This window comes from Populus nigra, chromosome 1 (assembly GCF_951802175.1).
Source record: "Populus nigra chromosome 1, ddPopNigr1.1, whole genome shotgun sequence".
Taxonomy (NCBI): domain Eukaryota; kingdom Viridiplantae; phylum Streptophyta; class Magnoliopsida; order Malpighiales; family Salicaceae; genus Populus; species Populus nigra.
The window spans coordinates 23,093,413-23,164,704 of record NC_084852.1 but is presented as its reverse complement, the minus strand read 5'-3'; the positions used below and the strand labels follow the sequence as shown (position 1 = coordinate 23,164,704).

Below are 71,292 nucleotides of genomic sequence, written 5' to 3'. Positions count from 1 at the left end.
CTGAAAACCGGTGCAATAGGTTCCCGGTTGCTAAGTGAGTGCATATAGCGATTTGTGAGGTTACGAGACTGCCAAACAGGATAAAATAAAAGGAATTAAAGTCCCACGTGACCCACACTTGACGGGCAAAGTACAGGAAACGCGTGGCCAAAACCGTGGGGGCCACGCCGGACGAGAAGCAGCCATGTGGCATATCACTTTTGTTTGACATTATGGTCAAACCGTATTTTTTAATTTTTTTAGTTCTAAATTTATTTATTTTTATTTTTAAAAATTGTTTTGATAGGTTAATATTAAAATAAAATTTTAAAAATATATATTATCTTAATATATCTTCAAATAAAAAATATTTTTAAAAAATAACTCTTAACCCATACCAAAAAAACCACTAAACTATATATAAAAAATAGATTCATTACACACGAGGCTTGTAGCTCAGTGGTCTTGGCAGGCTTTGCCCTGCCTGAATGCCCTGGTTCGAGCTCTCGTGTGTACTCAGCACATGAGGATTTAACTGCTGTGGTCAATTCGTGTGACTTGTTCCGCCCTCGTTCTGGGTTTGACCTTCTATGTGTATGTTTGTCACCCCTGCGGTGTCTTACCTGCTCCTGGGCTTGCAAGATATCTAGCGGGCCATGGGGAATAGTCGTGATGTGCGTAAACTGGTCCGAACACCCCGCGTAAATAAAAAAAAATAGATTCATTGATAAATCACCCTCAATAAATTAATTATAGTTTATACACGTGGCACCTCACAGTCAATGAAGAATGGGTTTGGAAGAAGAAAAAGACTTCGAATCTGTGCGGCTCCATTACACTTGTAATTAAAGAATCTATTTTAGCTAACCCCGAGGGCAGGGGCGGAGCGATGTGTATTTTACAGGGAACGCTAAAATTAATATAATAATATATATTATTAAAAAACTTATTTATTTAAATTAAAAATATTAAATAAAAAAAATTTAAATGTTTTGAGCCTCCGCTTGCCACTCTTTTACTCCGCACTTGCTCGAAGAAGGATTTAGCTTGGTTAGATTTTAAATTTATGTTTTAAATATTATTAATTTAAATTTTATAAATTTTAAAATTATTAAAAATTTATATGATCGTTAATTTTAAAATTTATAAAATTAATCAAGATATATTTAAACTGACCCATACATCTACATTACTTAAAAAAAATCTATTTTAGTTAATTTATCAAAGAAATGAGGAATACATTCTACTATCGTACTGTGTTTTTATCCTTTTTTTTTTTTAGAGAACGTGCCGATTTTTCTTCTTCTAAGAAACTGTTTGGAGAACATTTTTATTTTTTAAATTAAATAAAAAAATATTTAATTTGTAATTAAAAAACTGTCTTAAGTTCTAAGAAAAATTAAACAAAGTCTAATGAAGCTTGTAATGTTGAAACCGTATTTTTTAAAATATTAATTGTTTTTTAAGATTACTTATTTTTTATGTTTTTTAAATTGTTTTAATGTGTTGATATCAAAAATATTTTTTAAAAATAAAATAAAATATATTATTTTAATATATTTTTAAATAAAAAAATATTTTAAAACATTACCGATATTATTTTTTATTTTTAATCACCCATCTCAATTTTTAAGGGAAATTTCTAAATTTAGATTCATTAAAACATTCAAGGTTTTGTTCACCAGTGACGGATTTTTCAATTTTTTAGTGTTTTTTTTAACAAAAACTAAATAAAAAACAATTATTAAATGAATGTGAAATTTTTTTTTTTAAAAAAAATGCATGCTTTCTAATTCTTCATTTTTTCAATAAATTGAAAATTGTCAAGACAGTTGTGTTCTAAATCCAGGGTCCTGTTTTCACCTAGTATTTTATAGTCATTCCTTCTGCAATTTTCAATTTAATCAAAACAAGTCACTTGTTTTTAAATTAAAAAAATATTTAATTAATATGTTTTCTTATTCTTTTATGAAATACTCCTTTTAGAATGGTAAGAAAACTGTGACGAAAATAAGAAAACTATTTCCTAAACATGAACAAAGAGCCGGTTTTTTTTTTTAAAACTATTTTTTGTTTTAATGTAACTCTCCTCACATTATATTATTCACTGAAATAATCTTTTTCCTTCTTCACTTGTTTTTCTTTTATTTTAATTTTATTATTCAATATTAAATTTATTGGAGATTCAGTTTTATAATTTTTTTCTATTTACTTTTTATATGATTATCCTAAACTCATAATTTGAACTACAGATTAATTTAGTTGGTTCGAGATTTTTTTTTAATATTTTTTTTAATTTCATCATTCAATATAGAGTTGACAAGGAATTAGGCTTTGTGATTTATTTTCGTTTGCTTTTTATGAGGTTATTCTCATCTCATGACTTGGATCATGAGTTTGGTGAGTTAATACTAGTTGACTCGAGTAATTTTTTGTATCTTTTTATAATTGATTTTTTTTCCAGTTTTATCTTTTAACACTGAGTTGATAGAGAATTAAGTTTTATAATTTATTTCAATTTACTTTCTATTAAATTATCACAGTCTCATAACTTAGGTCTTAGGTTTGATAGGTTAACCTGTTGAATCGAGTCATTTTTTGTGCTTCTCCTCCCCCGAGTTTGATCCTTCAATATTAAGTTTATTGAAAAATTAGCTTTGTAATTTGTTTTGATTTTTTTCTATGGATTATTATGATCTCATGACATAGTTTGTGGGTTGACAGGTTTTCTTGAATCAATTCAATATATTGTCGTATCAATATTTATTAAAAAAATCTTATTTTAAATATTTATTTCGAGTGAATTTTTTTTTAATTTTAATGTGGGTATCCGGGTTAGTTTGCGCGTACCTCGACTAATCCCGCTGCCCCTGAAGTTAATGACCATGTAAGCCTTCAGTGGCCATCATATGAGCAACCACAGGGCTCGAACCTGAGACTACAGAGAAAACAAACCTCTTGTTCCTAAACTCTTACCGCTAGGTTTATATTTTTATATGTTATCTTAGTTACTTTTGAATATACAAAGACAACTCTGTCATGTTGAATCAGATCTCACATCATTAATTTTTTTTTATTAGAAAAAACATTAGCAACCATAGGTATTTTTTGAAGTTAAATTTTTTTTTGATCCGATCTAAAGCATAGCATAGGCCAAATAATCCAGTTATTTTCTAAATCTTTTAAATCTTGTGCAATTATATCAGCATTAATATAAAAAAAAAAAATTATAAAATATTTGTAAGCAAAATAATATCTTCATTTAAAAATAAAATCCTCTGATTCCATTGGCATGCATATGTTAATCAAGTGGAATAATAAACAGGTCTTTCACGGAAGGATGGAGAGACGTGGTTTGAAGCTGTCCAATGGCTTTCTAGATCCTAGACCCAAGAAGTGCGTTCCTTATAAAGCAGGCCCCTAATCTGGTCCAAACAGAACTTCCCTCTTCCAAGAATATGGGCAGAAAAACCAGGCCCTAGTTATTTTTCTGTAGGCCTTCCGAATCTCGGCCCAAGTCCAGTCAGAAACTGGATCCAACCTTACTTCTTCGGAGCAGAAAACTCTGGCCCAGCCTAATTCTACCTTTTACCAATGTTTTTTTTTTATTATTATTATTATTATTCGAAGTTGAGTACAATTGTTTTTTTTTGTTTTTTTTGGGGAATATTTGAAAAAAAAAAAAGAAAACGCATTTAAAGAGCCCTAATAAAAAGAAAAGCAGAGAGGGGTCTGGGAGATGCATTGGAGTGATCCTTTAAAATAAAGTAGTATAAAATTGAATCTGCTCCGGTCTAAAGATCCATGTACGAGAAATGCTTTTGTTGCTAAGTTGAATGTACGTTAAGATACAATACTCGGCTTGCTTGTCGATCTTTGCTTTCTTTATTTTATAGCCAAAGCAAGATTACATCGATCCGAATATTGCTGCAAATGAGCTTTAGGGCTTGTGATTCTGCATCTATACATGTATGTGCGTCTGTGTCTGAAGGGTGGGGATTGAACATACTAGTCAATGCCTTTGATCTTTAACAATTCTCGTTGACTGTAAGGTCATAGTAAGTCGAGGATAGTATATATACTAGCTATTTAACCCGTGTTTTGACGCGGTTTTTCTTTACATATATAATTTTCTGTTAAAATTAAATTAAATCTTTAAGCTCTCAAAAAAAGACATCTTTAGACAATAAATTGATCTAGAATTTGAAGGGGAATGGTATTTTTAACTAACAGATGACTAAAGAACAAAGCATACACAAAGCATTTAGTTGTATGCTAATCAGGGGATTGAGAGTTTTTTCATACACAACCAAAACAAGTGGATTTAACAGAGTTGGTGGAGGAGGTTTTAGAACAAATCAAAGTCCTATAAATCTAAACAGAAAGCATGAGTCTTCCTGAATACAAATTATAATATGTTTGAAAGCAAAACAGTTCAAGTGGGCATGAGAAAATAGCTTTGCAGGCTTGAAAAACAGAGCAAGGATTGCTGAGGTGAACCACTCCCCTGCAAAATTCTACACATGTAGATGGAATGCTAGCTCCCCTGCATGAATAGGTAACTATAAGTGTTGATTGTAGATAAATTAATGGGAGATATATATAAGTGGAAGAGAAAATGGAATTGCAATGAATAAGAAAGCTAAAATTATTATAGGTGAAAGGGACATCAATACATGCAGAAATAATAGTTGAGATGTGTGCAAGTTGGTCTAGACATCAACAGGAAAAAAAACAAAACAACGAAACAATCAAGATATTCTATGAAAAACCAATGAACAGACTGCGACACCCAAACATCTATGCTGTTTTCCACCCCTCTCTGTTTCATGACAACAGGGTTAAGGCTTAAATCCTGGTAAAAATAACCTTGTGGTGCTAGACTACAGAATGATGAACTCTACAATGCGCACATAAATAAATCAACCCGGACAAAAAAAAAATATTGTCATCCAAACCAGGTTGCAAGCCAAAAAAACATGCTTAAAAATCTTGATAAGAACAATTACTAACCAAAAAGAACAATTAGAAAGAGATAGACACCAGTCTTAAAAGAGACAAATCACTGAAAACAGTGTTGAAAACGAACCTGATCATAACAAAACAGGTGTAAAGAAAAAATAAGAATCATTGAAAATAAAAGGGGTATAATAATAATAATAATAATAAATTACTCATGAAAACTCAGTTGAAATTTGGTTTTTATTATTAAAAATATAAATAGATTTCAAACATAATTTTATTGTATTAATAATTTTTTTAACTTCCGATCACATAAAATATGGCCGTGATATTTTTTGTTAGCTTGCTTTAACAGTTATAAAATATATTTTTTAAACAAAAATAATGATTTTAATTAAAAATATTGTGGTGTTTAATAAAAATAAGAGATATATTTAAAAAAAAAACTTTAGAACAATATTATTTTTAGATTTAATAATAATACTAAAATTTTTGGTAAGACTTGTGTATTTTTTATATATTTTAAAAACTCTGAGTCTCCCACATAGTAGAGCGGACATATATATATATATATATATATAGGAACATGAATTTGAGGTTATCATTCTCGTATTCTGTGCTCCATGAAATTAAGCTGTAAAAACCATTATAGTTTAATAAAAGCTCGACCCACTCACCGGCCAGGGATTCACCGGCCAGGGATTCCGTGGGCCTAATCTGAGCACAAAGAACTATTAATATTTGACGAATCTCTTAGTACATAGGATTCTTCCTAGAGAACCTATGGATAAGGTCAATGAATGTTTATTGTTTATCCCTTTTTTTTTTTTTTTAAATTCAAACATCAAAATTAATATTTTTTGTGTTCAGTTAAAGAAAAAATTACAGAATGGTATATTCAAAGGAATAAATTACAGAATTTGAACTTAAGAAATTAAAAAAAAAGGAGCATATCTCAGTAAACCATCTAACCAAAACCTTAACAAATAAATTAATATAATAAATAACTTTAACTTAGATACATCTAGGCAAACCCTAACATCCCTCAAACTTAAAAAGTAGCACCATTTTTTTAAAAATATTCTACATGTTAAGGAGGTATTCAATTTTTTAAAATAAGAAAAAATTATAAGACTTCCAATTAAGCATGAGTTTTATGATATTAGATATTTAGGGGTGTTTAATAGTGCGATAGAGATCATTTTTTAAAGTTTTTTTTACTTGAAAATGAATCAAAATGATTTTTAATTTTTAAAATTTTATTTTTGATTCCAGTATACCAAAACGATAAAAAAAATATTAAAAAAAATTTAATTTTAAACATTTTATTTAATTTTTAATGAAAAATAGGATGCATTTGGTTACAGAGGGCTTTAGGCGCATGAACAGGTGACATTGGGGAAGGGAAGCGAGTGAGGAGGAGCTACAAAATTGAGGAGGTACTAGCTAGTTTGACCTAAAAGCTAAAGAAGATTATTATCCTTAGAGGGAAGGGGCAACCTCGGATTCTAGAAAAAACACACAAAACATAACAGTGCGAACAGATTAAACCTTGGTACTAATCAAAAGTAAAAGCAGTGAAAATCCTGTGCTTGTTCTTGGTAAGATATTTAAAAAAAAAAAAAAAAAAACATCGATCAGTGGACCTGCTTTAGGGGAGACATGCACGTCAATTTCTTTCTTTTAACAGTGGCTAGCTTAAAAGGACGATTCAATCAAATCTATTTTGTCACTCCTCATTCCAATGCTTCCACACTCTCGTCTCCCCCCACACACGTAAGCATTTATTTCCTCTGTGCCTTAATATTCTTTTTAATACTTTTAAAAGTATCTAAAATTAGAAGTAAAAGATTTGGAAAATACCACTCTACACACACTTCTCTCCCTCTACGTCGCTGTGTTCTTTAAGCTGTGTCCTTGTCTTGTCGTCCACGCCTCGACCTGTTGTCTTAAAAAATATTACCGCTTATTTTTGTTTGATGACAGTTCTCCAGGTCGATCGCTAGGGTGCTCTGGGTGGTTAAATAATATTGTAGGGTGTTGAGTAGTTATTGATTATCAAGAGTTATATGTGATACTTCCTTTCCCCCCTCCAAGTAAGTAATTAATATGTGATTTCTCCCCAATAATTGTGCTCATCAAATGATCGAGGGCTGGTCAATCATGGAAAGGAAAAATTGCAGCACTTTCTGAAAAACAAGAGGAAGATTAGGGAAAGAATTGAGCTGGAGTATGGGCAAAAGAAATTATTAACAGTTGATGGGACCTTTTTTGGATCCTTGGTCCATCCCTTGCCTGCTTGTCTCAGCGGTAGTCCAAAAAACAATGAATCCTCCTGCTCTTCTAACCCATCACACACACACACACACACACACACACACACACACACACTAATATTCGTGTCATGAGTGATCAGCATATTAATTGTGTATAAATAAATATTACTGGGAAACAAGCTTCGCTTACATTTGAGATGTGAGGGGCAGTCCAGCCATGAAACTTGCTTGATGTCTGTGCTATGCAACAATGTAACATTAAACCATGGAAAAAGAGATCATGTACTTGCTACAATATTGTATATATACTTGCTAGCCACCTTGTGGCGACATTCATATAAATAACTGGTGCACATGGTTATAAAAGATGATCCACAGACCTTCATCATGCTCGGAAAAATTAGCATGGCGCCCATGATCAATCCCAAATCGAATATGAATGAACATGGAGGTATCATCACGCCAAACAAAGAAGGGAACGCGTTAATGTGGAAAAAAGGTTTCTCTGAGGGAAAGGGACCTTATCATTTAAAGAAGATGGGGCCGGCTTCTGATGAATGCGAACCGTCCTTTCACATATTCCTTCTGCATTATTTATCCCCAAAAGCTCCGACATCTGCTTATGTTCAATGCCAAAGCTTTACCCACTAGCTAGCATCTTTTTTTATTAATTAATACTCCCATCATATATATCATGGATTTAAGGCAAGTGATACCCCTCACACGTACCTTCTCCAAGATTATCCATGGAGCATATGCACTGGTGAAAAAACTGAAAGCGCGCGCGCACACACATATACTTTGGAACAAAAGGTTAATTTTGGCCATGACTTTGAAACCGACATATCATCAACATAAAAGATCTCAACAGTACTGTTTACTTAATATCACGACAGAAAAGGTCTTGCTGATATCTAAAAATAAAATAAAAAAGCAATGGCTTCATCTTTATTTATATAAAAAAACTTCCATATGTAAATATCAGTCTGGTAAAAAGATAGCAGGAGCTATATATATATATATATATGATAATTTGATCTAAATTTCAGCTAAAATTCTTCCCTTCAAAGTCACAGTTCCAAAGCCACTAAAACAAGGACAAAAATAAAAGCAATAATTAAGGATGGGATTGTAAGGATGGGGATATAGGAAATGACTCTTAACTTCACGCTCCAATACATAAGGAATGATTTCCCTGTAATTCTATGAATATTTGTGATTAATTGTTACCATATGATCATATACCTATGATCACAAGTTTCATCAAAGAAAACCATTGATGGCCTTGTAATTTATCAACAGGAAAAAAAAATGATGAAAGGAAATAGTTGAAGTTTAAAAATTAATGGAACCATAATAAATGCAAATGCATAGGTGGCCACATCAATTTTGTCGCGAATAAAAAAGTTGACAAAAGAAAAAACAAAGAGAAATTTCTTGAGATTCTCTACTATGACAATCATCACAACCCGCACGAGTCTACTTCATTGGATTCTCTTGTGGATGCGGGGCCAAGCTGAGACACACAGACACCCCACAATCTGACAACACGATCCCACCCTTGCACTAGTAAAAGAAACAACACCCTTCAATCACTTTTGGGTTCCCATTCAGTAACAAATGTTAAATCTCTAGCTTCCCTTGTGTTTTTGCTGCTTCCCTCAAAAAAGTTACCTTGCTGCTGCAATCTCAAAGAGAATTTGAGAGTATTTACTGCGCGCCATCACCAACCCTACATGTGAAGCCCTATCTACCCTTGAAATTAAATCATATTCTTGCTCTGGGTTCTGATCCAAAAGTAGAATATGGGAATACCTTTTGTGCAAGTCTTTTTCAGATCCAACAAGTGTGAAGATGCATTGATGTATCTGTGGTCATGAATTTAGTGGACCCTGAAGTATATAACGACTGCAGCCATTAATTGAGTGTAATCGGTAATTACATTAGACAAGCAGTAGTGGTCAATATAATCAGTGGAGTGTTGGGGCCTAGGGGAACCCACAGCAACAAACAAGAAAGACATTAGAGTGTGCCTGGGAACCATAATATTCAACTGAAGTGGTGGATTAATGGACTTCTTTTCATGTAGTTTGTACAACCAGTTGATTGATTTATGACCCATTGGTCTGTTAACAGTGATCACTTAGCAATAACACGAGGAAAAGAAGAGTGGATCAGGGAGGGACTTAATTTGAACATAAAAGCAGGAGTCACTCGTGCTTTTACATTCCCAGGTTGACCAAACAAACAAAAACTGATAATTTCACACTCAAGAACCTTAATTCAAGCCATTGATTTGCACTCTCCAAACTCCAAAAGTCAGCAATACACCTAAAAAAGATATAAAAGCTCAGGGAACAGCATGCGTAAGGCTAAATTAGCTGGACAGCCCCAGCTAAATTTAGTATATTAGTGTACCCTGTAAATTGAAAACCCAGGCTAAAATTAGCAAGCAAACAGAATAAAAAAGCTAAAGCTAATTAACAACTGCCTCCTGAGAGCACTCAATCAAAAATCTCAAACTATCACACTATACTGCATGAAAGTAATAAATATTAAGGATCACCTCTTAAGACTACTGAAATGATCTTGATCATATCCTATGAACAAACATTTAAACTGATACATCGTGAATTGCATAGAAGAAGAAGAGCTCCAAATCCGGAGGAGCAAAGAAAGCAATCGGTCTCCTTTGCAAAGAGCAATTTGATATTATCCTTTCCTTCCTTGGTGCAGGTGGACATGTTTGAATCTCTGGTATCCGAAACCTCTCAGCTTTTGGAGTAGAGCATGCACTTGCAGAGATATCCACACCCTCAAAATCTAAGCCATGATCAATCTTTGAACAACCATTGCAGCTTGTGGTGGTGGTGGTGGAAGAGTTGGAAGGCAAATCCTCAATTATTGAAGCTTCTTTAATGCTCTTGGGCTTCATAACCCGCTTCTTGTACTGGGTTCTTCTTGTTGTTTTTGCTCTTGTTCTTTTTCTACCATTTGGAGCCATATTCGAGAGCAAGGAGAGTAAGAACTTTGGTATCTAGATGTGTGTGGCAAATTAACTGGTAGGGATATAGAGTTGAAGTACAGAAGAAACAGATAGTACTTAAAACGGGCAAGAACAAACTAAAAAACCTTTTTCCCGTCAACTCTTTTCAAACAGCTTTTTCAAGATCACTACAACTGTGCTAGCTACTTCTAAACATAACAACCCCACTAGATATGGAGATCACTGCCTTGCTCAATCTTTCAAAACCCAAATGGAGATTTTCTTCAACAAGATACCATCTAGAGATCATTTAGCAAAACCTAGTTTTAATGAAGAAACAAACCCAAAGCAGGTACTGCTTTTAACTATTAGTATTAGAAAATGATCTATATATACTTATTCAAACTATCGTTAATGGAAAGAAAAACACTTACCTTGTACTCTATGAAACACCAAGGACTCTATGTTGAGAAACCAGGTACTAGAAAGAAAATACCAGCTGGCTCGGTGTTAAGAGGGTGTAAAAGCCCAAATCGAAACCCTAGAGAGACTGGAAGAGGGAGCCGAGGGAGGGAGAGAGCTTTAACCCTTTGAAAGAAATCAAGGATTTATATTCTCTCACTCAAGTGCTCAGGGGTACTTCGGTCAGTCTGCCCGCTGCCCGTGTTCTGATATTGAGGAGTCGACTTGTTTCAAAAATTAATGAATCTAGGGATTTGGGCAGGATTGCTCATTGCCCGAAACATATTAATACGTGAAGACGATTTATTTTAGATTTTTTTAATCACAAAACGATTTTGTTTTTAAAAAAGCCTTAGTATTTTTTTAAAAAAATTTTACAGCCTTCTTAATTTTATGTCTGTGATAAATATTTTTTTTAAGGGAAAAAATCAAATATTAATTTAACATATATATATATATATATATATATATATGGAACCAACATAATATAATAATATAGATCTGGTAATTTTTGGTAATTTTTGGGTTTAGTTATGAGCTAAACTCAAAATAACATTAGTTAAGTAATATGTTAAATATAATATAATTGGATTTAATATATGATTAAATTTAAAGCAACATAAATCTGCTAAATTACCACATTTGTCTCTTCTAAGCCTCACTAAACGCTAAACTCAGTAAGTATAAAGGTAATTAAAGATTTTTGCTGGCACTATGAGTTTCTGTTTTAGAGAATTAATCACATAAAATAAAAATAAATATTTTTATTTTTAAAATTTAAATTTAAAATTTTTTTACTACTATTTTTATTTAAAATTATCAACTTTATCATTTAAGGATCCTCAAATCTTATTGATAAAAAATGTTTTATAAGCATCAAGACTTCAAGTAACTATTTGTATTTTATGGGCTAAGAAGAAGAAAATATAAACATGAATGTTTAAATATTAATCACTATTTAAACATGGAATTTTAGGATATCACCCCAATAATCTAAAACTTCTTATTTTTTTTCATCACTGATTAAATCCGGTGACTGCCCCTGCCCTTAATTAGAAAGATCAGTGTCAAAAAAGGAGTAGTTGGAAAGGTTCGTGCATCCTAGGATTGCACAACAACAAGAACAGCAAGGGCAAGACATGAACAGTTGATAGTTAAGATTCCTGGGTTTAGTTTATTGACTCACATTTTGTCTGCTACAACAACTACTAGTTTACTAGTCTACTAGTCTACTAGTAGCAGGCATGTAGGCAAAGATATCCTGTGGCCTCCTGCCTTCACTTGACAAAGATTTCGCAGGTGAAAGTCAAGAGAGGACAAAGCCGAGGAGGCACTGTTTAGTAGCGTGACCTGATAGGCACAGCCCTACCTGGCTAACTCACCTGGCTCAGACTTTTTTTTTTATATTCACTGATTCTCTCTTTTTTGGCGTTTTGTAAGGGGGGAAAAAACATTTTCAGACCCTCTCCAGGGGATCCTAAAAAAGAGTTTACTGATCGTTGTGCACGTGGCAAACTTATCCACATTTTTCAAAGTTTCATGCCATTATTGTTCATTGAAAGGCACAATTTTACTCTGTTTTTTTTTTTTAATTGGTGCTGGAACGAAACAGAGTATGCTTGAGCTTATCTTAAATCAGATGGGTCAATGGAATTTCTTTTGTTTTGAATTCTACTTCTTGTTGTTCAATCTAAATTTGCCTCTTTCATTCATGTAATCTTTGATTTAATTATATGATAGAAGAAAAACTAATATGGTAAAGATTGTATTGCATTCTTAGGTAGTATTTGAAATTATGGCGCGATTATTTTTTAAAGTGTTTTTTGATTGGAAAATATATTAAAACAATATTTTATTTTATTTTTTAAAATTTATTTTTGAAATGGTATATCAAAACAATCCCAAATCATAAAAAATAATTTAAAATAAAAAATAAAATTTATTTTAGAACATAATACACTTGAAAAATTAATAAAAAATATCTTAAATTTTTATCTACAAATTGATAGGATGGGATACTTTCGGAGATGCATGGGTGTAAAATATGTAGTTTCGTCCATGTGATCAACCTATGATCTGTTCACCGATTTATTATATCAAACATTTTTTTTTCTGCTTCTTTTAATTAATTAAGCATGAGTTGATTAGTTTAGAACATAATTCAAGTAAAAGTTTTGTTTGTATATTCAGATACACGCACGCACACTACTCCTACTTGACAATAGAATCCTATGTAATTTTTACTGCTCTCTGTCCGAATTACTGGCCAACGGCACTTGAATCAGACTGGAGCGACTGCTGATTGTCAGTGAAAATACAAGTTTTCTCGCAAGAAATGAAACAGTGAAAATCTGATAAAAACAAGGACAGACAATTAGGGCAATTCCCATAATTACCCCTCATCAATTCCAGACAATCGAATTTATAAAGCTTGAATTCATGATTCTTACCTCCATTGTCAGGTGTTTCATTAGCTTCTTAGTTAGTTTTACCAGAAAAAATAAAAACTAGCCTTTGAGTTTGATTCTGCTCAAAACAAAAGGAGGATAAGTTCTATTAACTTTCAAGATGTTGATAAATTAAAGATGGGGAAGAACACACGAATCATGTAGCTCATGCATTGGTTTAAGAAACAAACTAGTACTTGGTTTTATATCGAGAATGCATCAGGTCCAAAATTAGGTAACAAATACTACTTTAGATTAGGAATTTGCTTTGGATATAGCCAGGACGAGGAGCTTGTTTCCACATTTCTGTCATCTTCTCTGCATGGCATTCTCTCCTGGCTGCCCAAGTTTCAATACACGAATCTTTTGGAGCCTGATTGGACGTTGGCAGTATATTTTTGCCTGTCAAGGAGGATTACTCGGTTTAGCACCAAGAAAGTACCCTTTTAGCGTCGAAATCCAGGTTTTGCTTTATCCTTCATATCCCCTCAAAAGCAGCAAAAATTATTGCCATGAATCGCTCAGCCAAAAGTGGCGCCTCTGTCTTTGACTCTTTGTGCATGTACCCCTTTCACTCCTTTTCCAGTTCCTAACTCACACGAGCAAAGGAGTACGTGCTAAGAATTAATCAGCGGGGTTATAAAGGAGTGAAAATAAACTAGGCAAATTTGGATGGTTAAAAGGAAAGGGATTTTTAGTTTTATCTGTCACGGAACAAATACATATATCTTGATTCAAAGAGGTCCACGCGGTCCAGAGTCTGGACGTGCTATTATGTGTGTTGAAATCTCGGGTTAGAGCTCAGGAAACTGGTACTTCAAGTCAAATCGACGAGAGAAAAACCTATTCATCAACTAGAGTATTTGCTACAAGAAACAGGAGCAAGAAATTAAATACATTACTTGACATGCAGCAATTATGACAGTAAAAGCAAGAGTTGAATTCTCCAGTGACAATGATATGCTGCCTTTCTTCACTTCTACAAGACATGCAATAAGAAAAAGGAAACTTGTACCGAGAATCACAGCACTGAAATGCAATTGATGTAGCCATATTCCAACAAATTCCACAATCCACACACCCTTTTGGAATAGCCAATCACACTCTGGAAGAATAGTCATCAGACCTTCAAAATAGCACCTATATTTTCCCAGGAAACCTCCTTTAAACCAGTCTTCTTCAAAGGTGGTATCAAAAGCCTTAAAAACCAATGAAGTTACACGCTAGACCAATACACAATATTAGAATACCAATCTGACTAGATATGAACAGCTCAAAACAACAAACAAGTAGTCTTACTATGGAAAAACTAGTAAAGCAAAATTTAAAACAACAAGGCAAGGTTAAAGATTTCTGGTACAAAATACCGGATATAAGCAGATGTATAATAAGAGTCACCGGCCTCTTGAAACTGCTTCATCCAACTCCTCGATTGATGAGGGAAACAGCTCTATATAACGACTCCCAAGAGTCATCCTATCTTTGGCCATCGCTGCTTTAGAATCTTCTGCATTTGCAAACTCCACAAAGGCTTCCCCAGTTGGCCTACCCTCTGAATTCATCGTAATATGAATCGAATCTTCAGATAAAACAAAATCTTTAAAGAATTCCATTATGTCATCCTTGCCAGCTGAAAATGGCAGCCCCCTCAATCGTAATACCCCTGTATGCTCGGCTAAGTCCTTTCCCTCATCGTAAGATTTAGCCCTAGAGATATTTCGTCGTGGTGAACCACGAGATTCTGAAACTTCATTTGCTATTGCCTTGTAATAATCCTGCCTCTTACTCCGAAAAACCTCAACATATCTCCTGCCCATGTTCTGCCTGTTCTTTTGAAGTGCAAAATCAACTTGAAGAGGATACCCCAGAACACAAAAAGCTTCACCAGTGAACTTACCACCCTTGTGAACAAAAAGAACATCAACTATGTCCAAACCACGAAAGAACTCAGCCACATCAGTTTCTGTGCAGTCAAAAGGAAGACCACGAAGGCGGACAACAGGGAAAGGCGGAGGTGGCTGGCTAACATATCCATAGGGAGGTGTGTTGTACATAAAACTTGAACCAGGGGAATTACCATAGAATGAAGGACCCTGATCAACCATCCGCTGACGTTTTGCACCCATTTCACGTCCATCAGGACCGTCAGGATATCTACTTCAATTTAAAAAAAATAAATCAAATAGGCATATCACATAGGAAGCTCCCCAATACTTTATGCACAGAATCATGCAAAATTATATGCAACTACATCCATGAATATCACCAGAAATTTATGCTTTTGTTCCTTAAAGGTTGGTATTCTTTTATCAATTAAGAAAAATTAAAAACACATATATAAAAAAAATTCCAAGGCAAGAAATAAAATTGGCATCCCAGAGCCTTGAATGAACACGAATTCCAGATGCTAAAAAGTTCAAAGTTATTTCTGTCATCTCAGTGTAACTGAATGATTTGTTTGCTGGTCTTAATGCATTCAGAACATCTCTAGTGCTTATCAACTCGGTCAGCCTCAGTTTAAATTTTCTTCAAGAAAATCAATTAGAATTTTTAAGAGGAACATGCTTATTAATGTTCTTGTTTTACTAACGAGCATATTACCAATTTGGGCTGTCAGGATTGAGCAAACAATGAGATGCATGAACAATTAGAAGAGCTTGGTTTAGCTTCTTGAGAAGTGAGTGAGATCAAGTTATTGGACTATAAAATCATTGGAAACCTTCAATGAGAACTCTGAAATTACAACTTTTAAGACCTAAACTTACCTTAGAAACCACATGATTGGTTTCAAATTCATGGTTCCACTAAAAGATACTCCACTCCCAATCTTACTCATTTCCTTACATGTTCAACATTTATTCTATCCATAAGCTTAGACTAGTGCCCCCAAATAAACTAACTGGATTCTCATCCTTAAGCTGTCCGGGATTCCAAAATTACTATATGATTGAACTATTGGTCACCCCTTGTGTGTATTGAAATTCTTTTGCATAAAGCTCTTGTCCCCCCCTCTCACTCTCCCTTTTTTTAGTTTCTTCAGGCAGGTAAGATCCCGTGGTTGGTTGAGGCAACACACCATGATGTAGCTGCCCCGTGGGTATTCCATCAAGTTGAGCTAAGTCACACTCTGTCCTCATTCCCATGCAAAGGATCAGTGGAAATGAGCCTTCCAATCATAGATACAGACTCACAACCTCTCCCCAGCAAATCACTTCAAAGTAGGAAGTGAACTCTTAACCCCAGGCCACCAGCTTTCAGTGATTTCATAATGGTGTCTCACAAATATTAAAACATCACAATAACTAACATCAATATGTAACTTTAGGATATCATGAGATGATGCTATTTCGCAGTTCTAATATCACTTCCTTTTGTTTACAGCAGCCTGCATAAGTCTATATATTCATTTAATCCATTTCAATCTCACTGATCAAAATAATAAATTTGTAAGACACCATCTTAGCCTACTTGTAGTTAAATCCCTTCCCTCTCGAAAGCATCAAATTAGCAAAACTAGTACAAGTAATGGCATGTTATAAATTACAGCGGCCCACAATATTTCACAAGAATCGATAGGTGGATTTATTCACCCATTTTAATAGTTGAAAATATATCTGAGCAAAGTATTTCCAAAATACTAAAAGGTCAACCATTAAGACACCGCCTTCTGCCTCAACATCAATCACTAAATCATAGATTAATAATAAAAACCAGCTCTCTGCGTTCCTAATATAATCATTTTCTTTCTGTAAACATCTCTAAAGAGCTATAGTTACTGAATGGTTAATTTTTTAAGAGCTCGAGATCAAATTAAACAAGAACAAATCACACCCAGATAATATAATCAAAGATACAGCAAGCTAGGCAACAAAACAAAAGGCACCAACATAGCCTCTTGATATAAGCAAAAGATTAACAGCCTCTTGCGCAGACAAATTAAGAATTAATGGCATAAAGAAAATAAATAAAAAGAACCCAATTACGAGAACCAATTAACAAACCAAAAGAAATAGAAGGAAATCGTTTAGAAGAAAGATTGGATTGTAGAGAAAAAAGAAAAAAAGGTTTTGAGTTGGGAAAATCACGCACGTACCCTCTATAGAACATTTCCTTTTCGATTCTCTTGAATAAGTGCGTGCGTGCGTGCTTAGCTTGCAAGTGTGAAATTGCTTCTTTTGTTCGGGTTGTCCTTTCTTCTTGCTGGAAACTGAAGCTCTCTAGGCCCCGAAAGGCTTTTTTAGTTTTGCTAGGGAAACTGATGCTGGAATGATGGTGTTTAGTTGTTTACCATTATGGAATGCGAAATAGGAAGGGGATGCCAGCATGCCATTGCCAGCCCTGTTTTGAAGCTGAAGCCTAAAAGCCCATCCCGTCCATGATCCAACCAACCCCTGTTACTAAAAACAAGAGAAAATTAAAATTAAAATCAAGAAAAGTTGAGACTGGAACCTAGCTTTTTCTATGCAAAATAGATGAATTAGATAATCGTGTTACGTGGGTTACATCAGTTTTTCTTTTAATATAAAAAATATTGGGATGTTACTAATGTTTTTATAGTAAAAAAAAAAAATTAATTGTATGAGAGTTAGTTGGATATAATTTAGTTAAATTTACGAGTTCAAGAGCAATTTATACAACTCGTAGAGACATAGTTTGACAAAAAAATTTAAGATAATATTTTTTTTAATATTAAAAAAATAACATATTTGATTGATTTGGGTTAACTCAGATTAACATATCAAATCTGCGATCTAAGTTATGAGATTATGATAACCCCATAGAAAGCAATTAAAATGAATTATGAAACTTAATTTTCCATCAAATCAATGTTGAAAGATGAAATTGAAAAATAATCAATTAAAAAAAAACTTAAAAAAATAACTAGAGTTAACAAGTCAAAATCGCAATTCAAGTTATAAGATTAAGATAATTTCATGGAAAATAAATCAATTAGAAAAGAAATTAATTGAAAAAAAACATAAAAAATGATCAGAGTCAATCTGTCAAACTCATAAATTGGGTCATCAGACCAAGATAAGTTCATAAAAAGAAAAAAAAGACTTGATTTAACCCGTGTTAACCTGCTAAATTCGCGATTTTGATCATGAGATTGATATAATCCGGTAGAGAGCAAGTTAAAATAAATTATGAAGTTTAATTTCCAATCATCATGTCGGACCCAATGTTGAATGATGAAATTTATACAAGTTTTAATTAAAAAAATAACTAAAAAATAAGTTAAGTTAATACGAGTTAACCTGTTAAACATTATTATTGGGTCATGAGACCGAGATAACCTAATAAAAAGCAAATAAAAAAATAATGAAATCTAATTCAAAATAAAACACAATATTAAATGATAAAATTAGAAGAAAAAAAAGTCAATTAAAAATAAAATTCAAGTCAATTGGGTTAGCTCGCCAAACCCGTGACCTAGTCATGAGACGAAAAATACCCAATAAAAAAATTTAATGTTGAAGACCCATGACATGGTTATAATACCGAGATAAACAAAATAAATTATAAAATCTAATTCTCAATCAACCCAACATCAAATGATGAAATTAAAAAAAAAACTAATTAAGAAAAAACATCGAGTCAACCAAGTTAACTTATCAAATTAGATTAATTTGTTAAACTCGTGATTTATATCATAAAAGTATATTATTTAATAAAAAACAAATTTAATATTAAAAGATAAAATAATTAAAAAAAACACAAAACTATTACCATAAATAGGAAAAGGGTATAGTAATTAGTTTATTTTAGTTTAAAGTTAATTAATATACTTTGAGCTGCTGACTTGCTTGATTTGGGCTTGACAAGTGAACTTGGGTTGAGAGCCCAGTTTGAACCAAAGGCTAAGAAATCAAGCCCAACCAATCTCACGCGTAGACCGTAGGGTGGTATGGTATAGCATTCACGTGGACGGTGGACGTGTGCATACGATTTACGGATTTAGGACTTTACGTCTGCTTGACCATGTACGCCACATACATGGATGAGCTTTGGCTTAGCTTTTAGCTTTATTACCAAGACAGAGTTGCGAGTTTCAGACAGAACAGAACGGAATCTATTTATTGCTTACACGGTTCAGGAACACAGGAGTATTCTCACGCGCTTGCACTCCTCAGCAGTGTATATAATAATAATAATAATAATATTAATTTAATCCGAACATAATAAATACTTACCTGATTTAAATGAGTAGAAATTTTTCAACCTGAAAAATGAGGAGTGAAGTATTAATATTGTTAAACCTATTCTTAAAGCCTGTTCCGAACCCTTTAAATCTAATTCAAAATATATATTTATATTATATAAATATATTTGTAGAATATTTAATTTTTTCTAATACAATACGCAATATAAATATTAACATAAAACACAAATATATAAATAACATCTATCATTTTATCATTTAATACACACACAAAATTCATATATATATATATATTAATTATTTTATTTTTTTATTTTTTAATAAATAATAACAAATAATAGATACTCGCATTCCCATTCCCTTCTCTGCCTGCATAGAAAAGTCCAAGTCTAGCTGCGTCCTTACAGGTTACTACTTGCCTAAACCATGTGAAATGCCCCCATTCAAATTTTATTTCCTGCCTGTCATTTTCTCTCTCGCCTCCCAAACATGAGCACCGCTTTTGATTAATTCCTTCTGTCTATGATACGCCACGAGACTTCATGAAGTTTATCTCCATGCTAGGTTAATCACACTATAGGTTTTTTTTTCGTGTGCTGATAAAACCGCAAGGCATCATTATTTTCTGTCAAGCTCTATTCTATATTCCGTTTATGGATGGATTGGCCTTGTTCATAGTTCATACAAGAAAACAAACAGCCATATTTTTCACACAAAGTTGATGAATTGAATTGAAAGATATTTTGCCCGTAACTTCTGCTAGCTCTTGTTAGGAGTGTGACTGTTCAAGCGCGGAGCATCTCACAAGCATACACACGCTAACTCTATCCTTTCACTGTCCACAAGTCTGTGGTTTGGTCGAGACCACGTAATTCTCGAAAATAACACTACCTGTCTTCGTTTACCTCTTTTGCTCCCGCTAGTTTCCAATTTCCATCAGTGACTCGGAGTGTCCGGCGACTCAGTTCCACATTGTAATATTGAGCGTGGGCATAGATAGAGTTACCGTTTGAAACTCTCCAGCCTAAACGGTATGAAGTATGCGAGGCTTCTTGTTCACTTTAACACGTTCATATACACCAAGAAACACGTGGAACAGGGGAGCCACCAAATTAGAGAAAATCTGTCCAGGTACTTTGGTTAGACTCTGGAAATCAAGAAAAGAAGCTGTAAAACTTTGATTTTTAAACGTGTTAACCCCTCGTCCCTTCTGGCTTGGAGAATTTTGGACCTCAAAATTTTGTTTGGTCACGACTTGTCACACCTTCTTAAGAACACACCTTTTACATCCTTCCCACTTTCCTTGCTCCATTATACCTCTCTCTCTCCAAGCACCCTCCTAATTCTCTTTCCGTTCATGAATCTTTGACTACAAACGTGTATCTCCCATTTTATTGGATACCCATTTGCACTTACTTGATTTCTGTTATTGGGTATCTTTGTATTTTATTCATTAACACCAAAGAAACATCAAGCTCAGCCATAATCTTGACTAGGGTATTGATATACTTCTGAAGGATTCCCTTAAGCTGAAATTTGGCGGAGAGAAATGGTGGGAGCTTTATCTGTAATGGGCTCATCTGTGGTGGATCCACACACTAGTCCATGTTTGTGTTTGGATTCGCTGCCCACAACTCATATTGGTCTTAAGAACAGTGGAGATTTGGCTTTGCAAAGGAGTTCAATAAAGAGAAAGCAGTTAACAAGGCCAGGATCATTGGAACTGGGGAGTTCTTTCGTGGACTCATGGCATGATTGGAGGCTCTCATCAAAAGCTATTTCAGGAATCGTTAGTAAGAGCTCAAGGAAACAGAGAAAGGATAGGGGACTTGTGATTGTCAGCGAGTTGGCGGGGCAATATGAGGATAGTTTTGAGGATGTCAAAGCGGTAAGCTTTTATTGTTGTTTGATGCATTTATTAGCTCTATATTTATTAGCTCCCCCTCCCCCTCCCCCTCTATTTTGGCCTGTAGATGATGAAACTCAGATGTCAATAATCATGAATTCATGTCTGTGTTCCAAATATGCTGCTGTTACAATGTCTTGAAGCGTAAAGCCTACTTAAATAAAACTCGTCAAGTTAAATTCGGAAAAGGAATGCAACTCAAAGGAAATTAATATGCTGAATGTAGAAGACTATGGCTGCATAAATTATTAGCTAATTAAACATGGTGTCACAAACATTTCCTTTTGCTAGTAGTTGCTAATATAAAAATAATAAACTTAGCTATCAACTGAATAACATAATGGATATCAAATCAAATGATCGTTTATAAATCATAAGCTTAGATTGATAATTTTTTACAGAACCGTAGTGCGTATCTCAATCCCCTCTTTGATTTGCTTCTGGAAGCATGGGATATACAGTTACAGTTACTGCTGGATTATGTGATATAAAATTTCCCTGTTCTTTGAAATAAAAGTTTTCTGTCCATGAATTTCAAGAACATTGATAACTATTGACATGCCTATGTTAATGATAGTGCTTTGTAATTTTCTTTTATGCTGATCAAGATGCTCCTGCCTGCAGCAACTACTCAATTATTTCACATACAAAGCTGTAAGGACTGTACTTAACCAGCTCTACGAGATGAATCCAACGCAATATACATGGTTTTATAAGTAAGTGGAGTCTTCACTGGGCCAAGACTAATGCTTCTCCTTGTAATTTTCTTATTTATTTACGCTTTGTTTTCCTTTTATTTTTCCAACCAAACACCTTTTCGCACATTTGGTTATTTTTAAATGGAATGGATGCGATTTAAATAGCTTTTAAGCCCTGTAAGTTGAGAATCTCACGTCAAAAAGGCAGCACCCAGGTTTCTCATCCATGAAAACTTAAGCACTGAAAGTAATACACACGAGACATATAGATTTATCAACACAGGTAATTTTGGAATAAATGACAAGTACTTCCAGATATCCTAACTGTAGATGCAGGTTGTGTGTTGACATGAAACCATTATAACATGAACATTTTCATCAAGTGCATGCTGGACTATCTATCAAGTATTCTGATTAGTGATTGTTCTATTCCTTTTTCCTATTGAGTTTGCTTATTTCTATATTTTGGCAGTTTTGTTGCGCATAATAAGCCAGGAGATGGCAAGCGTTTCCTTCGCGCTCTCGTGAAGGTAGTCTTTTTGTAAGCCTTTATGTGTAACTTGATTACCTTGAAACTGCTTCAATGGTTTCCCCAGATTTTGACGCTACGCGGATTTTCCCTTAACTAGCTTAATTGATTGCTTGCCTTGCTTTTGACATCCTTTTAGGGCACAGGATGCAAGATATATGTGCTTTTTTCGCTCAATTTTTCTCAGCAAACAAGTGTAATTTTCACATGGTCATTAAAACGAATAATGTATTTTAGCAAAGACAGGTAGATAGAGGATAGAATTGTAAGAGTAACAACATTTGAATGGATTCATCCTTTTTACTGGCAGGAGAAGCAGGACCTTGCAGAACGAGTGATGGTCACACGCCTTCACTTGTATGGGAAATGGATTAAGGTAATTGACTGCCGCTTTTGCTTTGACATGTAAATTAAGCACATAAATATGTAAAAGGTATTTTCTTGTTATTGTGATGTAGAAATGTGATCATGCTGAGATATATAAAGAAATCTCTGATGATAACTTGGAGTTGATGCGTGAACGGCTCAAAGAGACTGTGATATGGCCATCAGATGACACAAACACAGAGAAGATTGGCTGAAGGGATGCAGATTTATATTCATTCTCTCGTTCTGTCTGCTGTCGTGTTTTTAGTGCAGGTTTATCTTGGGTTCAATATCAACCCATTTGGTTCCAAAGATTGTCTTCTTTATACTATTATTTTTCTCCTGTTAACAAGACATGATAAATATATTGTATATAGACATTACTCATCAGTCTAGATACCATAAAAAAGAAGGATTTCAATTAACTGAAGGGTTTTCGTGTACCATACTCCATGACATGGTTTCGAAACATGGATTTTTAGGGACTTGCAGAGTAAGTCATTATGTTTCAGAAGAAGAGTCGAGGAACTAGCATATATCCTTAATTTACAAAAAAATATGTATGTATGTATGGATGTCGTGGTTTAATTTACAAGTTGATGCCATGTGCTACAACAAGGATCATTGATTACATACAAAAGTTAATGCATCACGGAAAGGGATCTGCTGCCCCCACAAATCGAGAACCACACTGCTCTCTAACTGGAAAAACTGAAAGCATGTGATCCCTACAAAAGAAAGAATTGAACAGAAGAAGGAAATATGGCTAAGATAACTAGCAATCACATCTCCAATTTAAAACTCGAAGGGAAATTGACTAATATGTAGCAAAATAGTTTATGGTTAATGCCAGCATCTTCACCTACTAAATGAAAAGGTGGAGAATAAAGAGCGTATATCCATGCCAATATGATGCTATATTAATCGAGTAATTGACACCGGTCCAACCAATTTGATGGAAGTAAATTTTACAGCAGTGCTACTTGTGTGCCAAGGAAAATAAATTAACTATTTTAAACAAATAAAAGATGTTGTTCAATGACAAAGTCCATCGAAAAGGAGAGAAATTTGCCAATTAAATATACCATCACAACCCAGTCAAAATTTAATTGAGCACCAACCTTCACTGCAGCATGATGTTTCAAGCTTCCAGAGAAATGCTGGACATATCTTACAAAATAAGGTCAAGACCAAAGATTGTTCTGCATTTATCTCTCCTCTTTGTGCTAGATTCAAGGGATGCATACAGATGATCATGTGAGGCCATCACCAAAAGTCATAGACTGAGTCATCACTGTTCTTACACGAAGCTGCAAAAAATATAGTACTGGAACATTAGTACGTAAAACAGTCAAAACAAGTAAAAGGGTGTTCCAAACTCAGGTATAAGTTCAGTGACCTTCACGTCAAGGCAGGAATCATTAACCATGTTCCTCATTTGAGATACTATGCCCGCGTTCTTAAGTTGTACTAGCCGACCAAATGCACCAGGACAGGGAATGTGAGATTTACTATCATCCAGACAGCAGCTGTACGTAACCTGCTATCACTACACTGCAAGAAATTGATCACGAAAGATTGGGCTCAATTATCTGCTCGGACAAGAAGTTGCTGCATAACTATTTCCTTATGAAACTCATTTCCACTTGCCACGTTGCCAAGAAGATACATTCCCTACATGATAAGAATTTTAATTATCTATTAGCAGTCTATAAACAGCAGTACACTGTAAATCCCCCCGAGACCCACTTTTTTCTTGCATGGTTTCGATCATGATTGGCAGAAACAATAGTTGCACAATATGTTACCTTTCCCAATGCTCTTCATCATTCAAAAAGTAGACAGATTAAACATAGAGACCAAATTAAATCATCCAGCATATAGTTGTAGGCACATGTCAGAAATGTCTTGTTAATATAAACTAGTCTTGTTTCCCCTGCCGACATTTTACTGAGCTTACTTGATAAATGACATTTTTACTTGCATATCAACAATCTTCACATGGAAATGCAAAAGTTCATCTCGATGATAGAGCTGAGGATTTGCCCTCATCCCAGAGTTTACAGATTAATACCCGCTGACCATAAAAGACAACCAACCATCACACAGCAAGATAATTAACCTACTTATGTTTAATAACTAATGCACCATGGTGTCTCTGAGATTTCTTGCTAATATTAGGAAAGGTGTATGTTCATGCGGCCATGTTTTTATCAATGATGTCAAGACTTTCTTATAAATAACAAATTCCATGTAGAATGCAAGTTGTTTGTGTCCCTGTATGTTCATTATCCTTCAACAATACACTAGCTTGTATTGTGTAATTTCTCAATATGCATGTCTAAATTTTCAATGTGGAACTTGCAATCTTCAAGCCTGTCAGCCTTTACCTTCAATGGAAAATCATTGATGTGCCTTAAAATATGAAACAACTATGATGATTAGCAAAGTGAGCAAGAAGATCAACAGTTTTAATATGTGACAGTCCTACGAGAAGTTTCTTTTCATGATCAATGCTAAGGACATGGAGAGAGCACCTCAATTTAACATCAAGTCACTGTTTTCTTTTCTGATAAATCAGATGCCGTGGTGACAATCTCAAGTGAACATCAAGTTACAGTTTTATTTTTGATAAATCAGAAACAGTGATGACATTTAAAAAAAAAAACAAACGAAGAAGAAACCTTTTGGAATGAATACATATAATGATGAATGTAAGAACACATAATAATACATGTGGTGGATGTACACGCAAGAATCTCCTTACAATTTTCAATCGATGTTCTGTTATAATGCATGTGCATGTTTTGCAAGTTTTTCCTCTTTCATGTCCATTAGTTTTTTCTAAAAAAGTTATTAAAAATCATTCAGCACTCATGAGATCAATTGAACTTAACGAAAACAGCTTAGGCTACACCCTTTATTGGGTGTGGCAGCAATCCAACTGATCGAATCAAATTGTTTCTACATTCTATAATTCCGCACACGTATATATTACTCATGGTTTTGACATTGTAAAGACAACCAATCATATCCACAGCTATGTAAAGCAACTAATTGGACATTTTCAACTGAAAGATCATAAATGCAACCAAAGTATCTGAAAACAACCCTATTCATTAAGAACAAAGCTGATGAACTGGAAAATGTTCATCCACATACCATCATGATAATGCCAAAAGTGACAGACATCATCCCCTAGTTAAGCAGCATGGCTTGATTGCAACATCAGATGACGGCTATGTTCAAAACAACTTTTGCAATAATAGAAGACTCACCATCCACAAAACAGTTACGCAGTTACAATAACAATTAGTAACTGAAATGACAAACCAGATATCACAACATTTCACTATCATACATGGATTGTAAACCCTCTAGGTGAAAAATCATAAATTATTATATAAGCAAGATAGACTATACATTATACATCCCTTTCTTAGTACTTTCCCAATAGTCATTACCGAAATTATACTATTTGGTATGACATTTCTTTTTCCTCTAAACTCCACCCTTTTACCTCCCTCACCCTAAAGAGTTATTACTTTTGTAAAACAATTTATTTGAGCTCTATATGCTACTAGCCAATCCATTCCTAATATCAAGTCAAAATCGTACAATTCTATTGGTAACAAATCTATCCTTATTTCAAGATCTCCTATCTCTACTCGACAGCCTATATAGACATGCTCAATAATCACTGTTTCCCCCAATGGTGTACTAATTACTACCCCCTTTTCTACTCTATTGGGTTTTATACCTATTTTTTAGCTACAAAAGAATGGGTAGCAACCGAATCAATCAATGTATACACATGCTAAGATTCTAACAGCAAAATACCTGCAACAACATCAGTGACAGCTTGTACATCCTCTCGAGTCATGTGGAAGACTCTCCCCTGAGCTCTCTCCCCTTGTACTTTAGGTCAGCCTCTAATAGCATTGGCCCTAGATTGAGTAGATCTTCCTGGTCTGTCTACAGTCACCGACTGCTGGTGACTTTGTACTAAAAACCCCTGTCTCTAAGTCTGCTTAGCAATCCTCCGGGGACACTCTCTCCTACAGTGTCCCGTCTCTCCACAATGATAACAAGCATGTTTTACAGTTGCCTCATTTGCTGCTGAAGAAGAGGTCTTCGATGCTGTGAAGATTCAGTCAAGATTGGTTCCAGATTGTTAGGATGTTAGTTGCAAATAAAGCTGTCATAGATCAGCTCTTTCTCTGTTTTTATCTTCTCAATATTTTTCGGAATTCTGTTATCAAACTCTTCTATAAAAGAGTGATTTATCAATAAAGAATGTATTCTTCTATTTATAACATTATATCTTTATCTTATTGCTGAGTTCTTGCTTGTTCTTATACAATTTGTTTCTGTCATAAACTACAAATTGGTATCAGAGCACATTGATTTTAAAGGGACCAGCTTGTGAGAAAGAGAGCAACCTGTGAGAAACCCTTCTTCCACACCAAAACCAAAACCTTTCATCATTCTTTCAAATGACATCCAACACTTATTCTCTTGCAACACCACCAGTATTTACTGGTGTGAACTACCAAATGTGGGCTGTGAGAATGAAAACTTACTTACAAGCCTGCGATTTATGGGATGCTGTTGAACAAGAACATGAACCTCAGCCTCTTCCTGCAGATCCAACCATAGCCCAAATCAGAAATAATCGTGAGGAGAGATCAAGGAAGTTCAAAGCCAAAACTTGTCTCTATGCTGCTGTTTCTGAAGCAATATTTCCAAGAATAATTGCTTTTGATACAGGGAAACAAATATGGAATTATCTCAAGGAGGAGTTCCATGGTAATGAGAGGACAATTCAAATGCAGGTTTTGAATTTGAGAAGGGAGTTCGAAATGCAGAAGATGAAGGACTCAGAAACTATCAGAGATTTTTCTGATAGATTACTCTCCATAGTCAACAAAATAAGACTATTGGGAGAGGAGCTTTCTGATCAAAGGGTTGTTGAAAAGATCCTTGTGACTTTACCCGAGAGGTTTGAGTCAAAGATATCCTCATTAGAAGAAGCCAAAGATCTGTCAAAAATATCTTTGGGAGAATTGTTAAATGCCTTACAAGCTCAAGAACAAAGGAGAACTATAAGGCAAGAAGAATCCATGGAAGGAGCTTTTCCAGCAAAGGTGCAAGTCCAAGAAGGTGACAAAGGGAAAAGGAAGAACATCAAATACAAGGGAGCAGGCAGTAGCAATCGAAGAGTTGGAACCTTTCCCCCTTGTCAACACTGTAAGAAAACAAATCACTCACAAAACTACTGTTGGTGGAGACCTGATGTTAAATGCAGGAAATGCAATCAGTTGGGACACATGGAAAAAATCTGCAAGAACAGAACAAATCAACAACATGAAGAGGCTCAAGTTGCTGATCAACAACAGGAGGAAAAATTGTTTGTGGCCACCTGTTTTGTAAGCAAACATGCAAGTGATTGCTGGTTGATAGACAGTGGTTGCACAAATCACATGACAAATGATGTGAATTTGTTCAAACATCTTGATAAATCAAGTGTCTCAAAAGTCAGAATTGGTAATGGCGAATATATTCCTGTCAAAGGAAAAGGGACAGTGGCTATCGAAGGAAATTCAGGTATTAAACTCATTTCAGATGTCCTTTTTGTACCTGAAATCGATCAAAACCTGTTGAGTGTTGGCCAACTTCTTGAAAAAGGATACTCGGTTGTTTTCAAGAACAAGCACTGTTTAATTTCTGATCCTACTGGATTAGAGATTTTCACCATAAAAATGCAAGGGAAAAGTTTTTCTCTAGATTGGATGGAAGAGGAGACAGCAGCAGTATCAACCATAACAAATGAAGCTGACTTATGGCATAAGAGGATGGGCCACTTCAATCAAGCAGCTTTGGTTCATATGCAGAGAAGGAAGATGGTGAGAGGGGTGCCCAGCCTAGAAAAAAAAATCACGGTTTGTGTTTCTTGTCAATATAGCAAGCAACACAGACATGGATTTCCTCAAAACAAAGCTTGGAGAGCAAGTGAAAAACTTCAGCTTATTCACACTGATGTTGCAGGCCCTCAGATGACAGATTCGTTAAATGGAAGCAGGTATTATGTTGCTTTCATTGACGATTATACAAGAATGTGCTGGGTGTATTTTTTAAAATCCAAAGCTGAAGTAGCATGTGTTTTTTTGAGGTTTAAAAACTGGGTTGAAAATCAAAGTGGTCATAAAATTCAGATTGTGAGGTCTGATAATGGCACAGAATATACTTCAAACAAGTTTGCCCAGTTTTGTCATGATGCAGGGATTGAACATCAATACACTACACCTTACACACCTCAGCAGAATGGTGTGAGTGAGAGGAAGAACATGACAATCATGGAGATGGCAAGATGCTTATTATTTGAGAAAGATTTGCCCAAGAAATTCTGGGCAGAAGCTGTGAACACTGCTGTGTTCTTGTTAAACAGGCTGCAAACAAGAGCATTACAACACAAAACACCTTATGAAGCTTGGCATGGTTATAAACCCTCACTTCAAAACTTAAAAGTGTTTGGATGCTTATGTTTCACTCATATACCTCAGGTGAAAAGAGATAAGCTTGACAGGAAGGCTGAAGCTGGAATTTTCGTTGGCTATAGCAATGTCACAAAAGGCTATAGAGTTTATCAACCTGCAACAGAAAAAGTCATTATCAGCAGAGACATCAAATTCGTTGAAGCTGAAAAATGGAATTTTGAAGATACAACAAGCAATGTAAGTAAGGAGATCATGCAAAATTTTGATGAAGATGTTGATGACACACCAGTCAGAGGTACCAGGCTTCTTGCAAACATTTATCAAAGCTTCAATGTAGCTGTGCTTGAACCTGCAGAATATGAGGAGGCCAAAAATGATCCAAGATGGGTCACAGCAATGAAAGAAGAGCTAAGCATGATTGAGAAGAATCAAACATAGGAATTGGTGGATATGCCGACACACAAAAAACCCATTGGTGTAAAATGGGTTTACAGAACAAAATTGAATGCAGATGGCACTATCAACAAACACAAAGCTAGAATTGTGGTCAAAGGCTATGCACAAGTCTTTGGTGTGGATTTTTCAGAAACATATGCCCCAGTAGCTCGTCTTGACACCATCAGAATGTTGCTAGCAATTGCAGCTCACAAAGGTTGGAAAATATTTCAACTTGATGTGAAGTCTGCATTTTTGAATGGTTACCTGCAGGAGGAGATTTACGTGGAACAACCTAAAGGTTTCATGGTAGAAGGAGAAGAAGACAAGGTTTACTTATTGAAGAAGGCTTTATATGGACTGAAACAGGCTCCAAGAGCCTGGTATAGCAGGATTGATGAGCATTTACTCAAACATGGCTTCAACAAAAGTTTGAGTGAATCGACCTTATATATCAAGAGTTCAAACACTGGTTTTATGGCTGTTTCACTTTATGTGGATGATTTATTTGTTACAGGTAACAATTCAACCATGATAGACATCTTCAAAGCTGAAATGATGGAAGTTTTTGAGATGACAGACCTTGGTGAAATGTCCTATTTTCTTGGCATGGAAGTGCAGCAAAATCAGCTTGGGATCTTTGTTGGCCAACAAAAGTATGCCAAAGAGATTCTGAAGAAATTCAAAATGGAAGACTGCAAATCAATGACCACGCCTATGAATTTGAAAGAGAAGTTCAGTAAAGAAGATGGGGCAGACAAGGTGGATGGAGCAATTTACAGGAGCTTAATTGGGTGTCTTATGTACCTTACGGCAACAAGGCCAGACATCATGCATGCAGTGAGCTTATTATCGAGGTTCATGCATTGTGCTAGTGAAATACACTTCAAGGCTGCAAAAAGAGTGGTGAGATACATAAAAGGTACACTAAACTATGGCATTCAGTTTAGTTGTACTGAAAATTTCGAGCTACAAGGATATGCAGATAGTGATTGGGCTGGCAGCTGTGATGATATGAAGAGCACGTCTGGATATTGTTTTAGTTTTGGATCAGGAATTTTCTCCTGGTGTTCCAAAAAACAAGAAGTTATTACTCAATCAACGACAGAAGCAGAGTATGTTGCAGCTACTGCAGCTGCAAATCAAGTCTTATGGCTTAGAAAAATCCTAGCAGATCTGGACATGGAGCAAAGGGAAGCTACTAAAGTTAATGTTGACAATCAAGCTGCAATTGCAATATCTAACAATCCAATTTTCCATGGGAAAACAAAGCATTTCAAGCTCAAGTATTATTATCTGAGAGAAGTTCAGAAAAATGAAGAACTGCAACTGATTTATTGCAAGACAGAAGACCAGCTTGCTGATATATTAACCAAGCCATTGCCAAAAGCAAGGTTTGAAACTTTGAGGAACAAGATAGGAGTCTGCAACAAAAGATGCAAGGAGGAGTGTTGACAGTTGCCTCATTTGCTGCTGAAGAAGAGGTCTTCGATGCTGTGAAGATTCAGTCAAGATTGGTTCCAGATTGTTAGGATGTTAGTTACAAATAAAGCTGTCATAGATCAGCTCTTTCTCTGTTTTTATCTTCTCAATATTTTTTGGAATTCTGTTATCAAACTCTTCTATAAAAGAGTGATTTATCAATAAAGAATGTATTCTTCTATTTATAACATTATATCTTTATCTTATTGCTGAGTTCTTGCTTGTTCTTATACAATTTGTTTCTGTCATAAACTACAAAGCAGCTTCCAGATAAGGGCAATCTCTCCATCTATGCTCCTGTCTGCAAATATAACCTCTACCAGGTATAGTTGAGCAATCTCTCGAATGTCTACGATCATACCTCACATATAGAGGGTATGTTACTGTCCTAGTCCTTTTAGTAGCTCCACCCAGCAAACTAGTCTGTGGACGTGACTGTCCTCCTTGAGAACTCTGAACAAGTCTACCCGATGTAATCCCTGACCCAAGATCTCCTCCCTTTTTCCGAAACTGGCTATACTGTCCCCCTTTTCCCTTTTTTGAAAAAAGAGGTCTCCCTGTAAAGGATGCAGGATCTTTGTGCTTTCTGTCCCTAATAAACTCTGTCCTCAAGGGACTGAGCGACCTCAATCAAATCCCTCATTGTCGAGAAGTGTAATGCAACCAATCCCATCCTCAGTTCCTGACGAAGTCCATCTCCAAGTCTCTCAATCCGATGCAGCTCGGTAGGTAGATAGACAGAAGCAAACATAGAGAGGTCCTGAAACTGCCTCTCATACTCCAATACAGTCAGATCTCCCTATCTAAGAGCCAAAAACTCCTGCTCATTTGTCTTCTGATGTTGCCAAGAATAATACCGATTCTCAAACTCTGTCCAAAAATCCCTCTATCTAAGTATCTCTGCAGCTTGTCTCTCTCTCACAATATCCCACCAAGTTTGGGCTCTATTAGATAACAGCTGTGTAGCATAGTCCACTTGAAGCTTTGCTGGCTCTGCAATCTGATCCATAGATCTCTTTATCCTCCACAGCCAGCTTCCAACTATCTCAGTATCCTCCTCCCTTGAGAATGGCTCACAACCTAACTCCCTCAAACTCTTCACTCAGCGAACCAAGGTGACCACACTATCAGCCCTTGGAGCAACACTCGATGGCCTTGGCATCTACATCATCACTGCTCGAAAAATCTGTGCAATGTATGCGAGATCAGGATATGGCGGGGGCGTTGCCGCTAGTGGTACTACTGAAGGCGGGGACCGACTCCTCTGCCTATCTCTGGTTGTGATACTCTCCTCTAAAGACTCTCATCCTCATCCGTGTACTGATTCTGCTGGTACATAGGATGTTGTATCCACAAGAGGATCTCCCTCTAATCCTCTATCTTCTGTCACAATTTGCCGTCCACCCCTCACAGGCGACGGATCACTCCTAGCTCCCTATCGTGTACTCACCATCCTGAACTAAATGCTCATTTCACATATTGATAAGTGTCTACTAAATCTATAACTTCGCTCTGATACCAAACTGTAACATTCTCAAATTATAATGTCATGAAATCTCAAATATCTCTTTACGAATGTCAAGTATTGAATAATATGTCTAAGTTTATGGAATTTTTTTTGAAAATTTTGGAAAAGTTTCCTCTATTTTTGTTGGTGCCAAGTTATCAACAACACTTTAATTATATATCATTACAACTTCCATCTTGATCCAATCATCCTAGATCACATCCCATTCATCAATCAATATATTCAAGTCTCCTAATATCAATTAATAAGTCAACATAAAAGAATTACTAAAACAAATTGAAAAACAAACAATTTCATCACTAAAGAGTAATAAATGCTAACTAACTACATATATGCATTTAGACTAAATGAATACAATATTAAGATTAAGAGTCATAGTGTCTTAAAACATCTAATGTATCTACTACTTTATATTATAAACTTATCTTATAATTCTGAAAATGATTTAGCCATGCTAACATCTATACATATATATAATACATCCATTACATATTACACATCTTTTATTTGATTTTTACAACACAAAGGTTTTCAAAGAAATAAATATTACATCCCAAAATAATAATTCATAAACAGAAAAATCCTACATCTAACGATTTGCATCATCTCGTGGTATACCTATTTCAACAATAACCACATTAATTAACTTACTCACTAACTTAGTCATATATTAATTATTTTACTCTTAACCTTTGAAATTTAATACTTCTAACTTCAATTAATTAATTCACATAATCTTTTCAAAGCTTAATTATCCAGCTAACTCATCTCGATTGCCAACAATTCTAGTACTTTCATATAATTACCCACAAATTCAATTAGCCTTCCTCGATCAATAAATCCGGTAATTCCATACAAATTACCCAGTATCCGGCTAGCCTCTTTTGTTAGCCAATCAATCCGGTAATTCCATGCGAATTACCCCATATTTAGTTAACCAATAAACCTGGTAATTCTCTTAATTACCTAAGAAATCCAGCTAACTCTTTTGGTTGCCAAAATCAATCCGGTAATTCCATATGAATTACCTAACATCCGGCTAACCTTTTTTGTTAGCCAAATAATAATTCCAGTAACTTCACAAAAATTACCAATAATTCTCATTTGTAATAATCACTCAATTATTCATTCTTTTAACATCAATTAAATAAACAACAAAGATATTTAAGAAAAACTAATAATTACAAAATAAGGTGACAAATCACTTACCTTATGCTCGTGATGACTTAGCTTCTCCTGTCTGATAACCGCCTCCACACACAACTCCTGAATCAATCAAATGTCATTATATCATTAGTCCATTAATATTTTTCTTACGCGCCGAAACGCAAAGCACATAATTTTTTTTTAATTCGTTCAGATAAAAATTCATTATCAAACATAACATTATCATTTCACATACAACCACATATTTAAATCAAGTTACTTCTTTTCTTGCTTTATGTTCATAATTCTTCCATCAAATAATCCTTCTACTCTTTATGCCTTCACATCATATTATTTATTTTATCTAAACACATGTAAGAGCTATATTCAAACACAATCTAAACATCTTGTCTTCATGCTTTCTTTTTAACTAGTTCAATTCTCTTTTAAATGGAATTTACTTATTTTTCTCAACTTTAAGGCTATTTCTTCATTTAGTCTTTCTTATATATTTCAAATATCATGATTAAACATAGTTTCCTAAATGTTAACATCAAAACTCATTCCTTCATTTGGCCGAATGTCATCTTCTTTTTCCTCACCCAAATATTTCTTCATTTACTTGTTATTTCAACTTGTTTTCATGCTATTCCACTTCATCATTTTTCCTTCCCTCCTAATTTCCCATAAGAACCCTAAGTTCAAGAATCAAGGATTTAAGTAAAATTCCATGAAATTACTTCCTAGCTTAAATCAAGTAAGCTTTAAAACATCTAAATCAAACATTAAATCCAAACTTCTAATGCTTACCAATTGACTTTCTTCTAATTTCTCCTCTCCCAAGGTTAGCCAAATTCTCTCTCTCAATTCCTCCTTCCTTCACTTGATTCTTCCTTAGATTAGTGTTTTATAAGTTGGACTTTGTAAGTTTATAAGATTATTCTCTCACTTTTCTTATTTTTTCGTTGGTTTTTAACAGATCTTGTGAAAAATACTGCTTTATTATCTCTTGTTTTCATATAACAGCAGAGGGTTATATATATACAAAGCCTAGGAAGCTATTTTAGAAATATTATTACGGGCCTATAATCTTGCAGAATTAAATACAATGAATCAAACTAATTAGGAATATACAGCTCATTGACACTCCCCCTTAAGTTGGAGCATATATGTTGCTCATGCCCAACTTGCTAAGTGAGTTGTGAAATACTTTGCCTGTGACAGCTTTGGTGAGGACATCTGCAAGTTGATCTTCGGATTTAACAAAGGACACCTCGATGATCTTTGCCTCGAGTTTCTCCTTGATGAAATGTCTATCAACTTCAACATGTTTGGTTCTATCATGTTGTACTGGATTATGTGCAATGTCTATTGCAGCTTTGTTGTCACAATTCAGTTGCATGGCATGATTGGGTTTGAACCCCAATTCCCCCAATAAATTCCTTATCCAGAGTAGCTCACATACTCCGTGTGCCATACCTCGATATTCTGCTTCAGCACTTGATCTTGACACTACGTTCTGTTTTTTACTTCGCCAAGATACTAGATTGCCTCCCACAAAGGTAAAATATCCAGATGTAGATCGTCTGTCAGTAACAGAGCCTGCCCAGTCTGCATCAGTGTGACCCTCGATATCTAAATGACCATGTCGTGAGAACATCAATCCTCTTCCAGGAGCTGACTTCAAGTATCTCAAAATTCGGTTTACCGCATCCATGTGGGCTTCACTTGGTGCATGCATGAACTGACTTACCACACTTACGGCATATGCTATATCAGGTCTAGTGTGTCCCAGATAAATCAACTTACCTACAAGGCGTTGATATCTTTCTTTGTTGGTGGGTACCTGATCAGGATATTCACCAAGTTGATGATTCAACTCCATTGGCGTGTCTGCTGGTTTACTAGCTAACATTCCAGTGTCAGTTAAAATGTCAAGGATATATTTCCGTTGTGATAGAAATATTCCTTGTTTAGAACGAGCCACTTCGATGCCTAAAAAATACTTTAGAGCACCAAGATCTTTCATTTCAAACTCACTTGCCAAATGTCGCTGTAGTGCTGCCTTTTCCTCTGGGTCATTCCCTATAACTACCATATCATCAACATATACAATAAGGGCAGTGACTTTACCTTTCTTATGTTTCAAGAAAAGTGTATGATCTGAGTTACTTTGCTTGTATCCGAACCCCTTCATTGACTTGCTGAACTTTCCAAACCATGCTCTGGGTGATTGCTTCAATCCATAAAGAGACTTTCTTAGTTTACACACCATGTTGCCTTTCTCAGGTCCCATCTTGCATCCCGGAGGGGGATCCATATAGACTTCCTCTTCTAGGTCACCATGCAAAAATGCATTTTTGACATCAAACTGGTGTAATGGCCAATCTAGGTTTGCTGCCAGAGAAAGAAGTACTTGAATTGTGTAAATCTTGGCTACAGGAGCAAATGTCTCCCCATAATCAATCCCATAAGTTTGAGTATATCCTTTCGCCACCAATCTTGCTTTGTATCGCTCAATGGAGCCATCTGCCTTGAACTTTAATGTATATATCCATCTGCAACCCACTGTTCTCTTTCCTTTTGGAAGGATAGTCATCTCCCAAGTGGAATTCTTCTGGAGGGACTCCATTTCATCATTCATTGCTTGGGACCACTTGGGATCTTTCAAAGTTTCCTGCACATTACTTGGAATAAATACAGTGGATAATTGACATACAAATGATGCACATGACGAAGATAGCCTATGTAGGGACACATGATTAACAATAGGATATTTAATGTTTGTTTTAAGGTCAGGGTCATATTGTTGTCTAGGAATACCTCTAGTAGTACGAGGAGGTAGTTGATAACTTGGGTTTCCTGTATTACTTGACTCGGGCAGAGTGATTGAGTTGGAGTTTGAATGTTTAATTACCTGTGGGAAATTGTCAGGACCTGATTGGATGTATGGTGATGGTACTGTAGTAGGAGTTGTATAGGGGAAATTATCTGAACTAGTACCAGCATCTGGAGTTCTTAGTGACTCTTGATCTTGTTGCACCACTATAACTGGTTGTTCGGAATCTGACTGCTCAGTACCAGCATCTGGAGTTCTTAGTAACTCCTGATCTTGTTGCACCACTATAACTGGTTGTTCAGACACTGACTGCGCTAAAACCTTTTGTTGAATTTGGATCTGAGTATCTTCTGCAAAGATAGAGCTCTCTCCCTGCAGAGGATGCTCAAAGACTCCCCCTGAGTAATAGAACTCACTCTCGTGGAAAGTCACATCTACAGTAATGTGCAGGGTCTGAGTGGGAGGATGGAAACATTTATAGCCCTTCTGAGTATCAGCATAACCCATAAAGACACAACGCAGAGCACATGGATCAAGCTTGCCACGTTGGTGTGGATATACCTGAACATAAACAACACATCCAAAGATACGTGGTTCGAGATTTGGTGTGGATGGCATGGTGAGGAGAGTGGTCAATGTTTGAAATGGAGTTTTATACTGAAGAGTGCTGGATGGTGTTCTATTAATGAGGTAAGCAGCAGAACAAAGAGCCTCCCCAAAAAATAATGAGGTAAACTAGCCTCAAATAAAGAGGCACGAACAACTTCCAAGAGATGTCGATTCTTACGCTCTGCGACACCATTCTATTGTGGTGTATATGCACATGTGGTGTGATGAACAATACCATGTTGACTTAAAAAATTATGAAGGTCATTGTTGACATATTCTCCTCCATTGTCAGACCGGAGGATCATGATTTTCTTATCAAACTGAGTAGCAACATATTGATAAAATAGTTTGAATTTGACGGTAACTTCACTTTTCTGTCTTAAAGGAAAAACCCAGGTCATCCGAGTGCAATCATCAATAAACGTCATAAACCACTTATAACCAGTAATAGTAGGAACTCGTAATGGTCCCCAAACATCAGAATGGACAATCATGAAAGGTATGGAACTTTTATTCAACCTTAATGGGTAAGAAATGCGATGACTTTTCGCCAAAATGCAAGTTTCACAATGAAAGTCTGATTCAGTAAACTGAGAAAACAAATCTGGAAATAGAAGTTTCAGATAACCAAAAGAGGCATGCCCTAATCGTCGATGCCATAACCAAATTTTCTTCATTCTGATGGACTCACCTCCTCTCACATGATGTGCATGACTCAATCTCTTATTAGTGTCGTCTGTCAAGTCCAGATAATATAATTTTCCCCTCCTAGTACCACATCCAATCACGGCCCTGGTGAGAAGATCCTGAAATAGACAATACAATGGCCAAAAACACACAGTGCAATTAAGGGAATCAATGATCTGAGGAACAGATAACAAGTCATAGTCAAGTGAAGGGACAACTAAGACATGATCAAGACTTAATGAGGATGTGAGAGATAATTACCCTTCTCCTATAACTCGGGAGGTGGTGCCATTGGCACTGACAATATGTGTTTGGCTGGAAGGTGTGGCAGAGTGTAACCCAATAAAACTAGATGTCATGTGATCAGTGGCACCTGTGTCAATAATCCATGATCTATTACAAGTAAGTGAAGATGCGCAAGAGTTACCTGAGGTGGCCAAGGCCTTGGAGTCAGTTGTACCTAATAGAGTTTCTGATGTAGTCTCCTGAGATGATTGGGCAGATGCAAATGATGCTCGGTTTGAATCCCTCTTGCGCCCTTTGTGAACCCATCCTTTTGGATAACCAATGATCTCATAACAACCCTTAATCGTGTGATTATCTAAACCACATTTGGTACATTTCATTGGTGGTCGGTTACGAGCAGGGTCAACATTATAGCTATGCAGCCGAGATTGTTTGACCCTGACAGCAGCCAAGGCTGTGGCTGCGTTGGTTGCACCAACTTCAGACATGGTTCCCTGTCTATTACTTTCCCTTTTAATATGTGCGTATGCAGCCTCAAGTTCTGGTTTAGGCTCCATCCTCAAAATCTCTCCTCGAATTTGATCAAAATTATTGTCTAAACCTGCAAGAAATATGTAAACTCGAAGACGATCAACCTCTTTCCATCTAATTTCAATGTCTGATGGATGCTCCATGGTGCTTGGATTTAATTGATCAAGCTCCTGAAAAATCTCAGTGAGCTCACTGTAATACTTGGCAACTGATGCACCAGCTTGTCTCATTATGAATGATCTTCTGTGCAGGTCATAAATCTTAGCTTCATTAGCACCATCTGAATAGGTTTGCTTGATTGCATCCCAGACTTGCTTTTCTGTGTCATAACGAATAAACCTTTTAATCTGATTAGGCTGCATGGCATCAAACAACCAACTCTTGACTTGGCAGTCTGATGCTCGCCATTTATTAAATGTAGAATTTGTGACTGCAGGCTGGGCAATATCACCAGTCAGATGGCCATGCTTTTCTCGCCCAGCTATCTTCATCTCTATGATTTGATGCCATAGAGAATAGTTATTCTCATCAAGTTTTATTCCTGCAGAGAAGTTGGAGGTGTCACTCTGCAATGTGACTATTTGTGTGGTAGTGTTGGAGTCTCCTGACATGAAAGATTGATTAGTGTTTGTTGAACAATCATCATCGGTCATGATATTGGCTTACAAGTGATGAGAGAAAGAAGAAGAAATAACAGAGAAATTTGACTGACGTAACAACCAAAAAAAAGAAGAGAGCAAGTAGAGTAATTTGGTTGAGGGAACAGTGAAAGGTGATTTAGTATTTCTTTTGACTTGTGGGTTGGAATGTGAATGATCTGACTGTGTGGAAGATGGTTGCTGCTATGAAGGGTTCTGTTGGGTTTGTATGACGGCTGCTGTTGCGGAAGTGATTTATAAAATTAGGGCAAGAGACAGTCAAGATCGACTGCTCTGATACCATAACAGATCTTGTGAAAAATACTGCTTTATTATCTCTTGTTTTCATATAACAGCAGATGGTTATATATATACAAAGCCTAGGAAGCTATTTTAGAAATATTATTATGGGCCTATAATCTTGCAGAATTAAATACAATGAATCAAACTAATTATGAATATACAGCTCATTGACAGTTTTTATGTTTTTCCTTTACTTTTATCTCTTTCTCTCTCGCTTTTTCTTTTTCCATTCTGCTTCTGCCAAGTCGGCAACATATAAAAGGAAGGGAGAGCTAATTTGTTTTTTTTAATGGCAAATAACCATTTTTCCCTTAACGAGTCATTTTGCTTCTATTTGACGGTTCTTTTTTTTTGTTAGCACTACCGAGCTCCGTTCATCCTAAAATTTTATTCAATATATTTTAAGCTTCCTCATAAAATTTCAATTCAATCTGGTGGTCGGATTGAAAACCACGCCGAATAACATAAAACTGGTCGAATTGTGATTTTTCATCAAATTTCCGAATTTCTTCAAAAATTCTGAAATTTTAACCTAAGCTAAGGCATCATATTAGAAGGCTCCACACAAATTTTCAGAATTTTCTGATAACCCGATCGAGAGTGATGAAAAAGAAAGGTGGGGTTGGATGAAATATCTATAGTAAAGGAGTTTCCAGATATTTTTAAAGGAGTTACCAAGGTTACCTCTTGTTGGGGAGGTAGAAGTTTCTATAGACATATTACCTGGAACCATACCTATAGCTCAAGCACCGTATCGGATGGCTTCTACAGAGTTGGCAGAATTCAAGACACAGTTACAAGAACTGTTACATAAAGGGTTCATACGCCCTAGTATATCACCTTGGGTTAAAATTTATCCAACCCCACCTTTATTTTTCGTCACTCTCGATCAGGTTATCAGAAAATTCTGAAAAATTGTGTGGAGCCTTTTAATATGATGCCTTATCTGGGGTTAAAATTTCAGAATATTTGAAGAAATTCAGAAATTTAATGAAAAATCACAATCCGACCACCAGAATGAGCTGAAATTTTACAAGGGACCTTAAAATATATTGAATAAAATCTGGTTAAAATTTTAGGATGATCGGAGCTCTGTAGTGCTAACAAAAAAAAAAGGACCGTGAAATAGAAGGAAAATGACTCGTTAAGGGCAAAATGGTTATTTGCCATTAAAAAAAACAAATTAGCTCTCCCTTCCTTTTATATGTTGCTGACTGGGCAGAAGCAGAATGAAAAAAAAAAACAAGAGAGAAAGAGAGAAAAGTAAGGGAAAAACATAAAAATCAACGAAAAAATAAGAAAAGTGAGAGAATAACCTTATAAACTTACAAAGTCCAACTTATAAAACACTAATCTAAGGAAGAATCAAGTGAAGGAAGGAGGAATTGAGAGAGAGAATTTGGCTAACCTTGGGAGAGGAGAAATTAGAAGAAAGTCAATTGATAAGCATGAGAAGTTTGGATTTAATGTTTGATTTAGATGTTTTTAAGCTTACTTGATTAAGCTAGGAAGTAATTTCATGGAATTTTACTTTAATTTTTCTTAAATCCTTGATTCTTGAACTTAGGGTTCTTATGGAAAATTAGAAGGGAAGGAAAAATGATGAAGTGGAATAGCATGAAAACAAGTTGAAATAACAAGTAAATGAAGAAATATTTGGGTGAGGAAAAAGAAGATGACATTCGGCCAAATGAAGGAATGAGTTTTGATGTTAATGTTTAGGAAACTATGTTTAATCATGATATTTGAAATATATAAGAAAGACTAAATGAAGAAATAGCCTTAAAGTTGAGAAAAATAAGTAAATTCCATTTAAAAGAGAATTGAACTAGTTAAAAAGAAAGCATGAAGACAAGATGTTTAGATTGTGTTTGAACATAGCTCTTACATGTGTTTAGATAAAATAAATAATATGATGTGAAGGCATAAAGAGTAGAAGGATTATTTTATGGAAGAATTATGAACATAAAGCAAGAAAAGAAGTAACTTGATTTAAATATGTGGTTGTATGTGAAATGATAATGTTATATTTGAGAATGAATTTTTATCTGAACGAATTAAAAAAAAATTATGTGCTTTGCGTTTCGGCGTGTAAGAAAAATATTGATGGACTAATGATATAATGACATTTGATTGATTCAGGAGTTGTGTGTGGAGCCGGTTATCAGACAGGAGAAGCTAAGCCATCATGAGCATAAGGTAGGTGATTTGTCACCTTTTTTTGTAATTATTAGTTTTCCTTAAATATCTTTGTTGTTTATTTAATTGATGTTAAAAGAATGAATAATTGAGTGATTATTACAAATGAGAATTATTGGTAATTTTTGTGAAGTTACTAGAATTATTATTTGGCTAACAAAAGAGGTTAGCCGGATGGTAGGTAATTCATATGGAATTACCGGATTGATTTTGGCAACCAAAAGAGTTAGCTGGATTTCTTGGGTAATTAAGAGAATTACCAGGTTTATTGGTTAACAAAGAGGTTAACTGGATACGAGGTAATTCGTATGGAATTACCAGATTTATTGGTAACCGAGGAAAGCTAACCGAATTTGTGGGTAATTGTATGAAAGTACTAGAATTATTGGCAGAGATGTGTTAACTGGATATTTAAGTTTTGTAAAGATTATGTGAATTAATTGATTGAAGTTAGAAGTATTAAATTTCAAAGGTTAAGAATAAAATAATTAATATATGATTAAGATATTAAGTAAGTTAATTAATGTGGTTATTGTTAAAATAGGTACACCACGAGGTGATGCAAATCGTTAGATGTAAGATTTTTCTGTTTATGAATTATTATTTTGGGATGTAATATTTATTTTCTTTGAAAACCTTTGTGTTATAAAAATCAAATAAAAGATGTGTAGTATGTAATGGATGTATTATATATATGTATAGATGTTAGTATGGCTAAATCATTTTCAAAATTATAAAATAAGTTTATAATATAAAGTAGTAGAAGACATTAGATGTTTTAAGACAATATGACTCTTAATCTTAATATTGTATTCATTTAGTCTAAATGTATATATGTAGTTAGTTAGCATTTATTACTCTTTAGTGATGAAATTGTTTGTTTTTCAATTTGTTTTAGTAATTCTTTTATGTTGACTTATTAATTGATCTTAGGAGACTTGAATATATTGATAAGTATAAGCATTGAGAGATTGATTGATGAATGGGATGTAATCCAAGATGATTGGATCAAGATGGAAGTTGTAATGACATATAATTGAAGTATTGTCGATAACTTGGTACCAACAAAAATAAAGGAAACTCTGCCAAAATTTTCAAAAAAAATATTTCTATAATCTTAGAGATATTATGCAATACTTGACATTCATAAAAAAATATTTGAGATTTCATGACATTATAATTTGAGAATGTTACATGGATACTCATCATCCATGTAGGAGTGAAAAAGTTACAATAATAGTTGCCAACAACATCTAAGGAGAGAGTGTAAAAGACTTCTAACCTGTATTCCAAGTTCGTGTGGAGCATTGTGTAATTGCCTTCCAACAGCATCTAATAGAATACCATCTTCAGCAAACACATACTCAATGGACTTTATACATCCATCATCAAGATTCCGAACAAGGGCCAAAGCTTGCTCTTGAACACAAGGCTCAGGGTCTGTGGTGCAAATTCAATTGTGATACCGGATTATGCTTGAACGGACCAAATCACCATAAGGTTAACAGTTGCAGAAACTATACTCATTACCATAAATAAGGCTTTCCAACAAGGGGAATCAGTGAGCTCTAAAAATGTTCCTTCTTCACATCTATAATCTGCCAGAAACATCATAATGCATTAAACCTGACAGTCGAGTCCACTGATTTTGTTTACTGAGCCAACTGTTTTACACCTCCACATTATATAAATGTGAAATTACGAGTTGTAAAATCAACCAATAAGTTACTAATAATTCCAAGTGCAACCTGAAAAACAGGGTGCTATGGGGGTTTAACTTAAGGCAATGCTGTAGTCGACAAATTCATTACCATTGATAAGCTTATATCCAAATATGGTGGATAAGGATGACAGACACAGAGGGGTCATCTAAAAGCTGGACCAAGGGAAAACAAGCATTTCATTCTTGCAGTAACCTGCACACAAGTTCCGAATGACATTCTATCATCAAGACGTAGACATTCAGCTTTACAAATAATGAACTTAGCATTCATATTGCATTCCTTGATTGAGCGAGTGACACTTCTTAAGCAAATACAAGCAGAGGTGCGCATCAATCACTTGGTTCAAGACCTGTGTAACTAGAAGTATATCAGAAGTTGCAAATTGGCAGCAGTGGAATAGTCACTTGCATATAATTAGGAGAAGCATTCTTATGACAATCAGGCACATGCAGGCAAGCAACCTCGTCTGGGGATATCTATCCCTTGTTAATTCAATTATAGAGCTTAAAACACTCCCACTTTCTGGTCCCACAAAATTCGAGACAGCTTCAGGATTGTTCTTGAGAACTGTGGCCAAAGATTCTAAACTAGCATCTCTCTGACTTTAAGAGCCTTCAAAAGCTTATTCATTTTTAAGCCCCGTGAATTTAGAGATGACCCCAGGATCGTTCTTAAAGACTGCAGGCAGCGACTCTAAACTAGCATTTTTCTGACTTATAGAACCTTCAAGGAGGCTAATTAACTTTTTAGAACCCCAGCATCACATAAGCCCTTTGCTCCACACTTGTCTCACAAGAATGTGTAATGATACTTGCACCGAGTCCAGTAACATTTTCATTATCGCTATTAAGTAAAGAAATAAGGAATTCCATATTTTTTTTCTTGAACAAACTCATACTTCGGTGCCAATTTCGAATGATAAATCACTCTAAGTGAAAGAGCACTCGCACCCACCACCTGAAGGTCAAACAAAACCCATTTACCTTACGAAAGGAAAATTCCCAACAAATTTCAAATTAACCATACATAATCAGTCATAGATTAAGAACTCCTTCAGTAAGCAGAGAAAAAATTGCACTGATTATATCCACTCTTTTTCGTCTTTCTGAAATCAAACGCAGCTTTAAAAAATAAACATTAAACATTTATATATAGAAATTCCAAGCACAAACTCCATAAATGCAGTGATTTTATGAAATTGCAGCATTATTATAAGCAAATTTACGCATTAAACACAAAATTTTCAATATTTAGCACCGATAAGTAGTTTATGTATGGTTTAAATTCCTTTCTAAACAAAATAAGATTCCCAGTCAGTAAATTTTAAAGCTTTCAATAAAAAAAGAGCATGATTACTTTCTTATCGGGATTGGAGAGGATCCGAATATGGCTAGGAAAAACGTCAGCGTTAAGGACCGCTCGGACGCCGGCATTGAAGCCGCAAGCGAAGCTGCCAAGAACCGCAGCTGACTGGACAATAATGTTGGTGAAGCTGACGTCAGCATTGGCTAATTGGGAGTCTGCTTCGGCGGCGGCGGAGGAGAGGATAGAGGCGACAGCTGGAATGGCGGCGAGCTTGAGGAAAGAGAGCTTCTTGGTGCGATTACCGATTACCTGGTTTTTTTATTTCTCTGAGTGCCTTGAGCTTGGTATTCGGGTCGGGTGAGTCCAGTCGAGTGAGGAGGTCCACGGGCCCGTGGATAGGGACGGTGGCAGCGGCGGTCGGCATGATGGTGATCGGCTCCGGTGGTGGCGGAATTGGGATGGCATAAGAGCGAGGTCCTCGAGGAGGACAGAAATAGAAATAGAAGTAGAAATGAAGCTTAGGAAGAGAGCATACGTGATATCCATTAATGTAACGAGAGAGAATTTAAAAAATTTGAATGGGGGATATCATAATAATAATAATAATAATAATAATAATAATAATAATAATATAATGACTTTTTTAATATTATTGTATGAATATTCTTATTCTGTTTTCATTTTTTATTGTTATTCATAAAATTAACTTAATATTTTCAATTATTTTTGTTAAAATAAACAAAAAATAATTTTATATAAAAACTCAAACCCCATCTGATTTATTATTAAGAATATGAAAAAGTTAACACCATGTGACCATTTTTTTTTCTTTAACTTGATTTTTTTTTTAAAACCAGGTTGTACTTTACTTTCTCATACGAGGATTGCTAAAAAAAAAAAGAAAAAGTATTGATGAGTAATATAGACAAAATGGAGTCTGTATATATAAGTATTTCATCATCTCTAAAAGGAATAAATAATTTATAAGGATTGGTTTTTTTTTTAACATAGATATCCAGGTTAGCTTACACGTGTATCGACTAATCCTATAGGTCCTGAAGTTAACGACCATATAAGTCTCTAATGGTTTTGAAGTTTATGAAACTTGAACATATGACTTTTAAAAAATAAACTTAGAGTCTAACCAGTTGAGCTACACTCCTCAAGATTTTACAATGAGTGTTTTAATTTGATCATGGGTGGTTTGTATTTTCCTTATTCTTCTTTTTTTTCCCATGTAGTCTTTATGATTTTGTTTTAGTCCTTTAACTCCTTTTTTTTTTAAAATTTTATACATGGTTAGTTATTTGTTTTGCATTTGAGTCTAAGAAATTGTCTTAATTAGTTTACTGTAAGGTACCCGGGTGAAAATAAGGCACAAGATTGAGGGGAGGAAAAAGAAAAAGAATGAGAAAAAAAGAATAAGTCATCCGAACCATCTCGGAACTTATTAAACACCATACGCCGTCCCTTAAAAAATTTCTAGAAGTAAGATCAAGTTTTGAGTGGGATAATTTGATCATGTATAAGAATATGTTTGATAATGTGGTAGCGGTTGTTTTTCAAATAACTTTTCATACTGAAATACATGCCAATGATTTTTTTTATTTTTTAAAAATTATTTTTGACATCATCACATCAAAACAATTCAAAACATATAAATCATATTAAATTTTAATAAAAAAAAAATTAAATTTTTAAAAAACACGATTTGCAATGCATTTCCAAACAATTTCTTAGTATATTAAGTGAATAGGTCACCACAACCCATATCTAACAGAATTATATTTGAAACACAAGCCATATTAAGAGCCACACCATGGGTTGGAGTCATATCAATGAAAAACAAAGAAACCATGCTGGAAAGTTATTTTGTTTCAATCTAATTTTTATTTTTATTTTTTAATATATATATATATATATATATATATATATATATATATATATATATATATATATATAAAAGTTAATGACAAGCATATTCAAGTTTTTTTCTGCTGGATTGACTTTTGTCTCGAACCACAGCGAAGGGCACGGAACTAATTTGACTCTAACACCACTGTCCCTTTTCGTTTCTTTTATTTTCATTACAAAACATGTTAGATGCGTGTGCGAACTGTTATTTTGATGTATTTTATCCTTTTAGTTATTTTATTGTCCCCATGCTAACTGTTAAGTTGTAATTTTTTTTCATGGTATAGAATATTTTTTTCATTAGCTTCCACGTCAACTAAGATTTAATAATTTATTTCTTGATGAATTTTAAGAACATATTCCTATATTAACAAAGCGTGCTCATACCAGTAAATTTTCTTTTTTAATGTTTGTTGTTACCTATTTTAGGACATCACATAAATATAAACAAATACAAAAAAAAATAAAAAAAAGTTGGAAAAATAAAAAAAATATATTTGAAATTTGTCTAATCCCAAATTAAAAACCTTAATTTTAAGGGTTTTAACTCAGACGACGTGTTGTTCGGGCACTTTTTATCTTGTTCTTTGATAACTTTGACTGATCGAATATGTATCTTCAGGCGAATAAATTTGACATCTCCAACCATTTTAATGGTTGTAACTACCACAATTCGACTGAGAAGATTAATTACTCTCATCAAACATTTGCATCCCATTTTCTTAAATGATTTCAACATAATCTTACTCTTGATTAGTCATCACTATATTTTCAGGTTCTAGGTTGATCGAGATGACACCTTTAAACGAATAGATGTGAAGTTATATACCTTCAAATTGAGCAAAGTTGAATCCAAACGAAACCTCTACCAACTTCAGGTGATAGTAAATGACAATGACATTAAAGTTGTTCCTACAAGACTTTGAAAGTGGATAATTTAGCCATTGATGAATGTGATACCCATTATGCAAAAACCACTCATCTATTTTGAGTGTTCACACTTCAAGTCTTATCAGTGAGTTCTTATCAAAGGTTGACCACATTTCTCTCAAGATTAAAAGGTTAGAAACAACTCTTTGGTCTTCAAGTTTAGCAAAACAACCAAAATCTCCAAAACAAAGTTTGTTATAAAACCACCATTGTAAAACCAACAAGGTATAAAGCTCACAACTGTAAAAACATAACAAAAACTCTCTCATTTTGATCAAAGGGCCAAGCATAGATCAATTATTGATTAAATCCATAAAAAAACCAAGCAAAATGCTATAAATACATTGGATAATCAAAACAAAAAAAGGAGATGAGGATGGAAAATACTAAAAAAAACCCTAGTTGTGAAGGTTCACGAACCTAACACAATGTTTTCTTTAGCTTTGGAAGGTTTGAAATTGGTGAAGGTAAAGTTTTGCAAAAGAGAGAAGAAAGGCAACAACCACTATTTTGAAGCTTCTAAGATATAAATCTTTTCTAAACTAGTAAATGATATCTATGAGGTATTCCTCTATCTTTTTCATTTCATGTTTCAATAATGTTTTAAACTTGTTTTGGTGATACATCGTATTAAACTTGTATCTTGATTAATGCATGAAAATGTTATTTTTGTTTGCTTAATCCTGCTTTGAGTTGGATGTTACTATTTACTATATGTTTAAGAAATGTTTTGATATTTGTTTTACTAAAATAGAATAGTTTGTGGAATCTGCCAAATATGACAGTAAGCTTTTCTTGTTTTTTCAGGGCTTGCTGATGTATGTTCTTGGCTCTAAGGTCTTGTTTGAGGCTTATGAAATGATAAATGTCAATTTTGAATCCCACATTGTTGAATATGCTTGCTATTTAGTTTTGATAATTTTGAAAATTGGAACCTCTAACATGATTTTGATAGTTTGATGTTATTTATTTTTTTTAATTCAAATATATTTGTTTATGACAGTGTGACTTATTGGGATGAATAAAGCCTGTTTTAGAGGTCAAAATGCCAATTTGTGGGGCTTAACAAGTGACTGGGTTGTTGGGTAGTGTTCTTTGTGTTCTTGGGAAGAATATTGCTTAATGTTTTTTTTTTTTTAATTTAAGGGTGTGTTTGACAAACATCCCTAAGCCTATTTTGATAATTTTAATTTTAAGGACAATGAATTTTTGTCAAACAAAGCCTAAAAAAATATTTTCTTTTTTCCTTACATATGACCAAAAATCCTAAAAATTATTTGAGTATTTTTTTTAATAATATCTAAAATATTTTGGCATGTTTTTAAAAAATATTGTATGGATTTTACAACAAGTTTGTAAAACTCAAAAGGATTTTGACATAGATTTAAAAAATATTAAAAATTTATTTTTGGCAAGAAAATATATTATTCAATTTTAATATAAGGAAAAAAAACCTACAAAAAAGTTAATATTCAAAATATTATTAGGAATAATAATTATTATTACTCATTTTTAATATCAGGATAAAAAACCTATATAAAGTCAATATCTAAAATATTATTAAGAGTAATACAACTCATTCATTTATAATATAAGGGCAAAAAATTACAAGATATTTTATCCGAAATATTATTTGGAATGACATAATAGCAAAAAATTCTAAGTTTATCCTAAAAAACCCTCAATGATAATTGAGAATATTTTACCTTTATAGACTAAGTTCTTGACTTAGAAAACTAGAGTTTATTTATTATAACAAACCCGTCATAATAAGCTAATATAAATAGAAATATCATCAAACCATGACAAAAAAAAAAAACAATATAACTTATTTTAGATAAGACGTATTAAGAGTGCTAATACCTTTTATTTATTCAACCAATTCATTGCTTTCATACCTTTCATTTACTCGATTCATCTTGAAATTGGTAAATTGAGCTCGGGTTCCAATTAAGTCATTTTATTTTATTTTATTTGCTTAATAATTTTAAATAATAATATCAATTTCAACAGGAATGAGATACTGCAACTTGATTATAACAAACTACTTCTTTTTAGCATGCCTATAAATCATTTCAAATAAATATAATTTCATATGTAACTTCAGTAATAACTTCACTTAAAACTAAAAGAGAATATCATTCTTTTTCTAAGGGATTTTTGTTGGTTTTATAAAATATATTATTGATGGATACAAATAAAATAAAATAGACAAAAAAAACCTCCAAAATGGACCCAAAATAGACCTATTAAGAAAACCTTTTGGGCTCGGGCTTGGTATCCCGAGCCCAAAGCATAACGTGAGACCCAAGGAAATTGGGCCCCACACCCAAGGAGCCTGGGCTTTGGGTTTGCCCGAGTCCAACTCCCTAGAGGGCATGTGCTTGGGCTTCCACACCCGAGCCCAACGTGCTCGGGCTTGAGAGCATGTCCCGAATCCAACATGTTTGAGTCTAGACATTGTACTTGGACTCATTTCTTATCTCTAATATGTTCGAGCCTAGTGTGCTTGGGTTCAGGCAGCGCGTCCGGATCCACTTTCACCCCTCATGAGCTCAGTCTATTACGCCTGGGCCCAACACTCTTCAGAGAATTTTTCTGGGACCCCATACAAGTCCCTTAATATTTTATACTAATCCAATAAGTATTATTTCGAGTAGAATATAACTCAAAAAATCACAAGGGTAAAATTACTCTCCAAACTCTCCTCTTCAGAAAAAAAATAGGATTCATAAGTTATAAATACACCATGAGACATTCAGAACAAAAGTTCATAATATTCATTCTCTATTGCATATATATTTTTAGAGTATCTCTTTTTAGAATATCATTGTATTTTCTCTCTCTAAAAAGATATTTATTTAAGTATCGGAGTCTTTGGCTCCACTAAAAAAAGATCTTTTATAGGCAATAGCTACAAACCACCTTAGCATACCAAGCACTAAGTATAAGTTATCAATCATTTTGGTTATGGAGAATATATGAGATTGCAAGAACCAATGATTAACAGATTATCTAACTCGAAAGTTCTATTTCTAGATTACTTGGATTTTTTAGGATATCATTAATTATTATTTTGGTAGTCGAAGATTTGTTATACTCCTTTAATAAATATCGAAATTTTAAAGATTAGTAATCTTTAAGATAACTTAAGAGATATGATGATGGATTTATAGAGTTGTTAGATTTAAATTTTTTTTTTTTTCATTTTCTTATTTCTAATTTATTTTTAACTAGATAAAATATTTGTTTGTATATTTTTATGTGATTTAATTAACTTATCATATATTATATTGTTTTAATCTTCTGGTTTTATTAATTTACACGCACCTACACACTTTTTTTTTATTAAAAAAAACCACACACATCATTGATATAATTGGAATACTGGGATAAAGGTATTTAGGTTAGATTTACCAAATATTAAAAAAAAAAACCACACACATTATTAAAAAAAACTTATTTTGGAATCAAAAGATTTGAGTTGACCGAATTATTTAGAGATTAGGTATTTAGGTTAGATTTACCAAATATTAAAAGTCCTAGCCCATTAAAATAATTTAAACATAATTAATTAATTAAACAACAAAAGGTTTACTATTTTGTATTTGAAAAAAGAGAGGAGAATTCTTAAACGGAGGAGATTTCCCTTCACCCCTTCTCACTTCCTAACCCCGTTAAACCACCGTAGAACTCCTTTTAAGCCCCCCAAAGTTTACACAAATTTCAAACTTCACCCCAAAAATCCCTTAAACCCTATTTAATCTCACATTTAATTTTCAAAAAATCGTTATACTCTCTATCGACTTTCCCTCTCTCTAGTCCTTTGAGCTTCTCCCTTCAATATACTCGCCATCTTTTTTTTTTTCCCAGTTCTTGGCAATTATATTTGCTTCTTGGATTTGACCGTACGTTTCTTGATTGGATTCTTCTGGTTTCTTGAAGAAAAAGTCACCACCACCTTGTATAATATTTAACTCAATGAGTGAGTTCATGTGCTCCTTACTTTTATGCTTATGATTTTAATCGTCTTGATAATACGTTAATTAGTAAGTTTTTTATGTTTTAGATTCTGTTTGGTTGGTGAGAAAATATGGGAAAAAGGAAAGAAAAATAATAGAAAAAGAAAGCTTTAAAGATCATGGTTTCGTTTTAAATTTCAATAACCGAAGTACCAAGAAATGGTAGTAAATAAGAGCTAAAATTGGAAAGAAGAAAATGAGTTTCCATTTGAATATTATTGAGATTATATTTTCCTTACGAGATTATACATCATTTTTGAAGCCAGAAAGTTCTTTCTTGTCTATCTTTTCTCCGGTTTCTGCTACGTTAGGTATTTCATCCAAGAAAAATTATTTTTTCTTTTCTGGTTCCTGAAAGGATCTGTACTACTATTAAAAACCAGAATTCAGGACAGTACTTATTAGTTCGATACTAATTTAAAGCTTAATCATAGAAAGTTTTTATGTAGAAAATCCGAAGTTGTCTGAGACTTCCTTGGTAGCTTTTCAAAATCTACGGAACAGATTCTTTTTCTTTATCTGTAAGGATTTTTAGCTTTCTTTTCTTATATTTATACACACCATACCAAGTTCTTCTATCGCTCACTGACTTCTCTTGTCATTTTTTTGGTCTTACAATTCTCTCCCCAATTGAAAGTTTATCTATTCTTTGTCATAAAATTCAAAAACTTGAGGTGGGCACCCTTTCGTTTTCTGTAAGAAGAAAATTATTCTATTCAATTTTGTGTTTCTTACAGAATTGTATTGTGAAAATTGGTTTTCGGTTTGTTGAATTATGTGTCAATGGCCTAATCAGTCAAAAAAATCGCAGACTATAACTCCATTGTCTCCCATGGAAAGCAATTCTTTTACTGAAGATATGAGCTACTCGATTGATACCGAGCATTCTTTTTCCTCGTTGCTTGAGTTTGCGGCAGGTAATGACGTTGAGGGTTTCAGGCGATCAGTGTTTGATGAATCCGAGGTTAAGCAGGTTGGACTATGGTACGGTCGCCATGGGGGATCGAGGAAGATGGTTCTCGAGCAGAGAACCCCTTTAATGATTGCTGCTAAATATGGCAGTGTTGACATTGTGAAACTAATTCTTTCTCTACCTGAGGTAGATATCAATTTCTGTTGTGGCCCGGATAAGAGCACTGCTCTTCATTGTGCTGTTTCTGGTGGATCTGTTAATGCCATCTATGTTGTCAAGTTGCTATTACTTGCAGGTGCTGATACTAATGCCTTTGATGCCAATGGTTGTCGCCCAATTGATGTTATCGTTGCTCCCTCAAAATTTCCTCACCTGAAAATTGCACTTGAAGAGCTCTTGAAAAATGGTTCTGTCTGTCAATGGGATATGATGCCGGTTTCATGTCCTAGTTTGAGATCCAGTTCACCTTCTCTGTCATCATTGATTGATGAAGGTTCCTCGTCCTCTCCCTCGGGCTCTATATTGTCGCCAGTTACCCGTATGCCTAACGATGTACATTCTTCTGCTAAGAAAGGATACCCTGTTGATCCAACTATTCCTGATATTAAGAACAGTGTTTACGCTAGCGATGAGTTTAGGATGTTCTCCTTCAAGATCCAACGTTGTTCCAGGGCATATGCCCATGATTGGACCGAGTGTCCTTTTGTTCATCCAGGTGAGAATGCAAGGAGAAGGGACCCAAGGAAGTTCCATTACAGTTGTGCACCATGTCCAGATCACAGGAATGGGACATGTAGGCGTGGGGATTTGTGTGAATATGCTCATGGGATTTTCGAGAGCTGGCTACACCCTACCCAATACAAGACTCGACTTTGCAAGGAAGGCACGAATTGCATGCGTCGAGTGTGTTTCTTTGCTCACGCATCAAATGAACTGAGATCTCTGAATATGTCTACTGGAGCTGCATCCTCTAAAGTAGATGTTATGGATTTCACCACGGCCTCGAAGTTATTGCCTAGCTCCCCTTCAGCAGTTTCCTCGACGTCACCTTCTACATTTAATCCACTGAAGCATCTTTCAAGCAACAGTTCACACCCATCTGTGCCTCGTCCTCAGCACCCAAATTTGCATAGCAGTCTCCAAGCAAGCCGTCTGAGAAGTTCTCTCAATGCAAGAGACATTTCATCCGAGGAGCTTAATGGATTGCGGGATTTTGCATTCCAGCAACATCTGCCCCTAAACGAGCCATCCTCTTTCTCTCAGCTACAGTACAATGGTTCCTATACCGATCTTTTTTCTCCTTCAAATACCCTGAACCACTCAAATCTAGACAAGATTTTCTATGCAAATGTCTCATCTCCTCAGCATCCTGAACAACTGGGAGGTGCTGCATCTGTTTTCTCTCCCACATATTCGTCAGCAGCTCTTAATCAACAGCAGCAGCATCAGAAAAGCAAGGCATCTCGAATTCAGGGGATATCATCTTATATCAATGATCCTGTGTCCTCTTTGGGCTTTCAACTATCTGCTCATGTTCGCCGGGAGAAGACGTTGCAACAATTACAAAGCAGCCTACTCTCACAGAAGTTTAGTTCTAAGCCATCATATGACCTTGGATCCAATGGTACAAATTCGATATGGAAATCTGAGAACAGGAATGCAGATAGGTTTATTCAGGCGGACGAAATGGGTCAGCCACGCACATCATGTTCAATTGAGCACGTTGGAGAGGAACCCGATGTGTCATGGGTTCATTCAATGCTAAAGGACTCACCATCTGAGACAAACGAGGCAACTGCTATTCCAGTCTCGGCCACCCTTGATGGCTCTACTTCAGATCCTCACATTGAATCCAGTGATTACGTGGCTTTGCAAGCCTGGCTTGAGGGGTTGCAGCTTGATCAGAACGTTGCTTAGGGAAAAAGAAAATAGATACATATATAGTCATAGCTGAATTTCAGATTTATTAGTTGGTGCTATCAGATTTAAATAAGGTAGTCGTAACGATACGAGCTCAAAGGAAGAAAAAGTTCACAGAAGAAATTCTCCATTCATTCTTTCATTTTGTTTCTGAAATTATTACAGAGGTAATCATGAGGTTTAAATTTTTGCAGGGGTTTTTCCTGCAAAGGTCCAGCTCCAGTTAGATTCGTCTGGAATTTTCATTTTTTCAGGTTCATATTTTCCGTTGAATTATTTTGTTAAGAGTATAGGATATGTGTTTTTCTTTTTGGGCAGGGATGAAGTGTTGCTCTCCCATTTTACATAATTTATTTGTTCTTGTTGCTGTCATCTGAGGTTGATTTGTATTGGAGTTCAACAAATCCTGAGGATGTAATAAATTGCATTTACACTAATACTAAATCAATTAGCAATCTTTATGGTCCTTTTCATTCCATCTTTTGTTCCTTAAGCGTTTACTTTCCATCTGCTTCCATATCTGCTTCATCAGAATCAATGATGAGGTGGGTCCAAGTGGGGTGGTGGGTAGGGGATATTGGATCGGAAAGGTGAATGGTATTTTCATTGTTATTCTTTCCATCTTTATTAGAAGATGAGATATAGGCATGAGGAAATTCTTATCCCATAAAACTGATGTGATGTGGAACCTACTTTTACATACTATGGAGCACCAAGGGATCATATACCAACCGTGATGGCTGATGCCTCCTTTAGTTGATCAGTCTTTGTTGCATCGGGAATTCTTGGAAGTTTGATGTTTCTAGTGGGGCAACTTTGGATTGATCTTGACGGGTTGCCTAATGTTGCTAGCGAGGTTGTAAGGTTAGATCTTGTTAGGGGTTTCAGGGAAGGGATTCGTGATCGTTTATGTGCCTTAATTTGATGGGGTCGAGTTTGCTGTTGTTTTTGGTATATTGATCCAAAGATTTCTAGACATGGAAGGATTTTAGCTCAAGTTTAGAATGATCAAATTCGGGAAAGAGTCTTAACCCACAGATTCTGGTTTTTGGTGGCTGGTAGAACGTCTTTATAACTGTGGATTTACAAGGCAATCGATCAACCATGCCTAACCACACCCTCTTTCCCCCCTGTTGTTAAATTGTTAGATGATCAGTAAGTTTGACATGTTAGCAGTGGAAAATGGAGCTGAGAAAGTGTTTTAGGTTTGATTTTGGTGCTATCACCATGTTCGGAGCAAATTCTAAAATATCGTCTTAAAAGTTACAACCACCATTTCCCCAGATGAAATGTGTTTGAATATGGTAATGTATTCATGGAAGAGGTAGAGAACCATCATCTACTGATTACAGAGGAAAGAAACCTGTATAAAAAATATATCTCACTATACACGACAAGCACGAGCTCAAGACAATAAAATTTGATCCTTTCATCCCCAGTTTTTAACCTCGAAAATTTGATTCCAGTAATTGGTAAACTATTAGAAAACAAATTTTCATATCCATGGCATCTGATTAGTTAGTCATTAATCAGTAAAACACACAAAGTAAATAGGTCACAGAAGATTGCTAAAATCTTATGCACAAAATTAATAAATTATAAAGAATGTTAAGATATATATACACATTTGTTTTTTTTTTTTACCCGCACCACATCGCAAGCTGGATTATTTTATTTATATCCTTAAAACAAAAACATAAAGATGTTAGAACGTTAAGAATTTGATGTATAATGCATGAAATCTTTTTAAAATATTGCGGAGGCGACATATTGGATAACACTTTTTTAAGAAAATATTAAGAAGTTAACAGATTGGATTGACTTGGGATTTAAAGCATGAGCTTGTGATAACTCTATGAAATTAAATTGAAATAAATTAGAAAATTAAATTCTAATTAACCAAATATTCAAGGCCAAAAATAAAAAACAATCAATTAAAGAAAAGATTCAAAAAAATGACTCGAGCAAACATAGATTTGTGATATATGCTATTGCTGCGACCTAGACCGAATTGGTTCTAACATAAAAAAAGGATTCTCAAGCGATGCCAGTGTATTTAAAGAAAAAAAAATCCGAGACTCATGTCATTAACTTGACTAGATCAATTAAATCAAGTTAATTTAATAATATAATTAAAAAAATAACAAAGAAAAAAAAGATCCAAGATAATCCGAGTTATTTTTAAAATTAGTAAAAAATCCTATAGAAAGCCCAAAAAATAATTTATAGATCTCAATATTCAAATAAATCAAGCGTTAAAAGATGAAAAAAAATAAACATGAATTTAAATAAAAAAAAAACAAATGAATTTTTGCGGAGGCGACATATTGGATAACACTTTTTTAAGAAAATAATAAGAAGTTAACAGATTGGATTGACTTGGGATTTAAGGCATGAGCTCGTGATAACTCTATGGAATTAAATTGAAACAAATTAAAAAATTAAATTCTAATTAACCAAATATTCAAGGCTAAAAATGATAAACAATCAATTAAAGAAAAGATCCAAAAAAATGACTCGAGCAAACCTAGATTTGTGATATGTGCTATTGCTGCGACCTGGACCGAATTGGTTCTAACATAAAAAAAGGATTCTCAAGCGATGCCAGTGTATTTAAAGAAAAAAAGATCCAAGACTCAGGTCATTAACTTGACTAGATCAATTAAATCAAGTTAATTTAATAATATAATTAAAAAAATAACAAAGAAAAAAAAGATCCAAGATAATCCGAGTTATTTTTAAAATTAGTAAAAAATCCTATAGAAAGCCCAAAAAATAATTTATAGATCTCAATATTCAAATAAATCAAGCGTTAAAGGATGAAACAGAATAAACATGAATTTAAATAAAAAAAACAAATGAATTTTTGCTTTGCGCTACGCCACATACTGAATATTTTTGTTTAACGTTTAAAACAATGTAAAAAAATGAAGATGGTAATATACTGAATAATATTTAAAAAAAATATTGAAAAATCAATTTAATTTAATTTTAAAAAATATTTTAAAAAGAAGATAAATCTAACAAAGAACAACAAATAAAAAAAACCAGGATAACTCGAGTAATTTTTAAAATCAATGAAAAATCCTATATAATGCAAAATAAATAAATAAATTACAATCCATTCAAATTAAATATTTAATGATGAAACTAAAGAATATGAGTTTTAAAATAAATAAACTCGGGTGAATATCTTAAACATGGGTTAAGTTTTTAAATACGCAACCTTTTAAATCCTAGACTTAGGGTCAACTAATAATGACAATTTTATATTGAAGTGGAATTAGAAAAAAAATTAATTTAAAAAACTTGTCAAGACAAAAAAAAATAGTAAGAAAAAGAATGAGGATAAAATCTGATATATAAATATACTAAAGGAGAATGAAATTTTTTTAAAATCAATTTGAAAATCATCCCAAATAAAATAAATAGAAATAAAAAGAATGGAGACCAAATATGAAATAAAAAAAACAATGGAGGATAAAATTGAAAAACAATTTAATTATATAAATTAATTGAAATAAATAAAATAACAATTAAAATAATAAGGACCACACAAACTAAAGAGTTGATGCGAAATGTTGAAAAGCTAGGCACGAAATCCAAGAAAGAAAGAGAAAAGAAAAAAAAACAGAGAAGAAAGTCATTCATCGCCAAACCAGAGGTTATATAGTAACACGCGTTGTCCATAAAAGTTTTATTCATCGTGAGGAATCATAAAACACCAAGAAAACCCATTTTCCACCTATGTGAGACACTACACGCGCTATCCAAAGATGGTGGGGTGGCTTGCTGGTGCGTTCATGGAACGAGCAAACTTTTTTTTAATTAATTAAATTACCGAATCACCCCAAGACCACTTGATTATTGCTAAAAAACCAATATAAAATATCTAATATGCCCTTAAAGTCAAGCCTAAGATTTTGTTGCTTCAAGGGTAGTAGAGTAATCACATTGTGCATAGCAAGGGAATTATACAACGAGCAAACTTTTTTTTAATTAATTAAATTACCGAATCACCCCAAGACCACTTGATTATTGCTAAAAAACCAATATAAAATATCTAATATGCCCTTAAAGTCAAGCCTAAGATTTTGTTGCTTCAAGGGTAGTAGAGTAATCACATTGTGCATAGCAAGGGAATTATCAAAAAAGCCCCTAAACTAATTTTTTTTTTTTGCTTTTAACAGTAATAGAGTGATTTAACTGTTTAAAAAATTATAAAAAAACTAAAATACCCCTAAACAATTCTAGAATAAAAAATGAACCCATGAAAAAGTCTCTTTTACCATTTAAAACCAATTCTTTGTTTTTTTAGTTGATAGCAAAATCATAATTTAACTATTATAAGCAAGTGTATGATAATTTTCTCACCTTGAAATAGTTTCTGGTAATTAATATATATATACAGCAAAAACTATATGTACCTGTCATGTCCCTACAAGTGAATACACAATTAAATTGCGACTTAATAGCCTTGCAACCTCCTGGATGATTCTTGATCTCTTTCCAAATGAACCAGGTTTATGGTCAGGGGTCCTTTCAGGCTTTCCAGGAATTCCATAATCTTATAAGATTTTCCACCTCTTAACAGATTAACAGTGAATCAGGATTGTCTTCCCCATCACTTGTGCCTCAACAATATTTTTTTGCATGAGCAGATGCAATAATTAGATAGTAACAACAGAATCGTTCCTGAGATATTCCCAATTATTTGAAAAATGTACTAAATTCATGACAATCATTAGAATGCCCCAAGTTGTAAGTGTCACCATAGAGAATTTCTCTTCAAGCTGATCATTCCAAACACAAAACTGAGCTTCTAATTCTGGCACCACACAACCCGATTTAACTCTAATCCTCTTCATCATGAAATACCAAATAAAAACCAGTAACATATCCAGATTCTCTAATCAAGGTCAGCAAAGAATTCAAATTTGCATAAATTTTGTCAGATTGAGGGTGTGATGTATCTGCAGCGGTAAAAGAGTGACTCTGATCCCTTACGATGATCCAACTAGTTCCTGGTGGCTTTCTTAAACCCTTCTCTTTGAGAAATGTTCTTATTTGTCTTACCTCTGACCAATGACCTGCTTCAGCATATATATTGGATAGCAAAACATAATTTCCTGCATTTGTTGGTTCTAACTTGACAAGGTTTTCAAAAATGGCAGAAGCTAGTTTTGGGTTAGAATGAAATCGACAAGCACTGAGCAGTGCTCTCCACACTGATGCATCTGGTTCAATAGGCATAGAATTGATAAATTCTCTAGCTTCATCTAAGCATCCGCCACGACCAAGTAGATCAACTACACAGCCATAATGTTCAAGCGCAGGAATCATCTTGAAATCCTGAACCATGGAATAAAAGAGCTCCAAACCCTGCTCTATCATGCCAGCATGGCGACAAGCAGATAGTACAGATAAGAAAGTCACTTCATTTGGCTGGAAACCTTCTTCTAACATCTGCTTGAAGGCAATGATGGCATCATAACTACGACCATGTGTACCATAGCCGGTTATCATGGCATTCCAAGAGATGATGTTTCTCTTTGGTAAGCTTTTAAAGATCTTTTCAGCAGTTAGCATGCTACCACATCTTGTGTACATTGTTATTATAGCATTTGCAAGAGACAAATTTGAATCAGAAGGGGAAAACCTCCGTATGGCATAACCATGCAGGCACCGGCCTTGAGGCAGATTGGCGAGGTCAGTACATGTTGAGAGAACATTTAAGATTGTGATCACGTTAGGTTCCACCTCTGAAATCATACGATTGAAAAATAACAAAGCTTCATTGCTTTGGTTGTGTTTAATGTAACTGGAAATCATAGCATTCCACGATATCAAATCTCTAGCGAGACAGGCCTCAAAAAGACTTCTAGCTTTCGGTTCATCACCACAGTTTATGTACATATCAGTGAGCGCAGTGTTCAAGGGTAGATTTATTTCAAAACCATGCTTTATTGAAAAACCATGGATGGACCGTCCTATTTTTAGACATGTTTCATCTCCACAAGCAGCAAGAAGAGAGATCATTGTGTGAGAGTTTGGTTCCACTTGAGATGCTTGCATGATTTGAAATAATTCCCAAGCCTCACCCCTCAAATGGGCACTGGCCAGTGCCAAGATCAAAGTGTTATATGAGATGACATCTACATCACTCATCACACTGAAAACCTTCCGTGCAGCTTCAACACAATTTAGATCTGTGTACATGATCAAAAACGCATTTCCAATAGAAACATCCATCCTCATTCCACTCTTGCATGCATGAGCATGTAAGCTTTTACCCTTTTTCAAGCCATCATCTAACTCTCTACACAAAGAAAGCATAACAACAATAGTTCTTTCATCGGGGCTTATTTCTTCTCGCATTCTATTAAAAACATCACTAGCTTCTTCATAGCATCCATATTCAATGTAGGCAGAAATCATAGAATTCCACAGGGCAGCATCACGAACTGTAGTGATATCAAATAACTTGCGTGCTAATTCTGAACTTGATATCTTACTATACATGTTCAGCAATGCATTTACTATGAACAAATCATTACTATAGCTAAATTTAATAGCCATTTGATGAATTTGCATCCCCAGTTTGAGATATCCAAATTCTGCACACGCCTGAACCACGACCAGTATGGTAACCAAATCAGTCTTAACCCCATCCTCTAGCATCCGAACAAAAAGCTCCAAAGCTTTCACCGAATCCCCTGAATCAAGAAACCCAGTAATCATTGCGTTCCAACTCACTTCACTTCTCATAACCATCAAATCAAACACAAGACTCGAAACTCTCACATCAAAATTCAAATAGAACCCAATCAAAGCAGTACCCACATGAGGATGACAATCAAAATATCCATTCCTCAACCAATACCCATGTATCTCCTTCCCTAACCTCAATTCTAATAACCCCTCACACGCCAAAATCAATGCCACCAAAGTACGTGAATTTAGTTCAAAACCCTCACTTTTCATCTTTCTGAACAATCCAATTGCCTCCCCATAAAAACCACAGCCCACAAACCCATATATCATTGCATTCCACAAAACCAAATCTCTCTGAGTCATTTTACCAAACAGTTGGTTAGCTTCTTCAAGCAATCCACATTTGCAATAGAAATCAACAACAGCTGTCCCAACTCGAACATCTTTGATCAAGTTAGTACCCTGAATACTAGAATGCACCCTTCTGCCTCTCTCAACGTCATTGAGCCTCGAACAGGCCTTGAAAATGAGAGGCAGGGTTGTGTTATTTGGTGCAATGCCAAAAGATTCCATTTGGGTATATGTAGAAAGAATGGCATGGTCATTTTTGAGCCTGGCGTGGTTTTTCATGATTGCATTCCAGTCCCTTTTAGGGTCTGTGTTGATGTTGGTTTGTTTGGGTATAAGAGAAGGGCTTCGAGGTTTAAAACAGAGAGAAATGTCCATTATCAATAACAGGGCTGAGGTAGTTTACTTTTGGCGGCTAAAAGAGGAGGGTAACGGCTATCGTGTTTTAAATGGGTCGTTACTGACCGTTAAATATTCTTGTGTTATCTCTAGATGCATGACTAGTCGCTCAAACCGAAACGACTGTCGTTTAAATAGAAAGATGTTAGATGACCAACCATCACCCTCAATTGGGCTGCTTCCTCTACCTCCTAAACTGCCATGGAGCTTTGTGTGAGATTTGACATTTTTAGTTTTTCAAAGCTTAAAAATGCAATGGCATAACGGCTCTTCTTTGATCTCAACTGTTTTTGCTTTATATATATATATATATAGCTTTAGTGAAAGTTAAAATTCATCCAGTCTCTGTGTAAGGGATGAGAGGAATGTAAGGTCTTACAATATGTCATCATTCATTTAACCTCAAATTGTCATAAATTTATTTAGAGAAATTAATAGATATATTTAAGGCTAAGTTAAAACAAACAGTTAGGAATTTATTTAAAGAACATGGTTAATTGATATATTTGAGACCAAGTTAAAAATAAGGTCCACTCAATTTTAAGATTAAAACTTCTTTTAAATTTAATTTTTAATACATGCTCTTTAATATAGAACATTAACATGAATTTGGTTCAAGAAAAATTATTTATTCTAGCATAGCCCACTGTTTTGTCCAACTTATGAAAGAATTTGATAAGTTTTGTTTTATGATCATAATGTTCAGGTTTTATTATGGATTTATGATGGTTCATTAAAAATTGATAACGTGGAAATTAATTATAGTTAATACCAAAATTAATTCTTTAAAATTTTTAGCTTAAAAAATTAACTATAAAAAGGAGGTGAAGGAAGAGTTCAAGAGAAGATTTTTCATGATTTTACATGCTTCTTTTTTTACCTCAAATTTTAGTGTTTTTCTTCTTATTTTTTTAAGTTTCTATATTCTTATCAAATCTAGAGTTTATGTTCATTTTGATGAGAGATTATCACTACCAGATTTAACAGTTTTATCGATGAAATTTTTTTTCAGTAATTACACTAGCAGTCCGTTGGTACATATGTTACCGACTGACTCACAGACAGAAATAGTCCATCAAAAAAACATTCATCGCTAATTTATGAACTGTCGATGACTTCATTGGTAATAAATATATTGAAGGATTTACAAACAGACAAAGCGCGCCAAATGTTTTTTACCTGCTTTATTCTATCGATATATCTAGCGGTAAACATAACATATCACTGACATAATACTATTTATAATTTCATCGGTGAGTTAATATAAGTAGTGGTATTTGCAATAATTTTTTTTCCAACTCTTTGGAATATACCAACGGTCTAGTTCCGTCAGTAACCCCATCAGTAATAATGATATTTATTGTAATTTTTTTTCAACTCTCTAAAATATACTAACGAAGTTGTGTCGTCAATAACCCCGTCAGTAATATTTTAAAAATATATTTTTAAAAAATATATTGAATAAAAGTAGAAAAACAACTAAAATAATTTTATTTTATAATTTTAAAATAAATTAGTATAAAAATCAAATATTTATTACAAATTTAAACATTTATATGTTTAAATACAATAAATCTAAAATAGAGGTGTCGCTGAAGGAGGCTAGTCATTGTCAGGATCACAAGGCCAATTAGGGAGTGCACATGAACCACCCATCTGTGATCTTATCTCCATTACCAATTCACAGAGTTATTCATAATCAGCAGTGAGCTGTGCATATTTATCATTAAGATGGGTCATCTGATCCTGTACCTGTTGGTCTAAAATCGTTGTGAACTCTAGAGTTTGAACGCTTGGAATCGATTGCGAGCATTCAACTGTTAAAACACTACGGGTTGTCCACAAGTTCTCGGTTCTAGTGTTAGAGAGTACATACAGCCAATTTCTATCGAGCCCACTGAAAGATCTTGCCTCCAACCATAAATTCAGATCGATATTCAGATGGGTCGAAAGATTGTCAATGTATTTCTTCTTCAACCGACTGTTATATGTATCCTGGAAAGAAAAAATAAATTGAACAAATTCAAGGAAATAATAACTTAAGAAAGAAAATGATTGAAAACCAACATATCACAAAGTGCTGAGCTCGACTATCAACAAACTATTGCACCTTTTTTTGGCAATCATCACTTCGCACATGCATTTCAATAAAAAGGTCCAAGAATCGTTGCTTGAAATAAAAAAATGTTGTCATTTAAATATATTTATAAAAAACAACTAATAAAAAAATGGATTTAATAAAAAAAAATATTATCATCCACTTTACATGTGAAACGAACAGAACGACGATGTCGGTGTGCGTGGTAATGAAACTGTGAAAATACCGGTTCTGGTTATCCATACCGGACTATGACTTTTGAGTGAAACGCATGGACGTTACATGCTGAATGTATTCCACCCATACATCCTTTGAGACGTACGATGGTCTGAAATCCTTACAAACCGCCACGTCATTCCAGTTTGGAAGGTCTCTTTTTTTCATATATTTTTTGGCTTTCTTTTGCGCCTTATACAAAAAATCACGCAATCTATATGGTACAAAGTAGTTATCTATTAGTAAATGAAAAATAAAATTTTAATATTTGGAATAAAAAAATTATCCTAAATTTGATCTTACCTAATTGTAGCGTGATTCTCCCAAACCTTTATCGTAACATTATCATTAACTCTCTCCCATTCAAATTTTCCCTTGAAGTAAAAAATTTATTAAAGGAAAAATTCGATAATTTCAATAAACAGTCCAAATTAGCATAAAAAATATTCAAGTTAATACTAACATTGAATCTTGAAAACCATGCATCAACCTCCGATTTCCATTCAGGATGTTTGGAAACCTGGCTCCATTGAAACAATAGAATTTTCATCGATGATTTAAAGGCTGATACTATTGTTCTAGTGGCCTTAATGTTTATAAACTTGAAATTGTCTCAATAGACTTTCCTCTATGTATATACACAAACTAACAAATAAAAACCATTGATGGAAACAAGTACAACTTGGAATTAACCATGAGAGGTGTAGCTCAACTGGTCAGGTCTTAGGTTTGCTCCCTAGAGATCATCAGTTCGAGTCCCACAAACATCAGGGCCACTAGAGACTTACATAGTCGTTAATTTCAGGGTTCGTGGGATTAGTCGAGGTGCATGCAAGCTGACTCGAACACCCACATTAATAAAAAAAAGTACAACTTGGAATTTTGGATTTAATTTATGTAAAAATCAAAATTGATTTTTTCACTCCCATTGAAATTGAAGAATAAAGCTCCTCCAAAATGTAGAACAGCCTGGAAGTTTAGAAGTTTCCTCTAATGTCTGGCAGATACTAACCATCTTGGAAACCTCAAAATCAAACCATCAAAACTATGCTTTAAATTCCATGGTAGTAAGGAAAAAGAATGTTGGAAAATTTGTTAAAACATGATTAATAGGCATATTTGAGATCAAATTAAAAATGAGATCCACTTACTTTTACATCAAAATTTTGTTGGAATTTAATCTCCAACGCAAACTCTTTGATATGAATCATTAACATGATTTAAACAAATTATAGGTAAATAAGAAATTGATCTCAAAGAACCCTTAACATATTTTAACGAAATCCAAAACTCTCCTAAAACTTTTATCCCACGTGGAAAAGAAACAAATTATTTTTGGTGTTTGTAAAGTAGAAAGTTGGAAAGTTAAAATTGGGTCCAAAAAACATCCAAACTTTTAGAAGGGAGAGGTTCAAAGCCAAACTAGGCTTTGGACTTAAACTCACACACTCATATTGGCCCGACTCGTGCTCGAGCTTCTAGCCCGAGTTTATTGTAAAATGGTATTTTGGACCACAAAAGATTATTTTTTACCTGGGTCTGGTCTTTGAAGAATTCCAACCTATTGTTTTGTCTAGCCCATGAATGTTAGTTGTCTCTTCCAAAAGCTTTTTTTTTTTTTTAATTTGAACAGTTTTTCCAACTCAAGAAATTTAAATTTATGATCACTATGTTTAGATTTAATTCTTGATTTATAGTGGCTAATCAAAGGTTGTGGTGGGAATTAATTCTGATTATTACCAAAATTAATTCTATAACCTTTTAACTTTCAGAATTCACTATAAAAAAAGGGTCAAGGAAGAGTTTGATATATATATATATATATATATATATATATATATATATATATATATATATATATATATATATACTTTTAAGATTTTTATACATTCTTCCTCACCTCATTTTTATTGCTTTTCTTCTCTTTTTATAATTTTGTTTTCCTCTAAAATTTAGAGTATAGGTTCATCTTGTTGAGATATATTTGAGTTACATAATTTTTGGTTCAAATACTTGTTTAAAACACTACCAGAATTTTGCAATTTACCGAAAGAATATTCCATTGATAGTTAGAAATTGATTTTGTTGACATGACTTTTATCGACGGGTGCACAAACGGTTAGTGTTCACCAGAAAAACTTTCATCGGTAATTCTTGTTTTGTCTACAATTTTGTCAGGAAAATAACCACCAATGGATTTACAGACGAAAGAAGTGCGCCAAAAACCCGCTTTATTCCATCGGTATCTCCCTCGGTGAATATGACATATCACCGACAAAAAAGACCGTTTGTAATTCCATTGATGATTTTTTTAACATTACTGACAGAATTAAACCATCAGTGATTAAATAGTAGAAGTGGCATTTCAAATAATTCTTTTCCAACTCTCTGGAATATACTGAGAAGAAAATAATTAAAAGAAATTAAATAAAAATAAAAATCAAATATCTATTACAGCTTTAAAAATTTATCAGTTCAAATACAATTCATCTAGAAGAGAGGGGTTTGAGGCAGAGGTGGGTCATCACCGAGATAAGGTGAGATAAGGGGGAGAACACGTACCATAAATATGTGAATTCTGTTCCATATACAATCATCGGCGTGCAACCGTCTCAGCACTAAGTCGTTGTGTCTCAAACAACAAGATGGGTTGTTCGAGCTTCAATTCGTTGGTTTAAAATCATCTAAAACTTTGACTGCCACGTGTTTATGAAAAGACTTACTCCATTAGTTTACTAAGATTTATTGCTAAAGGGGATATGAGATGCATTCACAGAGATCAAGCATTTTTTTAGAGATATATGCTCTAACAAGTTACAAACACAACACATGGAAAGACTTGAAACGAATATCACCCAGACGATATGAAAACTTGAGATGATATTCCCTCCATTGTTTTTTGACTCGATGGAACATTTACTTACACATTTATTATCTGAGGTAAAAGTTGAAGGCCTAGTCCAATATAAATGGATGTATGCATTCGAGATGATAGATAGGAAATACAAATACAATATGGCATTAGACACTATTTTACACGATGAAAATATCGATGAAATGTGTCCGTTAATATATTTCAAAGGCGATGAGAATTGTTCCCCTTCTCCCTAGCACTATTCATGGTGTTAATTACACATGGATATACCGACAACATGTTTTCGTTGGTATATTCCAATGGCGATGAGAACCGTTCACTTCTCTCTGACACTGTTCATTATGTTAATTACACATGGATATACCAACAAAATGTTTTCATCGATATATTCATGTGGCAATGTGAACTGTTCACTTCTTAAGGTGTTGTTCACTGATAATTAATGCATTTTTTACCGACAGAATAAGAAATCTAACATGTTGGAAATTAATAGTCTTTTTTATTGTGGTACACTTTCTCCAACAGAATCAGCGATGGAATAGGAATTTCAAGACACTGGTAATTAATGCTCTTTTTTACTCTTGATTGTTTACTCTTTTACCGACAAAATCACTTATGAAATGAAAAGTCGTCGGTAATATTTGAAGGGGTTTCTAATATTTTTCGTGCGAATTTAAATTTTCAACTTGACTTTACAAACGAAATCACCGATAAAATTTTTAAAGATATCAATATTTAATATTCTGTCAATAAAACCTAATATAAAAAATCACGGGCATGACAAACTAGGCTTCATCTTCTTCATTCTCTTATTTTTGTTCACGACCCGAGCCGAAATCAAGCATCATCTTCTCTTCTCATCCTAAAGTATGTTATTTTCTTCATTTTTCTCCTTTTTTATTCCAGGTTTTTTAACAATCCCTTTTCATTTATTTTGTTATTTTTTGTCATTATTTTTATCCAATTTTGTGTTGAATTTTAGTTGTTATTTAAATAATTTTTTTTCATTATTTTGAAGAATTTTAGTTATTTGTTTTCCAATTTTGTTGTTCAATTTCAATTAAATTGTAGGATTAATTTTAATTTTTCTTAATTTAGATTATTTTTTTGTAAATTTCAGATTAAATATATTACCACTTAGAAAATGAGAATTTTGTGCGAAATTGAATTATGCTAATTTGTTTGAAGAATATGAATAAAATTAACTAGTTTGTGTCATATATATTGTGTATTTGTAGGTTTAAAAAATTTGGGTAGCCTTTTGTATAAGGGAGGTGCTGCTGATTTTTTTGAAAAAAGAAATTGTTTAATTTTTTTCTGTTAATTTGTGTAGATACCTAAAGGAAAGTCTATTGCACGACGTGAGGACATGATCGCTACTAGTTATTCTAGCAGTGATGCTAACGACCACGAGTAGTTAGGTGCCAACCAAGAATAGGCACCTGAGGCATAGATATCGACTCACGACGCAAGGTCATCGAGTGCGATGCCGCAACATCGAGGAAGGGTCCTTTCACAGCGAAAACCATTTTCTCGTAAGTACGAGGCCTAGTGGAAGAATAACCTTTCAATGTAAGTTTGATTTGCTTTCATAACGACATGTTTAATAAATTTTTTTAAAATATTTTTATTTAACAAATGCAATTTCAAGTTTACAAAAATTGAGGCTACAAGAACAATGACATCGGCCTTTAAATCTTCATAGAAAAATTCATTGTTTCAATACAGCCATGTTTCCTGACATCCTGAATGGAAACCGCAGGTCGATGCATGGTTTTCAAGGTTTAAGGTTAGTATTAATTTAAATATTTTTTTATTATGATAATTAGGTTAGTTTAATGAAATTACTGAAATTTTTTTTAAAAAAATTTTATTGCAAGGAAAATTTTGAATGAAACAAAGTTGATGATAATGTTGCGATGAGGGTTTAAGAGAATCATGCTGCAACTAGATAACATCGAAATCATGATAATTTTTTTATTCCAAATATTTAAATTTATTCATTTACTAACAGATAATTTATTGGTAACATATAAGTTACATGATTTTTGGTACGAGGGACAATTGAAAGCAAAAACATATACGAGAGAAAGAGAGCTTCCAGCCTGGAATGACACGGCAATTTAGAAGAATTTCAGATCACCACATATCTTAAAGGCTATATGGGCAGACTACATTCAACACATGACATCCGCGCATTTCACTCGAGGATCACAGTCTGGTACGAAGAATCGACATCGGCTTGTTCATGGTTCTGTTATCACGTATACCAGCGGCTCTATTCCATTCGTTTCGCATGTGAAGCGGATGGTAAGATTTTTTTTATAAATACATTTAACTAAAAAATTTTTTATTTTACAGGCTATGATTCTTGAACGGGAGCCAAACCCAATGGAACTTTTTATTGAAATGCATGTGCGGAGCTCATCACTTTATGGTATGTTAGTTTTCAACTTTTTTTTATTAAGTTATAATTTCCTTCAATTTGATGAATTTATTTTTTCTTTCCAGGATACATATAACAACCGCTTGAAGGAGAGATACGAGGACAATTCTTCGACCCATCCGGATCTTGATCCGAATTTGTGGTTCGAAGCAGGATTGTCCGGTAGGCCTGATAGAAATCGGGTGTACGGACTCTCTAACACTACGACCGAGAACTTGTAGATAACCCATAGTGTTTTGACTATTGGATGCTCGCAATCGGTTCCGAGCACTCAAACTCTCGAGTCCGAGGTGAGGTTAGACCAACGAGTAGAGGATCAGATGACCAATCTTAATGGAAAAATATGAACTACTCACTGCGGATTATGAAGAACTTCGCCAAGTGGTAATAAAGATGAGAATAAACATGGGTGATCAATGTGCTCCTCTTTATTGGCCCTATAGTCCCGGTGTAATAGTCTGACTGTACGACTTGATCAATGTTAAAAGATTCCAACATATCCTCTTTATTTGAGGGGAATTTTTTTTTCCCAAAAATCGGCAGAGTTTCGTTTGCATTTAGAATATCCCAAGTTATCGACTACTATCAGTTTACTCAATCAACCCATTATCACAAGGTCCCTTAATTCTGGACCTTATATCAAACCTCATAATTCCACACCTCATACAATCCACACAATATATATATATATATATATATATATATATATATATATATATATATATATATATATCCCACAAGTAAGTTTAATATGAACATAGTCCAACACATCATATCATAAATTTAAAGGAAAAGGAATACTAACATGCAAATAAAGTATTTACAATATAAGAAGTGTTCTTAAATATTTCAAAATGGTTAATTACTGGATAACTAAAAATACTACATGTTAAGCTAAACCTTTATAAATACATCAAGGTTTGCACAAAAGTATACTACATAAACATGTTAAATATTTACATAATCTTCACAAAGTAGAGTCCTAAACTAATGATCTTCCTGAATGTTTGGTGGACCTGTTACATAAATAACCATACCATTATATTGATAAAGAATATATGTATGCTCATGAAATGAATACGAATGAAGTATTAACTTTCTATCAAATCCATGAGAATTCTAACAAAGAACTTATATTTTGCTTGTAAATCTTTTAAACCCAATTAACACTCATTTGTATATTCTTAATTGAATATTCTTATTTACTTGCATAAACTGGGTGACCTTATAAGGTTTAATCCTGTAATTCATTTCTCGGCAATCCTATCACAGATGCCATTATCCGAAGCTAATCATGGAAATCATTTCTCGGGAATCCTATCACGGATGCCATTAACTATAGCTAATCGTGTGAATCATATCCCGGCAATCCTATCACGGATGCCATTAGCCGAAGCTAATCGTGTAAATCATTTCCCGGCAATCCCATCACGGATGCCATTAGCCATAGCTAATCGTGTGAATCATATCCCGACAATCCTATCACGGATGCCATTAGCCGAAGCTAATCGTGTGAATCATATCCCGGAAATCCTATCACGGATGCCATTAGCC

The 71,292-nt window shown here is 34.2% G+C and overlaps 6 protein-coding genes across 9 annotated transcripts; 2 read left to right on the top strand and 4 right to left on the bottom strand.

Moving 5' to 3' along the window:
* Positions 1-9,831: 9,831 nt before the first annotated feature.
* Positions 9,832-10,221, bottom strand: LOC133677768 (cyclin-dependent protein kinase inhibitor SMR9-like). Its single transcript, XM_062099915.1, has one exon. It carries the CDS (start codon positions 10,219-10,221, stop codon positions 9,832-9,834), a length of 390 nt encoding a protein of 129 aa, XP_061955899.1.
* A 3,707-nt stretch (positions 10,222-13,928) lies between these two features.
* On the bottom strand, positions 13,929-17,479 carry LOC133680931 (uncharacterized). Its single transcript, XM_062103980.1, has 2 exons — positions 17,206-17,479; positions 13,929-15,266 (listed from the first exon to the last, which is right to left on the bottom strand). The coding sequence occupies exons 1-2, from the start codon at positions 17,217-17,219 to the stop codon at positions 14,507-14,509; spliced, it is 774 nt and encodes a 257-aa protein (XP_061959964.1). The 5' UTR covers positions 17,220-17,479; the 3' UTR covers positions 13,929-14,506.
* A 2,757-nt stretch (positions 17,480-20,236) lies between these two features.
* Positions 20,237-23,199, top strand: LOC133687941 (chaperonin-like RbcX protein 2, chloroplastic). Its single transcript, XM_062107301.1, has 5 exons — positions 20,237-21,163; positions 21,806-21,897; positions 22,352-22,409; positions 22,719-22,784; positions 22,867-23,199. Exons 1-5 carry the CDS (start codon positions 20,825-20,827, stop codon positions 22,987-22,989), a joined length of 678 nt encoding a protein of 225 aa, XP_061963285.1. The 5' UTR covers positions 20,237-20,824; the 3' UTR covers positions 22,990-23,199.
* Positions 23,200-37,801: 14,602 nt separating this feature from the next.
* Positions 37,802-45,486, bottom strand: LOC133687924 (uncharacterized). 3 transcript variants are annotated; one of them, XM_062107290.1, is made up of 4 exons: positions 43,445-45,486; positions 43,197-43,354; positions 38,259-39,378; positions 37,802-38,116 (listed from the first exon to the last, which is right to left on the bottom strand). In XM_062107290.1, the coding sequence occupies exons 3-4, from the start codon at positions 39,263-39,265 to the stop codon at positions 38,095-38,097; spliced, it is 1,029 nt and encodes a 342-aa protein (XP_061963274.1). In that variant the 5' UTR covers positions 39,266-39,378; positions 43,197-43,354; positions 43,445-45,486; the 3' UTR covers positions 37,802-38,094. The 3 variants fall into 3 exon arrangements, with proteins under 3 accessions (XP_061963274.1, XP_061963267.1, XP_061963258.1); XM_062107283.1 differs by having other exon boundaries at positions 43,197-44,595; positions 44,995-45,112; XM_062107274.1 differs by having other exon boundaries at positions 43,197-45,486.
* Positions 45,487-51,438: 5,952 nt separating this feature from the next.
* Positions 51,439-55,099, top strand: LOC133700711 (zinc finger CCCH domain-containing protein 56-like). 2 transcript variants are annotated; one of them, XM_062124343.1, is made up of 2 exons: positions 51,439-51,772; positions 52,621-55,099. In XM_062124343.1, the coding sequence occupies exon 2, from the start codon at positions 52,642-52,644 to the stop codon at positions 54,637-54,639; it is 1,998 nt and encodes a 665-aa protein (XP_061980327.1). In that variant the 5' UTR covers positions 51,439-51,772; positions 52,621-52,641; the 3' UTR covers positions 54,640-55,099. The 2 variants fall into 2 exon arrangements, with proteins under 2 accessions (XP_061980327.1, XP_061980336.1); XM_062124352.1 differs by lacking the exon at positions 51,439-51,772 and having other exon boundaries at positions 51,780-52,908; positions 53,002-55,099.
* Positions 55,100-58,978: 3,879 nt separating this feature from the next.
* LOC133703038 (putative pentatricopeptide repeat-containing protein At3g01580) lies at positions 58,979-62,123 on the bottom strand. Its single transcript, XM_062127438.1, has one exon. The coding sequence runs from the start codon at positions 62,080-62,082 to the stop codon at positions 59,497-59,499; it is 2,586 nt and encodes an 861-aa protein (XP_061983422.1). The 5' UTR covers positions 62,083-62,123; the 3' UTR covers positions 58,979-59,496.
* Positions 62,124-71,292: the final 9,169 nt, after the last annotated feature.

Bases quoted from the DNA above. Each gene is read 5' to 3' on its own strand.
- LOC133677768 (XM_062099915.1), bottom strand. From the start codon at position 10,221: ATGGCTCCAAATGGTAGAAAAAGAACAAGAGCAAAAACAACAAGAAGA.
- LOC133687941 (XM_062107301.1), top strand. From the start codon at position 20,825: ATGGTGGGAGCTTTATCTGTAATGGGCTCATCTGTGGTGGATCCACAC. The intron at 21,164-21,805 runs GTAAGCTTTTAT...TCCTGCCTGCAG, and splicing joins GTTTTGAGGATGTCAAAGCG to CAACTACTCAATTATTTCAC. The intron at 21,898-22,351 runs GTAAGTGGAGTC...ATATTTTGGCAG, and splicing joins CAATATACATGGTTTTATAA to TTTTGTTGCGCATAATAAGC.
- LOC133687924 (XM_062107274.1), bottom strand. From the start codon at position 39,265: ATGAAGATAGCTGGGCGAGAAAAGCATGGCCATCTGACTGGTGATATT. The intron at 38,117-38,258 runs GTAATTATCTCT...TGTCTATTTCAG, and splicing joins TCCCGAGTTATAGGAGAAGG to GATCTTCTCACCAGGGCCGT.
- LOC133700711 (XM_062124343.1), top strand. From the start codon at position 52,642: ATGGAAAGCAATTCTTTTACTGAAGATATGAGCTACTCGATTGATACC.
- LOC133703038 (XM_062127438.1), bottom strand. From the start codon at position 62,082: ATGGACATTTCTCTCTGTTTTAAACCTCGAAGCCCTTCTCTTATACCC.